We start from the raw sequence: 72,089 nt of genomic DNA, 5'->3' as shown, positions 1-72,089 counted from the left end.
GATACCTAGGCTAAGTCCTGGAGTGTTCCTTTGGTGAAATGTGGGCTGATTTGGATGGGTGTTTTTGGTGGAACCCAAATCTGGTTTTGGGTTAGTAATTTGATGATGTTGGTTGTTAGTTATGTGGAGGTTTTGGAAGGAAATATACCATTGCCATTTATGTAAGAGTTCAATGGTATATGTGATTGTATTTTAGAAGTTGGTTTGGTGATTCCTTGTAGTGGCCGATTATATGTAGTTTTGGTTGAGAGGATTTTATTTGGATTTGTGAATAAAGTCAATGGAGAATGTAGTTTTGGTGAATGTATGTGTCTATGTAGTTTTAATAGAAAATCTATGTATATTCCTCAAGCGTTAGTAAATGAATATATATATATATTACACAATATGTGATTGTAACCTAATCTAAAATGAGTTGTTAAGTTGATGTGTTATATAAGAGTTAGGTTTTATAATTTAAACTACCTAGATGCTTAGTAGCTAATAAAAGATAAAGTATTGAATATAATAACAATTGTGTTTAAAGGTTAAGACTATTATAGGGGACAACTATTATGATGTAAATTACTCAAATAACACTATGTTTGTAAATATAAGTTAGTAAGCTTATAGAGAAATACATAAATGTAGTATAAATTCATTAGGTGACAACTTAGTACCTAATTCACCTATCCATATACACTAAGTATTTTAGTGTATCATTGGATTAGGTTTAAGCGTTGAATGTGTATATGTATATATGTATATATGCATATATACAAGTTAAATATATATTGTTAACTTAGTAAATAAACAATAAGCTATAAAAAGGGTTAACAATAATAATGTGAAACAACAATAATGTATAAGCTAATGAAAATAATGAATACATCTTTGTATTAATAAAGAAGATATAATACGAACCAAAACATAAATGTTAACCTAATAATAGTTTAGGATACCTAGCTAGTCTTAGGAGTGGGTAACGCGACGTGTGAGCAAGCGGATAGCATATGTGTCATAGAGTATAGGTTCAATAATGTAGTCTAACAAAACTAATGTTTGTAGGATCGTGTCTAGATTGGAGACTTTAATTGGTTCTACAATGTAAAGTTCGAGTAACTAGAATCCAAGGGAATATTCGAGTCAAGAGTCTAATGCAGCCAATGTGAGTATTCTACTCACTGAGAAACTATTATTTTCATATATTAATGAATTGCAAAATATATATGTTGTTTTATAAATCCGAACCAACTGTATGTTGAATATATCTGTTTTGGATGATTTGAGTACTTTCGAGTATGTTGAACTTATCAATGATATTTTGGAGAATTGAATATTGTATGAGGAGTGTGAAATGAATCGTGTGACTGTGTGCCGCGGTTGGGAGTTTTGAATATTGTAATTAGTGTTTGAGAAATTGATGTTGTGGTATGTTTGTGGATATGGGAGTGTTATCACAAATTGTTTTGGAACATAGTGCATTGGTGCATGGTTACACAATCTTGGGGTATATTTGAGTCTATGACTCAGATACTTAAGTTTGGGACTCGGCTATTTGGGTCTGGGACTCAGCTATTTAAGCCTTGAACTCGGTGATTTGAGTCGGGGACTCGGCTACTTGAGTCAATGACTCAGTTACTTGAGCCAGGGGCTCTGGGGACTTGCATATGCATACATATGTTGGGGTGTGTTTGGGTGTGCTGTTTTCATGATATGTATATTGTAGTTTTGCTAGGCGTATTAGTATGCATATGAATTAATGGGCTAGAACATATGTATATTTCTATTGGTTGGTTGCATGTTTTAAGAACATTGAGCTTGGATGTACATGGGTATTTACATTGTTTGGGTATGAGTAATGCAGTATCTTGAGAGTAGGTAGGCAGAATGTCATTGTTCTCCAGCAAGAAGTGCTTGCATATTGGAGTCTCACTCTAGTGCTCGCATGATCATTTGGCATTAACGGCACAATGTCGTAATGCCTTGGGATTCGGTGTTACCCATATTCAGGGAATGATGATATCTTTGTATCGAAGAGCAAGATGTCATTGTTTTAAGTTTGATGTACTTAGATGTTTACGCTACTGGATGAGGTATCACAGTGTTTTGAGAGTAGGTAGACGAATTGTCATTGATTCATTAGCAAGACTTGCTTGTGTATTAGGGCATTACCCTAGTACTCGCATGATCAAGTGTTGTATCGTAGGCATGAAGTTATAAGGCCCTGAGACACGGTGTTATCACATTTAGCAACGCTGGGTCTTTGTACAATGGAGCTATCGATCATAAAAGTATGTATGTTTGTTTCCAACAACGAAACTTCTATGTATAATCTCAGCTGTATAGTATGCTTTAAATGTTTTTTGATAGTCGGTGTTTACTGTATCAGCTACAGGTGTTTTCAAAGACAAAAGTTTATAAAATTGGTAACTATTATAGTGTACGTAAGACTAAAAAGAAAAAGTTGGTTCTTTGCGAAAACTCAGTCAGTTTAATATCACTGAGGTCTCGATATGTTTCATGCTGAGACGATGGGCTCATAATTCCACCTGTGCGAATACGGTTAACCCTGCAACCGTGCAAATGTTGCTGCTTTGGTTGCAGGTACACTAGAGGTGGATGATGATCTTGTAGCAGTGTACTTGGGATATTATGACTGAAGCTCGCCGCAACGATCGTAATTGGTGGACCACGGGTATCCACGGTTTTATAGGTTTGGTATATGACTTGTGACGCTTGTGCACTTATTCTTTATAAAGCCATTCTTGTAAGTAATTATTATGTTGATAAGACTTAAACAGATAGATGTTAAATGGCTCTTTGTTGTAATTATCTTGTGTTAGATGTATAAGTTGTGATTTCCGCTATTTAGGTTTATGTTTTCTGCTGCATAGATAAATACATGTTATATACTCTGATTTACCAGGTACATATTATGGGATATGTACCATATGTTGGCTTTGCGACACATCGTTGTGCCACTGTGATGATCCATTTATGTTTTCAAGAGATTAATGTTTATGCAAATGATTTGTATATAAAAAAACAAAAATGGGTTGTCACAACCTCTTTATGGAATCATTCCGTAGTTGAACTAAAGTCAATACATTGTTACTTAGTTCATTACCTCTTTTCCTTGATACTCCTGATTTAATTATATGATATATCATTTTTGTACCTTGTGAGTTTTTCATCTCACCTTGCACAAAATAAAGTTTCAATAAATACCATTGAAACACTCAAGCTCAAGCTTTAGGATAATCAATCCTATTAAATCTACATCAAAAGGAATATTCCTTATCGCTTTGTTCCATGACAAAGGATTTGGATTCATTCTTGAAGAAGGTGTTCCCACAATGCTACATGCGATCACCCAATGCACAAAAGTGTTGATCAGTAATTTAATCTCATTCTTATACATCAAAGTGACCTACACTCACATATGAGTTCACAATCTTCTCAGGATTTAGAGTAACTATTATAAATCGTCGTGTACGTACATCATTCTTAACCACAGTCTTGAAAGAATGATGACTCACGTAGTCCGTTCAGTGCATTGCACTATTTTGCACTTACACCAACATATCAACCCAAAGCCCTTCCTGTTTTTCCTAATCAAGATAGATCGTTAAGGTTGACATGTTATAGTCTAGATGGATTTCCAAATTCCATTTATGACTATGAACAATATTTTATAAATTACAAGGACCTATGACTATGATCTTCTGTGTGATAATCTCATTACTCACACCTTAATCAAATACAATGTAATTTAGAGACCTTACATGTATATTGTATGATATTTCAAACATATTTGTACATGTAAAGAAATAATATATATGTCCAATGTTTTAATATTATACAATTTATAGAAAAAAACAACTTAATGCAATTGGAGTTTTGAACACCAGTTCCAACATTCTCCCACTTGTCCTAAATTCCAATTAAACACTTATCTGTAATTCTTATTCATGAAATGAAACATCCAATGTTTCGCCAAAGCAAATAACGGGTGAACAAGATGATATAACATAAGTTAGTCTCAATAGAATCATTCCGCGTCATTACCTCTTTGAGAGACTCTCCCTAAGAAACATCTTCTCACTTTGATAACTTTTGTGTATCTATGAGTCGCAAAACATTTTTTGTCTAATCTAGAGTTAACAACCTTTTTATTGCTATACCTCTCCAACTAATTGTCTTACCTACAAAAGTAATCACCATTACTTTTTAGGCAAAACTCTTTGAGACTTGTCAAGAATCCATTCATGATGTCTGGATTTTGACTGCTAATAGTACTCCTATATCATAATCAATGATTAGGGTCTTATCAATTATATGTATTACTATTTTACTTCATATCTGTTGTACTCATGGCTATATCCAAGTCTTTGATCTAGCATTCCACTTCTTAGATCAAAACTTGATATTCCAATACTTGGATGCATGCATAAGTTCAACAAAGTACTTTTGCATCTAGCATATTACATGCCTCTAGATCCCTGCTAAAAAATTTGTTTGACTATATCATTCAGATACATTTATCATGATGATTATCTTAAAATAACCAACTTTAGACTAAATCTTGAATAAAAGTCAAGCATGGTTACAGGTGAAGAATTTTCTCATAGTAGATCAATTTCTTTCTCAGAAACATTCTTTACCACCATTGTTTCGAAGGTTTTATATTTTCTTTCTACTCAACCTTTACTTATAAACTCAATTGCAACATCTGAGTTTTAATGTCGTTAGACGCCTCTACAAGTAATCAGACTTGGATGGAGTACCAACTAGAATTTACATAGCCTTGATCTATTTATCCACATCCAATAACCATTCCATTGTAATTCTTTGGGATATGATTCATCTAATGAATCTCAACTTCCACTACAATATGGTTAGTACTTCAGATATCTAAATAGTAAAACACATGTGTATTTGAAACATTCGTAATTGAAAAATAAAGAGACTTCTAATTTAATCGTGTGTGTGTGCAACATGTAACAAAATATCAAAATGCGGAATTTAAATGAGACAAATATTTTGTTAACGAAGTAGAAACTCAATTAAGAGAAAAACCACTCTGGGGCAGTCAAACCCAGAAAATCCACTATTCAGAAGACAACGCAAATAACAAGACAGTAACACTCACATACCCTTATGCAGCGATCATATCTTGCACTCTGACATGTAACCCAACGTGAACACCTCCTAAACAAGTCACCTACTTGAAAGAGTCTACAATGGATTCCTACCTTAGGGCTCCTCTCGAAGATAGACTTCAACACAAGCACAGCAACAGCACAATGACAACAGCTTGAGAGCAAACTGATCAGGACAATAACTCATAAATTATACTCTCTAAGCTCTAAGGAATTCAATACCGAATTCCTAGAGGCTTTTATTTATAGGCTACGGAAGACCTAAATTGATTTTGGAACGATTTTCTCTAGGCGTCGTCCAGACGGTAGCTGAGAGCGTCCGAAGGGACAACTGTGCAACCGGCTTTCCAAAAGCGCTAATATTCTTTCCTGAATAGGGCCACGTCCGAACGGTGTTGCCCTAGCATCCGGACGGTTGCACTTCAGTTGCACGCAATTTCCATAATAGGATTGGCATCCGGACGGCGTAGACTTGTCATCCGAACGGTTGCAAATCTTCTTCACGTCTTGCCTTATCAAGGATAGTGTTCGTACGGTGTAGACCTCTGTCATCAGAACGGTTGCAGTTGTCTTCCCATATCTGTGTCTGCGAAGGAAATTCTTTTACTTGTTGAACACTGAAAGGTGTCCGGAAGTGTTGCTAAGACGTCCGAACGGATGCAACCTTGAATAGTTCGAATCTTTTGGACACTGATGGGAGTTCAGACGGAATAATCATGTTGTCCGCATGGATGTTGCTTGACTGATGAGAGTCCGGACGGTTGACGGGGACATTCGGATGGAATTTTGGGATCCGACTTCTCTGACTTGAAATCTGTGCAGAATCTACTTGAAGCACATCTCCGAATACTCTGAATTAAACGGTATCCCTGCTTAAAAAGCAACATTACATAGAAGTGATTTTGTCCAACAGAATGCAGCCAATCACAAACTAACAAACTCCCCCTTTGGCCATGCAGGGACAAAAATCACTTGACCGGTTTAAAAATATAATCCCGGTCCAAAACAAAAAATACTCCCCCTTTTTGTCTCAAAAGGACAAAGGGTAAAATAGAGCATATAAAAACTAGAAATAAAAATTACTCCCCCTTAATGTCTCAGCAAGACAAGGGTAAACAGAGTAAATTAATCCAGAGTTAACAAAATTTTACAATAATCCAAAACATATTAATAAAAAAATGTCTCAAAATAAGCCAAACAAAATAATCAATCCTCCTCAGCAAGTGTTGGATGATCCTCGTCATCACGAGCCCGATGATGGTGCCATAGACACTCCTAGATATCTAGCTAGCACTGCTCCACACGGAGGTTAATAGAGTGAACCACTCGCTGCATCGAACTCATACTTCCTTGAAGCTAGAATTTGAGTCAAAACTGCATCAGACTGTGGAGGCGGGCGGAGGAGCAGTCTGTGAAGATAATGCTACATAGGCATCTCAACATGAATAGGAGGAGGCTGCCCTAATTCGAGTAAAAAACGGAGTCTCTGGCACGCGCGTCCGGACAATAGCCTTGGCCATTAGGATGGGCAATTGTTTCCGTGTCTGAAAAGCAATTCTGAAAAATTCTCAAATTTTCGCGAGGGCCGTCCGGACGCTTGGTGTTTCTGTCCAGATGGTGGCCATCCAGATGGTACCATCTATTCACAGTATTTTTCGATAGCTTTCCAACGACGCCAATTTCGTCCCAATCCAATATTTGAGTAAAAAGTTATGACAAAAATACCGGAAGGTGTCCGGACAGCTTGACTGAGCGTCCGGACGGTCAACTGCAACCGCCTTTCTAAAATAGCACTGAAAGCTTCCATAACAAGGCCACGTTCAGACGGTGTTGCCCTAGCGTCCGAACGGTTGCACTTTGGCTGCACGTAATTACCATAATAAGGCTTTGAGTGTCCGGACCCTGAAGGCTGATGTCCGGATGGTTGAACTGGTGCACGCAATTTCCATATATGATGCTTGTCAAGCACTGAATGGCGTCCGGACGGTATAGCCATGTCGTCCGGACGGATTCACTGGAACACTGTGATCTTCTCGAACTCTGAAGAGCATCGGGACGATTTGCCATTACGTCCGGACAGATGCAAACTTGAACTGTTCAAAGCTTCTAGACATTGATGTGCATCAGGTCAGAAAGTTCTCGTCGTCCGGACGAATTTTGCTGACTGATGAGCGTATGGACGGAAAACCACGTCGTCCGGACGGATGCAAGGGAACTGAACTGAACTGAACTAATTGATTTGAATTTTGCATAAAGTCTTCTTGAAGCTTATAGCTGAAGTTTAGACTCTGAATAAAACAACATCCCTGTGAAAGCAACAACATTACATCGAAGTGATTTTGTCCAACAGAATGCAGCCAACACAAAAACTGACAAACTCTCCCTTTGGCCATTCTGGGACAAAAATACTAGACCGGTTAAAAATACATTCCCGATACAAAACTAACATATACTCCCCCTTTTTGTCACAAAGGGACAAAGGGTAAAAAAAGTATAGAAAGACCACAGTAATAAGATACTCCCCCTTGATGTCTCAACAACACAAGAGTAAACCGAGTATACAAAATCCACAGACAAAAACTGAAAATTGAAATTGACTTCTAAAATAGGACAAGTGTGTGCTTATCGTGTTAACAAAATTAAACAATGCGGAAAATAAATAACACAAGTATTTTTGTTAACGAAGTGGAAACTCAAGATGAGAAAAACCACTCCGGGGCAGCCAAACCCAGGATATCCACTATTCAGAAGACAAGACTAGATACAAGATAATAACACTCACATACCCCTGATGTAGTGGTCATACCTTGCTCTTTAACGTGTAACCCCACACGAACGCCTCCCAACCAGGTCTCCTACCTGAAGGGGTCTTCAATGGAATCCTTTATCTTAGGGCCAACTCCTAAGATAGACTTTAATTATGGCACAGCAATAGCACACTTGCAATGGCTTGAGAGAGAACAAATCAGCTCCAATAACCTCACAAAATAACTCTCTAAGCTCTAATGGAATTCAATACTGAATTCCTGCAGTTCTCAAGGCCCAGGGGCCTCTATTTATAGGTTGAGGGTTCAAATGGGCGACTGCTGTGATAAGTACGGACGCCGTCCGGACGGTGGACCTGAGCCGTCCGGACGGACAACTGTGCGACAGAAAATTTTGAGATTTTTGCTGAAAATCTTTCCTATTTGAGAGCCGCGTTCTGACGATGAGGCACTGTCGTCCGGACGGTCGCACCTCCGCTGCAAGTAATTTCCATATAAGGCTTCGCGCGTCAGGACCAAGGGGGATGGCCGTCCGGACGGTTGTATTTGAATTGCGATTCTTGCCTTATGTATGAGCGCATCCGGACGGGAATCCACGTTGTCCGAGCGGTTGCATCAATCTTCCCTTATTTAAACTTGAAAAGAAAATCTGAAGCTGATCGATCACCGGACGTCATCCGAACGGGCTGCTGAGACATCTGTACAGATGCAAGATGGAACAGAATCTTCACTATACAGTGGAGGGTCCAGACGGAAATCCACGTCGTCCGGACGAATGATGCTTGGTCTGTCAGGAGTCCGGACGGCTGGAACTGTGGATAGATGAGCGTCCGGACGGGATGGCACGTCGTCCGAACGGTTGGCAGGGAACCGTTTTTTCTTGACTTGCAAACAGTGTAGAATCTCTGGAACACTTATGAATAGCGGAATCCCTGTTAAAAAGCATATTTACATATAAGTGATTTTGTCCAATCAGAATGAGGCCAATTACAAACTAACAAAAAGGTTCTAAAATCCAAAACAATAGGAAAATAGAGAAGAGTCTACAAGTGGCCCAAAAAGAGAGGAACAGAAATCCTCTAAGTATCAAATCCTACTGATCCACTGAAATCAAGTAACGGAGAGAAATCCGTATAAGAGGCTGCATTTGTACTACTTCGGCTTCTAGCTCAGGAAGCCGAGAACCATGGACTGAAAAATCTTCAATCTCTTGATTTTGCAAAGCCTGAAACTGGTTATCCGCAGATTGACATCCTCTAAGCAACTGGTCTGCTAGATAAATGAGGAGATTCACCACTGAACCTCTAACTGATACAGATCTGAGGGAACACTACGGAAGGCTCTGCATAAGCTAGGGGAAAAAGCTCATCTTAATCCTGAGACCTTTGGAATTTGAACATCTGACTTCAACAACGGTCAGTTTTACAAAGGATCCACCTGTCTGATATTGTGCTGGGAGCTACTGGACGACATATTCCTGAAAAGATTTAAATAGAAATATTTCCAAAAATAACACCACAATGAAATATTAGATCCTGTTAGTCCCAAAAAGAAAGTGGTATTATGACAGCTGTCAATTGGATGCCCAAGAATTACTAGGTGAGTCCACTCCCCCTCAAGGGGTGAATAGTCTCATCATTCTTGACCCATACCTGCTTGACTCGTGGCTGTGGCTTGCAGGTCTTGTCCATGTTGTCCATTCTCCTTAGCATACCTTGCATCAGACTCAGAAACCCTTCATAGTCATGGTAGCTAATGGGCTTTTGTGGCTTTCTCTTGTAGCCCCTTGATTTGTTCTTCTTTGGTTTGCCACTTTGATTGGCAGGAACAAGCTGATGCTAATGCCATGGAGCCTGATGTGCCGTCGGAGGTAGAATGCCTAATGTAGCTCTTGTTGGAAGCTCCCTTTGAACCTTCGACTTCTGAGGCTGGAGATGTGGACATTTGGATCGGATGTGACCGATGATGCCGCAGTGATGACAGGTGGGCAAGCTTCTTTTGTTTGAATGCTTCTTGACATTCTCTGCAGAATTATGATTAGCATTCTTACAAATAACATTGCATTTACCTTTTATATGTCTCCTACGAGGAGGGACATATTTAGATGAAGAAGAATCTTCAATTTCACTTTTCCTCAGAGCATCCTGCTTAATCCAAGGCCTATGGGATTTCAACAAATAACAATGTGGCCTAATATGACCAATCTTCCCACAATTATGACAAGTAGGAATAAACTTACCTCGTGTTTCTGATTCCTTAGATTTTGGCATCAAGCGATTATTTAAGCAAGAATTTTCTAAACAAGCTGTATCTACTACCACAGGCATAATATCTAACTCAGAATCAGAAGCATGTGAAGTAGCAATACTCGTATCATCAAAAATTAAAGCAGGCTTGTTAGAAATATCTGAATGAATACAAAGCATGCTTTTCAAATTATCACTTGAGAATTTTTTCAAGAGACCTTTAGATTCTTTTAATTTATTCTCAAGTGTATCGATAATGTCAAATAGCATGGTATTCTCAGATTTCAAAGAGTCAATCAAAGCATGTGATTCAGATAATCAATTAAAAACTCCTTTTCTTACTTCACCTTTTTAAGCTATTTATGAGAAACTTTAGAATGTTGAGCATTCTTCAATTTATTAAAAACCTTAAAGAGCTTAATATCAGAATCCTCATTAGATAACTGAGAAGAATTTATGATAAAAGGTGTAATCAAAAAATTGAAGTCACAAGAGATGACGATCACACTCAATAAATAAATCCTTAACATACTGTACCTGCTCTGATACCAATTGAAAAAATAAAGAGACTTCTAATTTATACAAGTGTGTGTGAATAGTGTGTAACAAAATATTAAATGCGGTAATTAAAGGAGACAAATATTTTGTTGATGAAGTGGAAACTCAATTAAGAGAAAAACTACTCCGGGGCAGCCGAACCCAGGATATCCACTATTCAGAAGATAAAGCTAGTTACAAAGTAGTAGCACTCATATACCCCTGATGCAGTGGTCATACCTTGAACTCTAATGTGTAACCCAACACGAACGCCTACCAACCAGGTCTCCTACCTGAAAAGGTCTTCAATGGAATCTTTTACCTTATGGCCAACCCCTAAGATAGACTTCACAGCTGATCAAATCACACACTGGCAAAAGCTAGAGAGCTACCAGATCTTCAATATCTCCCTAAACACCCTCTCTAAGCTATAACGAATTCACCATCGAATTCTGTGTCGAATGCATGCCTAGAACCCCTTATTTATAGGCTTTAGAATCCCTAATTCAAATCAAGAACTAAGTCTCTGGCACGCGTGGCCGGATGGTAGCCTTGGCCGTTCAGATGGGCAACTGTTTCCGTGTCCGAAAAGCAATTCTGAAAAATTCTCGAATTTTTACAGGGGCCGTCTGGACGGTTGATGTTTCTGTCTGCATCATCAGTTTATAGCATTTTTCAATAGCTTTCCAACGACGTCAATTTCGTCCCAATCCGATATTTGAGTAAAAAGTTATGACCAAAATACCGAAGGGTGTCTGGACTGCTTGACCTGAAGGGGTCTTCAATGGAATCCTTTACCTTAGGGCCAACCCCTAAGATAGACTTCAGATCAGCACACACAGCAATGGCTTCAGAGAGACCAACTCAGCATAATAACCTTACAATATAAACTCTCTAAGCACTAAGGAATTCAATATCAATTCTTGCTGTTCTTAAGCCTAGGAGCCTCTATTTATAGAATGCAGGTTCAACTGAGCGTCTGGCTTGATAAAACCTACGCGCCGTCCGGACGGTAGTCATAGGGCGTCTGGACAGACAACTGTGAGATCGGCTTTCCAAAATTTCGCTGAAATTCTTTCCTGATTTGAGCCCCATCCGGACGATGTTGCCCTATCTTCCGGACGGTCGCACTTCAGTTGCACGCAATTTCCATATTGAGGCTTCGCAGGTCCAGACCAAGGGAATGGTCGTCCGGACGGTTGATTTGATGCACGTTATTTCCATATAAATAGCCCATGCGTCCGGACCATGAAGACTGACGTCCGGATGTCTAAATTTTGAATGCACGACTTGCCTTATGGATGAGAGCGTCCAGACGGGAATCCACATCGTCCGGACGGTTACAGCGATCTTCCCATATCAGTGTTTTGGAAAGAAATCCCATAGCTGGTCGAACACTGAGTGTCGTCAGGACGTGCTGTTGAAACGTCCGGACGGATGCAAGCTGGAACAGTTTGAAGCTTCTTGACACAGAAGAAGGTCCAGACGGAAAGTTCTCGTTGTCCGGACGGATGATGCTTTGAACAGTTGGGCGTCCGGACGGTATATCACGTCGTCCGAACAGCTGCAAGGGATCCGATTTTTCTTACTTGTAGACTGTGCAGAATCTTCTGGAAGCACTCTGAATAGCGGAATCTTTGTTTAAAAGCATCATTACAAAGAAGTGTTTTTGGCCAACAGAATCCAACAGAATGAAGCCAATTACAAACTAACAAATGATGCTTTTTATCAGGGGTTTAGTCATTTTCAGAAGTCTTCTTTTTCAGAGATATGTCTCTAGAAGATTCTGCACAAATTTCAAGTTAGAGAAATCAGATCCCTTGCATCCGTTCGGATGACGTGATATTCCGTTCGAACACTCAATTGTCCAAGTATCATCCCTCTGGACGACGAGAACTTTCCATCTGGACCTTCCCCTGTGTCGAGAACATTCGAACTGTGACGACCCATTTTTTTTTTTTTTTTTTTTTATATATACAAAACGTAAAATGAGTCATTGCAGTGGCACGACTACATGTCGCTCAGCCAACATATGGCACATGTCCCATAACATGTACCTGATAATCAGAGTATAACATATATCTATCTATGCAGCGGAAAACATAAATCTGAATAGCGGAAATTACAACTTACACATCTATCACAACTTAATTACAACAGAGAGCCATTTAACATCTATCTGTTTGAGTCTTTATTAACATAATCATTACAAAATAACAATGGCTTTACAAAGAATAAGTGACACAAACGTCACAAGCCATACTAGACCTATAAAATAGTGGACAACCTGTGGTTCGACAATTACAACCGTCGCGGCGAGTTTCAGTCATAATATCTCAAGTACACTGCTACCAACCCATCAACTATACCAAAGTACCTGCAGCCAAAGAAACATCATCTACAAGGTTGTGGTGGTATCCACATCCACATAGGTGAAAGAATGAGTTCACTGCCTTAGCATGAAACATACTAAGACCTCAGTGGTATAAGACTAACTGAGTTTTCACAAAGAACCAACCCTTATTTTATTTTTAGTCGTGCGAGCACTATATTAGCCACAATTTACCAATAGCTAATGCAGCAAACACCGACTATTCAGAAATTATTTAAAACATACTATATAGCTGGAACATATGTAGAAGTTCCAGTCATCCCTCCTTGGAAGTTTCTACATATTGACCCCTCTATAATAATACTTTTCATTAGTCGCTCAGACATATGTGCATACGATCACTCCATCACAGATATCACGCATACACATACGTCATAAGCAAGGATCATGGCATCTTACTCTTCCATACTAGAACAACATCCGTCAACAAAACACTCGCAACACCATCTCTAATCGTATTTCAGCTTCGTGCCTTGAACGTCAGTAGATCATGAGAGCACTAGAGCTAAACTCAATCATGCTAACACGTCTTTCCTGAAGAACAAGAACAGTCAACCTTTCTACTCATAGACATGCCATTACTCGCACCCGGGCAATCATGTATCCATGTACTTTCAAGTTCAATGTATGATCTTAACACATGACTATCCGATAGAAATATACATAAGATCTTTTTCATGAAGACTCTTATGCATACCAATACGTCTAGTAAAACTACTCATAGCATAAAAACATCTCTCACAAAACAATGCTATATATGCTATGCATGAACTGGGGCTGATAATGCTGCTGATACTGATATGATGCTGATACTGTTATGTTGCTGATACTGATATGCTGCTGATACTGTTATGCTGCTGATATTGTTATGCTGCTGATACTGATATGCTGCTGATATTGTTATGCTGCTGATATACTGATATTGCTGGTATGTATGCTCTATACTACATGCTCAATGTTCCGCGCTTGACCAGTATATATTTTACTACTGTATCACGCTGAAATCATGCAGTTCTTTATAAAATCTACACAGTTTCAACATGATATGTGCTCAAACAATTTGCATAATTTAAATCTCAACCGCAGAACTTAACACTTTAAATCTATTCAATACTTTTCACTCTTGCACTATCTCTTAAACATCATTGATATAGTTTAAACATAATCGAAAACTAATCAAATCAGATCAAAGCATATACATTTCATCATATGGTCGGTTCGGTTTCATAAACAATATATATTTTTATCAATCCAATACATATAAAAATATATATTTTCTCAGTGAGTGGAATACCTACCTTGGCTGCATTGGACTCCAACTCGAACTCTATATTGGAGAACCCGTTGAAGTCTCCAACTATGACATGATCCTGCAAATATTTATAACGTTAGACTATGCTATGGACTCCTTACTTTATGACGCCTAAACTACCCGCGCTCTCACACGTCGCTTTATCCACTTCTAAAACTTAGTTAAGTGCCTAAACTATTATTAGGTTGACATTTATGTCTAGGTTCATATAATCTTTGTTTATTAATACAATGATGTATTTACTATTTTATTTAGCTTACTTATTATTGTTGATCTTCATTATCTATGTTAATCATCTAAGTAGTTTAGATTATAAAACATTAATCTTGTTCAACATATTAATTTAATAACTCTTATTAAATTAGGTTATAATCAGATATTGAATATACATTCGTTTGCTAAAGCTTATGCATCGTCCTCAAAGCTAATCATTACACTTAGGCTCTAGGTCTAACCCATGCTTAGCTTAACTTATCCCAAGGCTCCTAGTAAACACCTAAGCCCGACATTATCAAATTCTACATAATTAAGTTAAGCCAAAGAATGAAAACTTAAATAGAATATCCCAAATGATCCGTTGCAAAGAATCCAATCGTTTAACATAGCTACCCATCAAATTAGGTTCTAAAATGAACATTACTCCTAATCGGTCAGCTTATCCAAAACAGCCCCTTAAATTCATAAGATATCAATCATACACATTATCATTTCTATTCTAACAATAAGTCAAGATTCTCTTACAACCAAACCTTTAATGTCCATTGCCATATATTGAAACGAATCAAAACTCATTCATTACATATAATCGGCCAAAGCCATTAAGGGCTACCCAAAAATCAACACCACAAATCCAACCATCAAAGCCCCAACTCACATCCATAAACACCATTAACGCCTCATCTTCCATCTAAACTGAACATCACAAATACCCCGAAGAATTCACCCTCAAATCCATAAAACCAACTCCAAGGATACCCAATTAATAATCAATCCAATAAGAAATTCAAGAATTTCTCAATCCAAACAACTCAATCATTTAATGAAATTAAAGAACTAAAACACCAACTAAAACTACCAAAATCGAAACCACATAATCCTCAATCCAATCGTCCATAGCCAACCAAAATCTCCCCACTACCGAACCTTCACACCCAATCGATTCAACAAGCCTCAACTACAACCACCCCACTGCCAACATATAACCGGCCACCATACACGGCCGACCGATACACACACATAGCAAATCAAGAACCCCTAAAACATATAATTATCCATAAAACATTATGGATAGTTTATCAAAAATCAAATCAAGACTAACCCACTTTTTAATCAACACATAATCAACAAAATTAGCAACTAGGAATTAACAAGAAATTACCTAGAGGATTTTCCTAGAAAATCCACCGGAAATCGCTACTGGACCGCCGGAAAATCGCTCCTGGAGGACCAGGTCTTCCTCATCGTTCAGCGGGTCATGGGTTGCAGGTCTCGGGTTCGTGGGGTTCTGGGCAGTCCACTACCAACAGAAACCACTGGAGAATGGCCTCCATCCGCCGGAAATTGTATCTTAGGCCGTTGGATCGTCTCTGGTTCGGTGGGTCATTTGGGTTCCACACAGACGGGTCACGAGTTCTCGAACCGCTCGGGTTTTCTCTCTCGAGTCTGGCAGGTTGTGGGTCACGGGCTTGCCGGAAATCAGCTCCCCTTGCTCTCTCCGTTGGGTCTCTAGCTCACGGATCCACCAAATCCTCTCTCCCCCGATCTCTCGGTCTCCCTCTATCTCACACTCTCTGTCTCTCTTTCCACCTCAGAATCTCGATCTCTCTCTCAATCTCCCTGAATCTCTCTCAGTCTCTCATCTCATTCTCTCTCTGTGGGTCACTCGAGCAGAAGGACGAAGAAGAAGAAATGAATAAGAAAGAAGAAAGGGAGAAGAAGAATAGAAGAGAAAAGAAAAGAGGAAAGGGGGGGGGGGGGGGCTGCTGCGAGATTGAGGGGAGAAATATCTCCCCATTAATCCATAGCCACGCACGTGGCTATGGATAAGGCCAAGCTTTGGTCTTATTTAACACTAGCCCCTATCCTTTCTAAATTGCACTATTACCCCATCTTATTTTATTTCTATCTTTTATCCTAGACTTATTTAATTTAAACACTATAAACATCATTTAGAATCTAATTATTAATCCCATCAATTTATAAACACTATTTATTAATTGCTAACCCCCTATTTATTTTCTTGGCCTTCACACGAACATTCCAACTTGCATCCGTCCAGACGCCTTTCAATGTTCAACAGGTTGAAAGATTTCTTTCCAAAACACAGATATGGGAAGACAACTGCAACCATCCGGACGATGTGTGTTTTAGTCCGGATGCTATCCTTTATAAGACAAGTCGTGCATACAAAGTTCAACCTTCCGGACGTCAGACGTCATGGTCCGAACGCTCAAGTCTTATATATGAAAATTGCGTGCATCAGTTCAACCGTCTGGACGACATACCTCATGGTCCGGACGCTCAAAGCCTTGATATGGAAATTGCGTGCAGCTAAAGTGCGACCGTCCGGAGGCGGTTCTATTCAGGAAAGAATTTCAAGCGAATTTGGAAAGCCGATTGGACAGTTGTCCGTCTGGACGCCTTCAGCTACTGTCCGGACGTCGCCTAGGTAATTCAAGTCCGACGCGAATTTGGATTCTTGTAACCTATAAATAGAGGCTCCTAGGCATGTTGTTTGTAAGAATTCGGTAGTGAATTCCATAGTGCTTAGAGAGTTTATTGTAAGAGTTATTGCACTGATCTGCTCACTTTCAAGCCGTTGCCAAGTGTTGTTGCTGTGCTGAACTGATGTCTATCTTAGGGGTTGGCCCTAAAGTAAAGGATTACATTGAAAACCCCTTCAAGTAGGTGACTTGGTTGGGAAGCGTTCGTGTTGGGTTACACGCCAGAGTTCAAGGTACGACCACTGCATAAGGGTATGTGAGTGCTACTACTTTGTAACTAGCTTTGTCTTCTAAATAGTGGATATCCTAGGTTTGGCTACCCCATAGTGGTTTTTCTCTTAATTGAGTTTTCACTTCGTCAACAAAATATCTGTCTCTTTATTTTTCACATTATAATATTTTGTTACACACTATTGCACACACTTGTTAAATTAGAAGTCCATTAATTTTCACCTGTCTTCCTTATCAGCAAACTGAGAGGCACGGAGAGAGATTGAGAGAGAGTGAGAGAGAGAGGGACCAAGCAAGAGATCGAGAGAGGGAATCTCCTTTTTAAACCCACAATCAAATTGAAACCTACCCAAGAAAGCCAAGAATCAAGTCAAGAGAATCTAGACCCATTGAAATTTCGTCAAGAACCTAGATTTGGTGCAAACGCCACAAAGGGTTTGCCTTTGATAAGTTCATAGTTCAATCAAGAACTAGTAGAGAAAACTGAAAAGTTTTCTATGAAGAAAAACTTCATTCAAATTCAACTCTTTTTTTTTCAAAGTGTGGCTACAAGTCTTTTTAAACACCTCCAAGAAACCCTAGGGCCTACTAAAGCCTTCATAAATTAAAAGACATGGACTGAACATCTTTAGGCCCAAAACAACCTAAACTAAACGCCTATAGCTAATAAAAGAAATCCACTTAATGAATTAAAAAGCCCAAATGTCTACAACCACAGAAACATAAAAATAGGCACACAAGCCTATACTTAATGAAATATAGAGTCCACTAGACCACATGGATTAAAGTTGGTTCTTCTTCTTTTAAGCCCAAATTGAATGTTGGGGTCTTGCTTGATAAATTTGCAAACTCGGCCCAAGTGGATTACACCAATCCTTGCATTGCTTCCTTGATCATCTTAGCTCTTGACCTTGTGATTGGTCCATCTGAAACTTGCAATGGATCTTTAAGATTTGGCCCACCATTCCCATCAGAGAATCTGAGATTGAGAGGGAGGGACCCGAGAGCCAGAAGGAAGATCAGACCGATGGGGGCCCGATTTTTCGGTGGGTGACGCCAGTGAAGCAAGGAGTCGCGGTCTCCGACGGCTTAGAGGCGATTTCTGACGAATCTCTATGGAGAACCGTTACCTTGCCGATTCTACCATTTTCCCAACAGAAAATCCTCAAGGTAGTTCTTATGATTTCTTATGATTTTATTCTTGAGTTATTATGGATTTATTCTTAAGTATTTTCTATTTTGATTTTGGTGGTTCAATTATTGATGATTTGGGTTAAGGCTTGTTGAACTAATCGTGTGTGTGGGTGTTATGGCCGAGCTCTGTTTCGGGTTCTTGACATTTGGCCGGTTGTGATTATGTGTGTGGTGTTTTCAGCCAGTTGAGTGGTTTTGAAACCAAAGTGTGTTTTTTCTGATTTTGGTCATCAACCCAGTTTGGTTGTAATGATCTAAACATGAGTACATGTGTTGATTTGTTGTTTGATCGATTGGGTATGTGTGTATCGGCCATGGGTGGTTTTGACTATGCGTTCGTTTAGTTGTTCTTGTCCGTGTACCCTGTTTTGAGGTGTTCTCGGCTAATTATGGCTATATGTATATATTGACTGATTTGGGGGGGGGGGGGTTGCGAATATATGGGTGTTGCGGTTGAGCTTCAAAGCCATTGATTTTTAGTTTGATGCTGGCCGTGTGGTGTTTTAACAGGTTGGGTAGTGCTGGCCGAGTCGTTTTAAAGCTGGAGTTTATTTTCCTAATTTTAGTTATTACCCAATTGGCTTGTGATGTTTTGATTTTGTGATATGCTCAAGTGGGGCTTCATGTTGGCTTTTGTAAGTTTAGCCGTTGAGTGTGTGTTGGCTGTGAGTGATTGAATATGTATGTATGTATGCGATTCGAGTGTGGGTTTTGGTTCAATTGTCAATGTTTATTATGTGGTGGATTATCCAAGTAATTATAATATTTTGATATTGAGTATTATTTGGGCGGAAGTAGTTTTTAATTACAGATTAAGGAATCTTTATTAGTGTTTTTTTAAAAAAAAAAAAAAAAAAAAAAAATTTGAGAGAAAAAGGTTTGAATGTAGTTAATAGAGTTTTAATGTTTATGTGTTATATTCGTTAATTAAAATCATGGCCATATGATTGAGTTTCTTAAAACTCATGATAATAAATATAAATGATCCTCCAAAGAAAAGCAATAATTGTACCTATGTGAATATACTTAGTATCATGAGTGATGATATTAATATCTTATGTACATAAATATATTTTAATGCAGATGATGAACTAAGAGACTGCACAAAAATGGATGTAAGTATAAAACACTTACTGAGCATGCTGTTTCCAATGTCATGTTTATGGGTTTATTTAATATTGCATAATGTGAATAATAAACTTATTAAAATTGAGAGGGATGGCTCCCAAACTAGGGACGACTGCCTGCACTGGAAACAATAATAAATAATATTGAGAGGGACGACTCTCAAAATGCTAGAGAGGGACGTCTCTACTATTACAAAAATGCTAATAAAAATGGTGAAAGAGGAACGGTTCTGAGGATAACTGCTAATCGGAGGAACGACTCTAAACGAGTGGAGTGAAAGAACTAAATGGAACTAATTAATACCTTGTATATAAAACTGTCATCATATCATTGCATTATGTTCCTTTAAATAAATCAGTAAATATCATATTATTGAATCAGCTGACTCACACAAATATAGTATGGAATTGTGGAAGTATCCGCAATCTCATATTTATTGGTACAGGTTTTGAAGATGACGGACTGGATTATCTGCTAGCTTAAAAGATGTTAAAGCTAACGTTTTTTGTTGCTAATGAATTTATTTGTAATCATTTGTGTTTACATTCTTTTTTATGTAACATGTTTAGAAATTTGCTTGTAAGTAGATTTTACTACATGTTTCAATATAATTGTATAAAGAAAAATTAAATAACTTATAAATGTTTAGAGATAATTCAATCAGCTCAAATGTGTTATGCTATGATCATGATGATGTCGTAATGTTACGTAGAAATCGAAATTTTCATTTATGTCTTTTTATAAAAAGCAGGGCGTTACAATATTTCTCTAAAATTATTTATGCATAATGATAATAATAATAATAAAGTTTTTCTATATTTTCGGATTGGTATGTTGGGGTTTCAACCATAACCATGCCCGAATTTCCCTTCAAAAAAAACGAAAAAACCATGCCTGAATTTCGAAAAAAGAAAAAAAAAAGAAAAAAAAAAATTATCCGTGGGAAACTGAATGAGCCCAAGGTTTCAACAGGCCCAAAATTCAGCCCGAGGCCCCTTCCACCCCCTAGCGTTTATTTTTTCTTCATTGAAAAACCTGACCGATGAAACCGTTTCTTCTATCTCTCTCTCACACTCTTTTCTGATAGTCAGTGCGCAAATACTGAGAACTTGTTGGTTTCTACAGTCAGAATCCAGGTTAGTGCATAGATTTCTGGGAATTTCTCTTTTGTGACTTTGTTCATTTCCTATTATTGATTAATCCAGGTTTTCTTCTTCACATTTTTTTTTGGTTCTTCTTTCTAGTTCTTCACGTTTTAAACTACACCTATGGGAACAAAGATTTAACATGTTGAAATTTATAAGGATTAAACTAAAATTATGGGTCTTATGATAAATTTCTAAAATTATTTTATATGTGGGTTTATGCTGTTAAGTAAAGAAATATGGTTCAAAATGATCATATGAACATGTATGTATGGGTATGTATGAAGTATCTCTGCATTATATATATATATATTTTTATGTGCGTATATCAGTATGTATATAATATGTGTGGATGGGGAGGAAGTGTAATATTATATTTAAATCAATAGTTTACCCTATAGATTAGGTTGTGAAATTTTGGATTGTAGGTAGAATTATTTGGTTCCATTAAATTGACATTTAGAAAAAGAAAAGGAGAAAAAGTGGAGGCTGTTTCTAACTTCTGATACAACATTGAGATATCAGATATGAATGCTTTAATGGTATATGATTTCAGATGTCCTTTTTTTTTTTTTAGCAATTCTATACATCTGAACTTACTTTAACCTTTTTTTTTTTTCTCAAGCGTGGACTTACTTCAACATACATTTGCTCATTGTGTTGTCCTTTTTGTGTGTGTGTGTGTTGGGGCATGGCCGGTGTTAAAACGTGACCTCATTCTCCATTATTTTCAAAATTTTGGGGCCAGATTTAAACAACGATTTTTGAAAATTTACTAGGGATTAATGGCTTTTTTCATTAATATTTCAACTTTGCATTCTGGCATCTATGGTTGGAAAATTGAAAGATTGCACTAAAGATTATAGGAATCGGCAAAACATACACAATAAAATAGGTTTTGCACTTTGAAGCATAGGGCATACTGGGTACCATTTACAGCTTTTCAAAGTTCTCACACCTAAGATTTTTTCCCCATCTATTTTGTCAGTGCAACTGCTATGGAGCTAGTACAAATTAATATGGGCTTTTGAATGAAACATGATTGTGGACTTTTTTCACAATGGGGAATGTCGTCGGTAAAGCTGCAAATGGCATTGGAGGTCTTCTTGGACATGCTTTTGTAGCTCCTATTAAGACTATCTTTGGTGCATCATGCGAGTAAGAATACTTCGTTGCTCGTTATGTTTCATGTTTTATACCTTTCCATTGCTAGTGTTGGGCGCTGCCACACTCAATTAGCTAAGTTGTAAAGTTGAAAGAAATTTAGAAGATGTTGGGCTTGGCGTCAGTTTCCATTCTATTTGCATTTGCTTCTCGTTTTCATTCGTGCTTGCCACAATTGATTGTTGATATAATGTTTCAAACACTGCTGCAATCATCTTCATCTCTATCTATATACTTGTGAAGAGTGAAAAATAGAAATTTATTGTGTTTAATTTTGTTTCTTCCTTTTTGTCTTTTTAAATTGAGTTGCCCCCATGATACATCATTGCATATCCTGTACTTGATCTGGCTTAATGAGTATGTTTGATGTTTGAATGATGAGCCACTTCTTTTAGACACTTATACTGCTTTTTATTTCATTTCACTGTTCGGTTGAACAGATGCTAATGTGGATGAAAAAGGGGTCTTTGCACTTCTGATTAGAAGATTTTAAGTATTGCTCTTTGTGGCCATTTGTCAGTGTTAGTAACGTAGTCTAAGATATACTGAGGCTCAAGCTGCTTACCTACAGCTTGTATTTAAAGTTTCATGGTGCTTATCATAAAACTGACTTCTAATTCAAGAATAATTTTTCTCCTTTTCTATTGGATCAACAATTTAATATGATCAATGTCTTCAAAAGAAATTTATCTTTGCCTTCCTTTAGTTATTATTTTGGACAAAGTTAATAGGGGAAAGTACACTTTACCCTCCTGAAATATCCACCCATTTGCGTTTTGGCATCCAATGTTCAAAACTCAGCGATAGACCCCCCAATCTATCCAACGTTGGCAAATCATACCTTCCGTCCCTGTTATCTGTCTTTTTGGACGAAAACGAAGTCATGTGCAACGCACGTGACCTTTTAAGGCTGCATCTCCCCATTTTGCCCCTCTTCCATTCAACCTGCGTGCCTTAGGCCTGAGATTGCAGACTCTGAGTGACTTGGTGCTTTATGTTCACGGACCGTTCACAGACCGGGTGCACCATCGTCAGAAATCCACCTTCATACCCCTTTTTCTGTTTGTTTCATTTCAGATTCCGATCCAACGCTTGTGTCACCAACCCAAGCGACACGCTATACAACTGAGTCACGTTGTTCAGCGGCTCAGACAATGCGCTTGCAATGCTGCTCTCGGAATCCTCGAGCCCGTCATAGCACGTCAGCTGGTTCGTCACTATCGCGCTCAGCAGCGTCTGAACTTGCTCCACCACTTGTCGTTCAACAACTCGGCCGACTTCACGCCGAGATGGACTCCAAGTACTCCACGTTGAGCTGGGACAACTGGCTGCAATCGTCCAGTGCTCCAAACTCGGCGTGGCCCATTGACAACTGTCGCTTTTGGCTGAGGTAGTTGTCGATCGCGTTCAACATTTTGCGTGCTTGCTTCAGGCATTGCTTCACGGAGAACTTGCTGTAGCTGTAGGGATCAGACGGAGAGGAGTGGATGGTGGAGAGGATTGAACAGCAGAGCTTCAAGTAGAGGGTAGACTTGCACGCAGCGGAATATGACGACTGGGCTGAGGTAAACAGAGCTAAGAAAAGGGAGAGAAGGGGAAGGAAGAGAATGAAGGAGTAGACTGGCTTTGGCATTGTGATGGAGGTGGTTCACTCTGCCTGATCAACACCGTGAAGATATTCCAAAATCTTAAGTTTAAGATCCGTGGGAAGGTGCATAAAGCACGGTGGAGGGTGGAATGTCTGTGTTCCGAGTTGAATTATTTGTCTTCAAATAATGAGTTGTGGAAACAGAAATTTGATGAGGAGTTTGGACGAGGGGCAAAATTGGGAGATGCAACCTTAAAAAAAGGTCACGTGCAACACATGTGACTTCGTTTCCGTCCAAAGAGACGGACAACATGGACGGAACGTACGATTTGCCAACGTTGGATAGATTGGGGGGTCTATCACCAATTTTTGAACATTGGACCCCAAAACGCAAATCGGTGGATACTTCAGGGGGGTAAAGTGTACTTTCCCCAAGTTAATAATAAGGCAGTGGTTGTGAAATTTTTGCTTTGAGGTTATGATAATAGAAAATAGAAGAACCATAGACACCACCCACACTTGTTATATAACTGTGTGAAGGGCTGAGTCAATTGTGAGAGATAGCAGCGATGGCGGGGTTCTCATTCACTCGCACATTTGTTAGATAACTGGGGTTGCGGTTAAGAAGATTATAGAATCTGATATTCAAGGAGATGCTGAATTTTGCAACAAGTTTGAGATTTTGGGCTTGCAAAGCATAGCACTTCCCTTTAAATAGCCTTTTAGTTGTACTGCATTTCCATTGTATAGTACGACTGCTCTTATTCTTATTTAGAAAGCGGTGGTTTGGATGGCTCAGATGCCTTTCACACAAAGTGTTGGATGTGGAAGAGGATATACACCACCCACACTTCTTTTGCTTGACTATTTTTCAAGTTCATGAGAAGCTTGTTGGCTTCCTTAAAAGGACATTCTTAAACATTTGTTTAAGAATGCATCAAACTAGGCTTATAATCTTCAGCAATAAATTCCATTTACGCTAGATTTGCATTTTTCACACTTTTGATAGTTGATAATCAGCTCTAGATCTCTCTCAAAAGTATTGAGTTAGCTGTGGCTAGACAGTTTATGCCTCCTCTGTTGGGAACTATCTTCACATCTTTCATCCTTGGCAGTAGCAATTGTAATTGAAACAAGTACTTTGGTTACACCATGTCTGGCTCTTAGTGAAGATCAGCTCCTTTTCCGGTTTAACTACCTCTTTTCTCAATTCTGCAAGAAACTTCTGGCAGACACAATTAGAATCCAAGGCCGTATCAGAATTTATTTCATCTGATATTTTGAAAGTGTGCAACAGGGCAGATATTTAGCTCTTAAACTTTTCAAATTCTTTCTTATAGTTTAGCCAACTCTCTAGACTGAGGGATGATGAGCTTGATTAAAAGATTCCATAGTGTGAGCCAGCAAAACAACATTGTTTATTGCAAACCTTGTTGCCTCAAATAGGAGCTGTTACAGAGAAATAAAATTGGCATTTTCCATTTGACCTCTAATCATGTTAAGTATTCAGTTTAAAATTCATTCCACTGGTACAAATGATGGAAGTCTAAGTTTCTATAACCATGATAATAATGGGTGGCTGAGGAGTATGGCACTGATATAATATATATTTTATGGTTTGTTCTTCCTTTGTGTAAATTACTTGTACAGAACTGAAACTTTGTAAATCAATCTTAAGAATGGACTTCTCAGGATTATTTTTAGTAACTTTAAATGTTGAGTAATTCCACACGGAATTTTGTCTTACCCTAAGAGCAAAAACATTTGAAAGGGCTTTGGAGCATAAAATGAAAATTCATGTGGGCATTGTGTTGATTAAAGCTGAGACAGAAGTTGAAAGCAAAATTTCATGTTTTAGGCCCCGTTTGAAAACCACTTTCCCCTCCCCTCCCCTTCCCTTCACTTTTCCCAAAAAACATCAACTTCAAAACATTCCTAACTTTTTTCACTTTTTATATCACATCAACACTTTCTTATTACTTTTTAAATAAAAAACTCACTACAATACAAATTTTTTTCACTTTTCCATATAAATTATATCAACTTTATATCACATCAATTTTAATTTTCAATCATTCAAAAAAAAAACCCAAGGGGAGGGGAGGGCAAGGGGGTTTTCAAACGGGGCCTTAGCCTCTGTACTTCCCATAGAATTGTTTTTTAAAGAGAATCTGGAGGTTTGTGTTAGTCGGGTAGGAAAACCCATGCCAGCCTTCCATATGTTGTGGACATATGTTCACTTGAAACAAAAGTGAAGAACAACCCTTTACTTATCAGAATCTCCTGTGACCAATGCAGTCTGCAGTTAGTCTCCCAAGCATGAAGGGTGGGGGAGTAGAGAGAAGTATTTCTGTGGAATAAAATTGAGTTAACAGCTAAAATTTTAAAATGATATCAAGAACAAGGTAGGAAAGGCCAATGGAGCAACAGTGATGGACTGAAATGGCTCTGGGGATGAAGATAGGCCTGTGTTAATGTGCTGGCAAAGTTTTTCCTTTAGAAAGATTATTGCCTACATCTGATCACATCATCTAAGGTAATTGATTGCAAAGTTTGATAGAATATCTCTTGGTTTCCATCTGAGCATCAGGTCCTAGTAAATTGAGAGCTACATATAAAATGTTTAATAATTTTTGTTTTCTGGGAACCTTTCTAAATACAACAGCTCTATCAACTGCCTTATAAATCTCTAACCTTAGTAAGAGTGGCAACCTAAATTTCTTCTTTTATTTTATTTTGTTTGGTCTCTTTCATTTTAGATACTTATATATATAAACTTTTCCATATTTGTAATGTTTTCATGGGTTTGTAGCAATCTCCAGGTTTTGGCAGTCTGTTTTTCTTTATCATCCTTCCAACCTGATCTACCATCTTTTTGCAGTGTATATAGCCTAAGCATAACTATAATTAATAAGAATCCTAGTACCTTACAATTTTTCCCTATTATAACAATCTTGATGACTGGCGTGTATTAAACAATAGTGATACCCTAGTTTTGTGCTCTCAAATAGGCAAGCCTGAGTTTTCTATTTCACTTGTGTACAATTTCTGCAGACTTTTGGTGGATCAAGTGTTGTGTTTACTTGAATGTTCGGTTTACACAAGAAGCAAGTCTACAAGAACAAAACTAACCAGAAAAATAAAAGAGGTCAAGGAAGTCATGAAAACTAGAAATATAAAAACAATCATAGACAGTCATCCACTGGAAAAAGTATAGAAAAAGAAGGCCTTTACCAACGCCACCATCCTCTCAATGTCTTCAAAGCTTCGATAATTTATTTCTCTTCAAATGCACCACCTCATACAGAGCGGAATCATCTTCCACATAGCTTCACTTTGGTGATTACTAGATTGTAGGGGTGTAAACCCGGAGCAGGTTCTCGGTTAGTAAAAAACACCAACCGGCTCTGGAACCGGGTAGCCGGTTAACCAGGTACCCCAGTTAAACCGCCCAGTTGGTACTCGGTTATCCAGACCAGAGCACAAAATTAAGAATAGCTTCTGATTGTTAATTCTAGTTATTGAGTAATAATATTGAGAAAAGCTTCTGATTTGGGCGAGTCATCTTATATATATGTGTGTTTTGTTATATATATATTACGAAAATTATGCTGCTTTCCCAAGGAATCATCCAACTAGACAAAATGCTGCTTCCAAAGGGAACATTTATTTTGCGGCAATTGACATAGGAGAAAGGGAGATGCATGTCTGCTTCCAGGGAAGCAATTTTGTTTCCTTAATTAAACATCAAGTAGAGTTGCGCAGAAACAAACAGTTTGAATGAAGATAGAATTATAAATCGAGCATTTGGGTGCCCTAAGCATTGTGTGGTGAGTAGTTGCATTTGCTGGATTTTAGCAACAGGTGGGTTCTATTGAAATGGAATGAACCAAGATACTCATGGATCCTTGCATTTTTCCTAATCGATTATCAGCTTTAAACGGTTCAAATAACCATTGACGCAATGGACAGCTCTCTTACGCGCAAAGCATAAGTAAATTACTATTTTTTAGATACATATATACACCCGGAATTGGTTAACCGGGTTTCTAAGAATTGAATAACTGGCTCCGACTTTGAGTTCCCGGTTTTTCGGTTTCCCAGATACCCGGAGCCGGTTGGCGCTCGGTTAAGGTTTCTTGGCCGGTTATAACCAGTCCGGAATTATACCCCTACTAGACTGCCCTCTCTAACTAGTGAGGAGATCTCTCACATGACGAGGTATGACCCCTGCTAAACCAAATAACCCTACAATATAGTTCCATAAGGCACTGGCTATTTCGCAATGAAGTAGAGGTGGTCATCGGATTTCTCACTTTTCTTACACATGCAATACCAATCTACTACAATGATTTTTCACTTTCTTAAGTTGTCCAAAGTGAGGATCTTATCTAAAACGGCCGACCAAGAGAACAAAGCCACTCTCAAAGGGGCCTTGCCACGCCAAATACACCTTCAAGAGAAGGGAGTGCTGTCATGACGGATTAAGACATTATAGAACAATCTTACATCGAATAACCCTCTCTTGGAGGGATTCCAACAAGACTTCTCTACACCATCATGTTTCAAATTGATGAAATACAACTGATCAAAAAACAGGGAAAAGAAATCCAACTCCCAATCATGCGTTGCTTTAACAAAATTAACGTTCCACTGAGGAGAGCCATTAGAGAATTGAAGCTGATTATCCACGAAAGCATCCAATACAACTTCGGAAACACTACCTTAAGGGATTTTTCCCTACACCACACATCGTGCCAAAAATTAATCTTGGAGCTGTCACCCACCTTAGTCTAGTATATCTAGAAAACTCTTCATAACCCCTCCTAGTGAATTTTCAGAGACGTACCTCATATGACCCAATGACTTCATTAGAGCACCACCCACCCCACTGACTACCATATTTAACGTCCACTACCATTCTCCAAAGAACCTCTATCTCATTAGCATAATGCCATGACCACTTCCTCAGAAAGACTCGATTGAACATGGGCAAATTCCAAATTCCCAAACCCCACCTTAGTTATCAAAGAACACAGATTGGACCAGCTGAACATGGGGAATTTGCCTTTTTCACCCAAACCTCCCCACAAGAAATCCCATTGTAACTTCTCAAATCCAATTGGCAACACTAGTCGGGAGGGAAAACAAAAACATGAAGCAGGTAGGCGAATTAGACAAAGTGCTCTTGATTAAGGTAATCCTTCTGCCTTTAGACAAGCACAACCACTAACCTTCTCAATAATGCCATCCCAAATAGAATTGGCTTTAAAAGAAGCACCCAAAGGAAGATCTAGGTACTTCATAGGCAAAGAAGAGACCCTACAGCCCAAGATCCTAGCCAAACTCTCTATTATTAACAATACCTATAGGAACCAATTTTGACTTAGCCAAATTGATCTTCAAGTCTGAGAAAACTTCAAAACATAAGAACAAACAATGCAAATGACAAAGGTGATCTGGGTCTACCCCACATAAAATTAAAGTGTCATCCACAAACAGAAGATAAGAGATATCAATCCTACCAACATTCCTAATTCCTACAGAGAAGCTAGACAACAAAACCCCACTTATTGCAACAAAGATCATCTTGCCCAAAGCCTCCATCGCAATGACAGACAACAAAGGAGACAAAGGGCTCCCCTGTCTCAAACCATGGGAATTACTAAAACAACCGATGGCGGAAGATGCTTGCCTTTTGTGGTGCCTTTGGAGGGAAAAAAATGATCAAAATTTCGAGGACCGAGAGAGGTCGTTGGAGGAGTTCATATCCTTTTTATATTCTCTTTATTCTTGGACAATTGCGTTTTTAGCTCCTTTTGTGATTAGTTTTAATTATTTACTTGTTCTTTTTTCTCCTTGTTGATAAGTGTTTCTCTTGTATACTAAATGTGTATCTCAGTTGTGCTTTTATTAATATTTCGATTACTTAAAATATAAATATACCTCCAAGGGAAGGAGTGCTGTCATGGGGGATTTAGACATTATGGAACAATCTTACATCAAATAACCCTCTCTTGGAGGGATTCCAACAAAACTTGTCTAAACCATCATATTTCAAATTGATGGGAATACAACTGATCAAAAAATGAGGAAAAGAAATACAACTCCCAATCATGCGCCGCTCTAACAAAATTAAGAGCCATTAGAGAACTGAAGATGATCAGCCACGGAAGCATTCTTATGTCAAGCAATGCTATACAGCTCCGGAAATGCTACCTTAAGGGGTTGTTCCCCACACTACACATCGTGACAAATACTAAACTTGAAGCCACCACCCACCTTAAGTCTAGTATATCTAGAAAACTCATCCCAATCCCTCCTAATGTATTTCCAGAGAGCCACCCCATATGACCGAATGACTTCATTAGAGCACCACTCACCCCACTAACTATCGTATTTAACATCCACTACCATCCTCCAAAAAGCCTCTTTCTCATAAGCGTAATGCCACATAACCATTTCCCTAAAAAGGCTCGATTTAATATGGGAAAATTTCGAACCCCCAAATCTCCTTAGTGATCAAAGAATGCACCTTAGACCAGCTTACTATGTGGAATTTGACCTCTTCACCCAGTTCAGTGCCTTAGTTGACTGGTTCAGTGAGTTTCATGTCCGGTATAGTAGTGTTTCAGCCTGCTTCATGCTGGTTTTGGCTACATAGAGATTCCATCAGTTTTGTTGCTCCGGGGGAGTAGTTCCTGTGTTTTGCGGATCGGATCTACTCTTTGTTGTTTGTTATCGAGATTCGACCGGCCTTGGTGTTTTGCTGTGGTTTCCGACCGGTTAGTTGTTTTTCGGCGAGATTCTACAGGCCTCGTTGTTTTACGGTGAGATCCGACCGGCCTTTGTGTTTTGCCAGATCCGATCTACTCTTGGTGTTTTGCGGGGAGATCCGACCACCTGTTGCAGATTTCCGACAAGTTTTCAACCAGCATTGAAGTTTTTAGCGAATTTTCTTGTTATGTTTATTTTTGTTAGTCTTTGTTTTGTGTGCTCCAAGCTGTTCTAGCCTGAGCGGGAGTGTTAGAGTTTGTTATGTTTTTCTTTTTGTTTTTCGTTTGCTTGTTTCTTCCAAGCTAAGCTTATATATGATATATATGCTCCTACTTGAGGGGTGTTAAAAGAGTTATTAGGGTTTGTGAGTCATTAGGGTTTAGGGGTATTTTTATCATTGTAATGTTCCCCTAAACCTATATAGTAAGATGTGTGTGTAGGCTCAAAACAGGTTGAATAAAACAAGTTGAAAAGCCTTCACCTTTTGTGTCTAAACCGTTCATGCAAACTACAATAGAAATAATCTTCTCCAAGACCATCTTCAACCTGTTAGCTAGAAATTTGCCAATAATTTTGTAAATGCCACTCACTAGACTAATCGAACAAATATCCTTAGATCAACAGCCCCTGAAATCTTTGGAATGATAGTAATGAACGTAGCATTTAGGTCCCTGGCAAGTTTTATGGCTTATTAGTTATATAACCGCCAAGTGAATTTCACTCTGTGCTGGAATCTAAAAAGAACATGTGCCACATTATCTGTGAGACTCCGTATTCGCTGAAGAAATTCTCTAGAGTCTAGACTTGCTGTTGGGAATGCATGGTATACTAATGTGATTACTTTAGTGTCAAAGAATAGAAAATTGTGGGGCCATGTTTCTACAATGGATTCAATTGAATATATGAACTTGAGGCTATCTAAATCCACAACCAATTAGTTGATTCATAACACGGGCAATTGCTCATTTTAGTTGTAAGAAAGCCATTATTAGTTACGTTAGATGCAATTAAGACTGAAGACGTATGGACATAAACTTTTGTCATCTTAGGTATGTGTTGTATCATTATGCTAACCTGCCGCAATCATGGATGATGTAATTCTATCATGCATGCAATATTCATTGTTTTTCTTACAATTCCATTTCGTTTTGACTTTGATCTGCAGGGGAGTTTGTTCAGGACCGTGGGACGTAGTATGTTTCATTGAGCATTTATGTGTCTCCAATCTTGTGAAACTTTTAATGGTCCTGGTCCTTTGCTACATACGTAATTCTTCTTTCCTTAGTTTTATTGATGCTTTTTCACTTTTTACTCCTTTCCATTACCTTCAAATGATTAGCCTAGAAACACTATATTAGCTGATTGCCTTTAAAGTCCTTTTCTTTTCTTTGACTTTGTCTACATTTCACTTCTTGACCTGGTTCTAGATCCATATTTCACTTATGGTTGCTAATGTTTTGGTCTGAACTATAGGATTTCCAATTGTTTCTGAAAAGTCTGACATGTTCCTGCATTTTTCGTAATTACGGATTAATCTTATGAAGGTTTTTTCACGTCTTAGTTTATATATGATAATCTTTTGTTTCTATTGACATGCTTTAAAGTATGTGAAAAAAGAAGAGATTTTTGTTGATCTCTCTGAGTTAGGAGATTTTTTACATTGTTGCTTTTATTTTAAAGTACAAGGTTTTCTACTTCATTGAAGGCTTTAAAGTGAAATTTTATCATATGTATGTTTGGTTGTATGTCGACACATGCATTCTTTTATATGCATAAATGCAAGCACATAAACCTACAAATAAGATCACACTCTTTATGGTGCTGTTGCTTCAGTCTTTGGTTTTTAACCTTAAAAAGAATAGCAGAAAACTAGCTTTGCTTTTGTTTTACTGAACCAGAAATCAAGTCCACTTAGTACAATGCTTTTTTATCTTCTCTTATGAAGCAGTTATGCAGATGATTGTTTTCTGTTACTGGTCAATAAGGTACGTGCCTAAAACCCATTATGGTGTTATAGGTTTCTGAGAAAATTAAATTATGAATCCTTTTTAAGATTCTTCATCAGATTTTTAACGTAAATGTATTGCAAAATAGAATTTACTGCTTAGCAACTAAATTGTAAAATTTGGTTATTTAGTCGAAGGAAATGACTGATTTCATTTATATTTTTTTCTCTGCTTTCAGTATTATTGTTCTTCTACTTATTGTTCAAGGTGGGGATCTGCCAATGCATAGGAAGAAGCCTTTGCAAGATGTGTTGGGCAGCATGTGAGACATATTGGTTTGCTTTAGAAGACATTACCTTTTTCTTGTGGCACAAGTTAAAGAACACCAAGAGGATTAACCGCCGGCACCGGCGCCGTTTTCAAGATTTTGAAATGGGGTACAGTTCATGTGATGATAGTGATTTTTCAGATAAATATGGTAATTTGAATCTCAATACAAAGCGAAAGACGGCTAGAGAGAGAGGAAAGGATCGGCTTCGAAGCTCTCTTTACCCTTCAACTAGGCATAGTAGCTGCCACCACCATCGCCATCATGGAAGGTTGAAGACTAGGGAGGTATCCGTCCATGTGAAGGGTGGGTCTCAAGGATTAAGGAGCTCAAGACATCTTCAATTGAGTAAGGTAAGAAATACTCATAGAGAGGCTGGTATTTTCAAGCGGAGGCGACTTAATTAGATGATCATGATAGTATCTTTAGTTGAACATTTGTGGCAGTGTTTAAAATTGAAGCACTAGTGAATTTGTTTTTCAATATTTTGATATGCTATTACTCTTTTCTTATGCTCCGTTTGTTTCGGCGTAAAATGATTTCGATATTTTTCGATGTTTGATAGGGGCGAAAATAATGGTCAACCGAAAAATGATTTCCGTTTGACAAAAAATGCTTAATAAATTTCGAAAAATGATTTACGCTTTTTAAAAGCGTAAATAATTTTCCATAAATGGTAGATGCAATCGACTCTCTTTTAAACAACGCAGTCGACCTTTATGTTCAAGCAGTTCACTATCGCCGGATTCCGACACTGGTCGGTGTCGAAATCCGACAAATTATGCTGAAATCCAGCGATGTCCGGCAACTGTTGCCGGATTTCGACAGTACAGTGCTAGATTCCGGCCAAGCTGGCCGGAGCCGCCGGATCTCCGACCATTTGGGCGGGATACTGGCTGGATCCCCAGCAAGACCTGGACGGATCCGACTGTTTTGGCCGAATCTCCGTCCAGTCCGGCCGGGATCCTCCCAGAACGGCAGGATTCCGGCTAGTTGGCCGGAATCTGGCCAGGACTGCCGGCTTCCGGTCAACTAGCCGGGATCCGGCCGTTTTGTGCCGAATTTCGGCAAAGATTGTCGGAATCCGGCACAAATGGCCTGATTCCGGCCATGTTTGCCAGAATTTGTATGAAAAATATTTTTATATTATTTTATATTAATATTTTTTATTTTGTGAATAAAATTAATTTTTTTTAAATTAATATGATTAAATTAAAATATAAAAAAATATTTGTAATTTTTAGTACGCGTCAAACACTGAAAAATGATTTGGACGAAAAATATTTTTCTAAAAATAACTTTCTTGAAAATATTTTACGACGGAAATCATTTTACACCGAAACAATCAGAGCATTTAGTTACTTCTCTTTTATAGTTTTTACCTTAAAGATCAAGTTTTGTGTGGGAGGGGGAGGAGGAACAATAGTGTTTTTATGGTTTACTTTCTTTCTTTATTTATATTCTCTAATTAATGCAACATAATGTTAGTTTAGTCCCGATTTTTAAGAAGTTCTTCAACTCTTTCCTTCCAAATGATTTGGCACAATTGAGACTTTTAGGCTGATTTATCATGTATACTATCTCTATATGTGGCAATGAGTGAGTCTTTTGGTACTTTGGATTCAAATGGGCACATGCCAAATCTACTTTACATCCACAGATACATCCACTCCAATAACTTATTTAATTTTATTAATTAGATATGTAGTGTATCGTTTAATAATGATGGATTGGGATTGCGTGCAATACTTATAATATTGTGCACGGTGCAATAGCTTTTAATTTGGGCCGTTCATTTAAAATGAACAGTCCAAAACACGATAACACATAAAAGAGAGAGAAGGGACGGCCGAACCCCTCATGTGGACCAAAGAGGGTGATTCGGCTATCCCAACAGTTACCCATGTGTCTTGCATACAGCCCAAGTCACCCCATCTCTCTCTCCTATATACAGTCAAATTCTAAACCGTTTATTTAAAATGAAGGATCCATGTTAGAGTTATTTCACTTATTGTATAGGATTTAAATCCTACAATATATCATAAGGGGTCTAAAAAACGGTGAAAACAATAATGATGAGGAACAACATGAAGCCTAAAATCTCCTGAGATGTATATGTGAATCGCATTGAAGCACATTAGAGCATGATGAACAATTGCAGGAAGATCGTCCATTTATTACACATTGAAAGAGATGCTAATTAGGAGGGGGAATGATAGAACAAGTTTTTATGGATGCCGCAGCCATCTCCTCCTTTGTAATTCCAACATTGCACATGTTTGCAATAGCTCGCATGTATTTCATTCCATACTTGGATAATGATCCGCAATACTTCTCATAAGTCGTTACCTGCATGAAAAATAGTAACATGTTATTATTTACATAAAGTGGTTAGGATATAAAATTGGTACATCTAACAATATACATAAAGTCAATATTTACACGTTATTTAAAAAATTAAAATAATATAGCATGATGTACACCGTTAAATGCACAGATTAGATAAGAAGGAAGTAGCATAGTGATGAGGCTTACGAGCATCTTAAAACAATCCCAATCATCCACAAGAGGTTGCCCAGCTGGCCTAACAGTCTCCAACACTACTGATGAGCTATTACTATTTCCAAACAAAAGCATCCCAATATGATTTATACTGTAATCCACGTGCTTCCGATAAGAAATTTCATCAACCAGTCGCTTTTGAGCTTCAAGCTTGTCTTGAGAGCCAATAGGGGCTTTATGGTACTGAAAAAATAAATGTAACGCCAAAGAGAAAAACTTATTCTTAAACAAAGATATCAAGAAAACATAAATCTTACTTATGTTAAAAAAGAAAAAAAATAATTAGAAGTTAAGAAAAATACATATACACCCTTCAAACTAACACTCAATTTGCAATGTTCCCTCCAAACTAATGGTGGCATTGAACCCCCAAACTATAAAAAATTTGCATTATCCGCCAAATGACAAAAAAACGCATAATTAAAAAAAATTAAAAAGAAAAAGAAAAAGAAAAAAAAAAAGGTGGTGATAGACCCACTTGTTTTTTCTCTCTAGTTTTTAGGAATATTTTTGTTTTATTGAAAAAAATTTAAGGGCATTTTTATATTTTTGCGAGTCAAAAGTGGGGGTACATTGCAAATTTTTAGTATTTTATAAGACATTGATGCAATCTTTGTAAATTGAGTGTTAGTTTGAGAGGAGTGTGTTCTTTTCTCTAAAAGTTAACATAAATGATTAATAAAAAAAAATAAAAAATAAAATAAAAACCTTGTGCCAGAAATGAAGGAGGTCGGCGTCACGTTGGGTAACAAGCCTTGGAGTGGATGGTGAAGAGGGATATTGAACGAAAGTAAAGTTATCGTTTGCTGGATTTGTACCCATGTAATTGAAGACCAAATCTTTCCCTCGTCTTGTATTTCCATATTGCATAACATGAGAACTCAATTCTAAATTATCTTCTGCTGTTCTTCTTCGGACCTACAATTGCAATCACGAGATTTTAGCCGCTAACTGTGTTAATTTGAGAGTGTGACTTTAAACCAAATTATAAAAAGTATATTGTTAATTTAGAGTACTTTTTTTTTTTATTTTAAAAAAACAAGGACATAGAAAAAAGTGCGTTTTAAAATCGTACGTAGATGAGTACGTACGTTTATCAAAGATTTAATTGCTGTTTTGAAAATTACGTTTTTAAATCGCACTTTTTGAAACAGCAAACCCCGACCGACTACCTTAATCAAAGTAAAAAGTATAACGCAATTAAGAAGCTCGATGTGAACAATAAGATCTAGAAATCCTCCTAGGCATAAAGATTCCTCTGTCAGCGCGTGCACATTCATCAAACGTTTCCTAGTATAAAAAGAGGAATATGTGTTTTATACCACTTGATATTGCTGCACCAAAGTTTCCTTGCGCAAGTCATGTTTGTCACTGCTCCCAATTTAATTGCAAATACCAAATCAAAAACAAAAAACGAAAATATAATTAATGATCATATTATTAGAATAAACGAAAATGATAATGATGAATAATATATGTAGTATACCTATCCTCCAACCAAGAAATACTATATACGTCTCCCAAGCAGGTGTCATAGTCTGAAGGAGGACTGGGATTGTCTCCAGGACAATATGTTGCCCAGCTATTTTCCACTGCATTTGATGCTGTTGTTGCATATATATTTATATTATTTGCAAGCAGCCCCTCAAAAATACTCCCAGCCTCACAAGCTTCCACATAAAATACCTACAATTTAAAGCCATATATATTAAGTAAAAATTCAACCCCAAAAATTAAAAGATAATAAATATTATATATTAAGGATTTTGGAAGTGATGATAATTAACTTACCATACTTTTGAAGGTTTTTGCATCATGCTTCTTCTTCAACACGTTGATTAGATCTTTGGCATAAACATACTCACCATTAGGCATCCCTGGTGTGTGTATATATATATATATATATATATATTCAGATTAGTCCTCGAAACTATTTAAAAACCTTAGCTTGGTGAATTTATTTATTTCCTTTTTATAATTAAGTGATAAAAAATATTTTGGAATATATTAAAAAGTAGATCGAATTACTAACCGAGTACCCCAGAACTGCCATGGTCGGCATAATATATGAAAATATAGTCATTTGGTCCGCTATCCACAACCTTGCCGCTGCCTCCAGTAAGCCCACTTTTGTTTCCAAGAATAACAGCATAAAAGTTATCCGCATTAACATCATCCCCTGTATAATCCTACGTACAACATATACAAAAATAAACACACCTCCAAACCATCATTCTTTGTTCAAACTCTCATAATTAATATTATACTTGCACATGCTCCACACTTGGAATTGTGATTTTAAAAAGTGCGATTTAATTAAAAATAGCGATTTTAAAACGCGCGATTTAAAAAAAAAAATTAAAAAGGCAGTTGAACATTTGGTGAAATCATAGTTTGGCCTTTAAAATCGTGCGTTTTTAAAAACACACCTCCTTGCTTGCGATATGAAAACACAAAAATTTTTTACGTTTCAAAATCACAATTTTTTAAAAATGCACTCAAAAATGATAAATAAATCATACTTTTAACCTGTAAAATAAATCGCAATACTAAACGTATAAATATGGTTACTATATATATATATATATATATATATATAACAAGATGATATCAATCGATTATGATTAGATAATTATATATATAAAAAATAAAATTGAAACGCGCGTAGAAGAAAATGACCTTGGGCACTCCATAATAAACGTCATCGCCATTTGGGTTGTTGATAATCACACCAGGCCTAGGGTTGCTTTCATGGAATGCAATATCGTCATACATGAAAACAATAATATTTTCATCACTTAAGCCACCTTTCCTCAATACTTGATATGCATGACATATATCAGCCTGCATGCATGGATGCATAATTACAAGATTTAATTAAGCAGCCGTTAATTAAAAACTAATATAATTACTTAAACTGATTTTGTCAAATTATTTTACACCTGATGTCTATAATTCGCATAACCACGTGACCCAGCGACTAGAACACCCCATCTCTTTCCATCATCACCGCTACTATCACTGTGATTCAAACACATGGCTTCTAACGGCAACTCCGACCTCAAACTCTCAACAATCATGCATGAAAGCGTCACAAATATTAATGCGCCACAGCTACAACAGTTCATCATTGTCGTTTATTAATTAACCTGTAAATCATCCCATCTTAATTAATTTATAGTCAATTTTTTTTATTTTTTTTCCCCGAGAAAAACGACATTTCAGAAGAAACAGTGGCCTCCTACTAGCTAGTGAACCTACCATATTATTTTCATAGAAATGAAAATAAATAAGCCTCTAATTTAAAATCTCTATTAATTCGAAACATCTTATTTAAATGAGATTTCTCATATTCTCATAAAGGATTGAAAAAGAAAAGTGCTCTTAATTATTTTCTTTGTTTTAAACAATCAACCCTGCAACAATAATAAGGAAAAATACTTTTGTGAGTTTTTCCTTTACAAGATAATTACGTCGTAAATTATATATATATATATATATATATAAGCAACTTGACACCAACAATTGACAGGAAAATGGGAATCAATGAAAAGGAAAATTTCTCCTCTTAAGAAATTCCTGTTTGGATCTATTATTTGGAATGGATTTATCTAAATTTATACGCAACTTGACGTACACCGAAAATTGACAGGCCACCCTCAGAGGGATCGATCTAGGGGTGTCACGGCCACCCCGGAGGGCCTCGCAGGTCCACCACGAGGCACTCCAAGGATAGTGTGACCACGCCCGGAATTTGCTATGGGTGGCCACTCACATATCTTACGAAATTAAGCGAGATAAATAATATATATAAAGAAATAATATTAAAAAAATGCGTGTACATAAACTTGTATTAACAAGTTTTAGAAAGTACAAAATTACATTGGGAAAATTTTCTGTTTATTCAAGAAAAAAAATTTCCTCTTACATTTTTTGTTTTATTAGTAAGATTTCATATGAAATATTGTTTTTATTTAGGAAGAAGAGATAATGTATACAGCCAGCTTAAAGAGAGGGGGGAAGAAAGAGATGAGATAAATGGTCAAGATCACATGAATGCTACTCTTTACATTCATTAATTTTAATATATCACTCTCATTTCACACTCGTCACTTAAATAAATAAATAAAACTTAAAATGCGTCACATCAGCCAATATAAAATAGGTATAAATAATAACATTTTCTCAAGATTAAAACTTAAATACTTAAATAATATTTGCTGTCTAACGAATAAATTAAGCTCAAGAAAAGTTTCAACATAGAAATGAAAATAAATAAGCCTCTAATTTAAAATCTCAATTAATTTGAAACATCTTATTTATATGAGATTTCTCATATTCTCTCAAAGAATTGCGAAAGAAAAGTACTGCTCTTAATTATTTTCTTTGTTTTAAAAGTGTAAATTTAGCTTGGAGAGGCAATATTCTCCAACTAGTTATATATGTGACTCCTTGGATTTATTAGTTGCTTTCTTTCTCTCATATTAATTATAAGCCCTCTTCATGATTATATATTATTTCCTCTTTCTATCTACTCCAAATCTTATATCTATAAATTACTAAAAATTAAGTTATGTTCCTCTGATAAATTGAAGAAATTAATATTGAAATGTCAAAATGACAAATGCTTTAAGCTTTTCTAATATTCAAATGAATAAAACAATAATTAAAAAGAAACATACATAGTTAAGAAGAGGGGATAAGCATGGCGAATATATCTAAATAATGATTAGAGACAAAAAGAAAAATGCAAGACTAACACTTACCAAAGGACTTCCACAAAAACTCTGAACCAATTTGCTGCGCCACTGCTGCCAAATGATGAATGTTCAGACTCGTACTAAAAAATACTAGTAAAACAAATAAAGAGAAGCTTATTTAATAGAGTATATGGGTTGAAGATGGACGGTTTAGATCCAATCTTCGATATGGGCAAGATAAGATTGGTATGTTATGAAAACCATCCTTTTTATTTATTTGAAACCTTTTTCAGAATTGGAAGTTTTGTCAATAAAAGTTACCATTCAACCAATGATAACATAGTCTTGACATATATACTCTGACAACATTGATTAAGGGTCCCATACTATTAAATTTTTGCTTATGAGAAAGATCCTTTCAAAATGACAGGAATTTTTATAAATTGAGTTGTACGATAATCTTTAAAAATGTCATGTATTCGTGTGACTTGTGTTTAAGAGACACGTGACACTTTTAGAAATTGAGTCGGAGCAATTCATACAACTCAATTTGTATGAAATTTATATCCCTTTCAAAATGAAGACGTGTTAGAGCATCCATAATGGATCCAGTAAAATTTTCTTCAAATTTTAATAATAACTCTACTTTTATATTTTATTTTTCTATTTTGAATTACCACTTTTAAAAAATAATCTGTATCCCATTCTTTATTTGGAGAATAATAGTTATTATATTTTATAAAGAATGAGGAATCTTAGAGAGATGAAAGGAAGAATAGTATGATGGAATGAAAAGAAAAGAGAAGAGGGAGCGAAAGCGAAGAAAAGGTCATGGGCTATATCCTTTATATTAAAGTATGTTGATATGTATTAAAATGACTTCTACTTATAGAGAGACTAGGAGTGGCCAACAAGTAAACGTACAATAATTAAAGAATGAAATAAACCCTAATATAATTAATATTTTTAAAACATTCTAACATCCCCTCTCAAATTCAAGGTGTAAGCTTGAGTTTGAAAAACAAAAAGGAATTGATCTTGTAAGATTCCTGAGGTGGTGGTAGAAAAAACCTACTAGAGTTGGCCAGAAAAGGCTATTAGAGATGTTTAAAAAGGGTACCGGAGGGTTGCAAGAGGAGGCTGCTGAATTTGGCCGAAAAACGTTACTAGAGTTTGCCAGAAGTGGATGCTGACAAATGGCATATCGTCATATACTAGCAACCCGACCGAGTCCAGCCTCAAGTTGTCCACGCTACTAACAAAGTCGTAATGGTGACCCATCCTTTCATGGTGTGGTATAAATCCTTTTATGGTGTGTTGGGATGTTTGATTTTTGAAATCAGAATTGAATTATTATTTGGTTCGCGAATTATTATTTGTGACAACCTTTTTTTTTTTTTTTTTTTTTTTTTAAATACAAACGAATCATCACAGTGGCATGACTATTTGTCTCTCTAACCAACATATGGCACATGCCTTATAACATGTACATGATAATCAGAGTTACATTTATGCAGTGGAATACATATCAATAGTAGAAACACATTTATGTATTTACACATCTGCTATTTACACAAAAGAGCCATTATGAGTCTATCTGTTTAAGGCTTTTAAACAGAATAACAATACTCTAATTAATTACCAAAATACTGGCTCTACAAAATAAATGTGTCACACAAGACACGAGCCATATATAAAGACTACCACAAAATAGGACATCCATGTCTAACCTAGCTACAACACCAGTGAAATGCCTCAGCCGTAGTACCCCAAGTACAGAGCTATAAGGTCGTCCTCTAGATTCGTTGAACCTGCAGGAGTTTGCACGATTATGGGGTTAACCACATCCGTACATGTGAAAGAATGAATTCACCATCTCAGTATAAAACATACCAAGAACCAACTTTTCCTTTGAAAAATAAATGGCTTCTAATTTGCCGTGTGTGTGCACAATGTGTAACAAAATATTGTCAATGCGGAATTTAAAGAATACAAATATTTTATTAACGAAGTGGAAACTCAATTAAGAGAAAAACCACTCTGGGGCAGCCAAACCCAGGAAATTTACTATTAGAAGACAAAGCTAGTACATAGACAGTAACGCTCACATACCCGATGCAACGATCGTATCTAGCACTCTGACACGTAACCCAACGTGAACGCCTCCCAATCAAGTCACCTACTTGAAGGGGTCTTCTATGGATTCCTTTAAGGCGCCTCCCTAAGATAGACTTCAATTATGAGCACAGCAACAGCACAACGGCAACAGTTTGAGAGCTAACGGATCTTCACAATTTTTCCCTAAAATATACTCTCTAAGTTATGAAGAATTCAATACCGAATTCTACAAATAATACATGCCTAGAAGCCTCTATTTATAGGCTCAGTAGACCTAAAATAAGTCTTAAACAGATTTCTCTAGGCGGCGTCCGGATGGTAGCTGAGAGAGTTCGGACGGACAACTGTGCAACCGGCTTTCAATAACACACTCCACGTGATTCCATATCAGGGCCGCGTCCAGACGATGTTGCCCTATCATTCGGACAGTTGCACTTCTGCTACACATAATTATCATAATAAGGACCGCGTCCGGATGGTGTTACCCTATCGTCTAGACAGTTGCAATTCTTCTCCATATGCTCAAAACACTATTTATTTTAGTTTCATGCCCAATGCTTGTGTCAACAACATTTTCTTAAAACAATTTGCAATCCAATCTATCCTTTTCTAAATCATAGTTTTACATTATTTAAATCCCAACACCTTAAAGCAGTTCAAATAACACATTTCATTCATGCATCAATTTCATTAACATCATTGGTATTTTTCAACAGAATGAGAAACTACTCAAAACATCCAAAAAGCATATAATTAACATATGTTGGTTCAGTTATAAAAAACAACATATAATTTGCAAATCTATAAATATATTAAAAGTATAGTTTTCTCAGTGAGTAAAATACTCACATTGGATGCTTAGACAATTGGCTCCTAGTGGACTCTTAAGCTTTACCCCACAATGTATCGCTATAAGCATAACACATTGCAACCATTTAGTATTCTAGACAATAGAAACTCTAAGTCTCTTGAATCGCTCAAGGGCAATACTGTTGGATTACCCATAAAATTCTAAGGGTTTCAAACATTTACCCATTATCATAAAACTCTAATACAACTACAATAACATTAACCCATAAGTATTTCCTTAGGGTTAATCTCACAAAATGCCACTTAAACAAAATACCATAAGTTAGGGTTTGAGAGAAAACTTACCAAATTTACCAAACCAATACCCAAGGTTTGGGTAGCCTCTAGCAAGCTCCAAATAGCCAAACACCTAAAGAATAATGAGGATTAAACTCACATTTACAAGATTTCACCCAAAAATCTCCAAAACATGAATTTAGTGATTTACCTCAAAACAATAAGTCAAAACGTAGATCCACGTGCTTAAATCACGTTCCCAAAGTCGGATTTGAGTTTGGACCCTTAGATCTTTGTTGATCAAGGTTTTTGTATGAAAAACCTTAAGGAAAAACGTATAGAAGAATAGAGAAAATTGGTGAAATGAGTCAAAAGAGCTCAGTTCCGTATTTTAGTTCGGGGTGGTAACTAAGTTGTCCGGACACAAACACACGTGGTGCCGCGTCATTAGCTGAGACATACCGTTCGGATAGGATTTGATATCACTTGGACGCTAGTTCGCTACTGTACCTGTTCGATGGTTGTTTGGTGTCTTGTCTGGACACTAATTCCAGAGAGCAATTTTTGCTCTCAATGGTTGGTGTTTGCTCACACGTTCGATGGGCGTCTGGTGACCGTCCGGACACCAGTCCATGCCGTCCAGACGCCAGTGCCAGAAATACCATTTTAAGTGTTTTCTTGCATTTTCAACACTAATCCTAATAGTTTATTTACTTAAGTCTTACACTTAAAACACTAAATAATATTCTGGACATTACATCTCTCCCTTCTTATAAAAATTTCTTCCTCGAAATTTGAACATCGGATCGCTTTACACACATGTAGGCATGCATTCTTTACCAGAAACATTCATGCAAGTATGCGTCTTACTTAATACCAACGTGAAAGTGGTGTGATTAAGCAATCATACCCGGGTTTAGTAGAAGGAATGGGGAAATTACTCCCGCATTTGACTATCAAACACTCATGTGGCTTCCTCAACATCATGGTTTCACATAGAGTTCTCACTAATGGAACGATTTTAGTGTTTTATTACAAACCATCACTTGCTTTGCACCTCTTCATAAGTCAATTTCTATCAACTATGAAGAAGCTCATCATAAGTGGAGGGTCGTAAACACATTGTTGCTACAAAAGGATGAGTAAATCATCGTGAATGCCAGTAAAACTAGAAGGCATCACAACAATATACACTATGAGTTCGCTCGTTTTAGCACATCCACAATTTGCATAACCGCAAATTGTTATGCTAGTTGCTTAAAGAATGCTAAGAGAGTCAAGCTCCCCTTCACGAGACTCCCCGCTTAGTGTACTAACCACAACATTGACTCGAGCTTCATAAAGGAACATCTTGCTACCAAGATCTCCCCAGCTCTACAAGTCATCGTGATTGCCACACATTTTAGTCTCTCAACACCAGAGTGCATTGAGACTTGGGCGACAAATGTGAATTGCACACACCTCACCATCGAGGTAGTGCTAACGTGTTAGTAGAGCATAGATGAAAAATGAAAGACTCCTAATTTACTCTGTGTGTGTGTGATCAATTTGTAACAAAATATCTAAATGCGGAATTTAAAGAAGGCATATATAAAAAATAATGAGACTTCTAATTTACGGTGTGTGTGAACAATGTGTAACAAAATATCATAAGTGCGGAATTTAAATGAGACAGATATTTTGTTAATGAAATGGAAACTCAATTAAGAGAAAAACCACTCCGGGGCAGCCAAACCCATGAATTCCACTATTCAGAAGACAAAACTAGTAATAAGACAGTAACACTCACATACCCTTATGTAGCGATCGTATCTTGTACTCTAACACATAACCCAACGTGAACGCCTCTCAACCAAGTCTCCTACTTGAAGGAGTCTTCAATGGATTCCTTTAGCTTAAGGCTCCACTCTAAGCTAGACTTCACATGAACAAAGTAACCACACACCAGCAATAGCTAGAGAGCTAGCAGATCTTCACAATATCTCCCTAAACACTCTCTCTAAGCTATAGAGAATTCAAATTCCGAATTCTGTAAAAAATTATATTCCTAGAGGCTTAGAAGACCTATATTGCCATTTATTCGGATTTCTCTAGGCGACGTTCGGACGGAGTCATGGAGCGTCCGGACGGTGAACTGTGCAACCGTCTTTCCATAACATGCTTCACACGTTTCCATATTAAGGCCGTATCCAGACGGTGTTGCCCTAGCGTTCGGACAATTACAAGCTGTTTTTCCCAATCCGTGTCTACAAAGGAAAACTGGATTCTTCTCGAACACTGAAGAGCATCCGGATGTGTTGCCCTAACGTCCAGACGGATGCAACACTGAGCTTGTCAGAATCTTCTAGACATTGGATGGCGTCCGGAAGCATCACTAGGTCGTCCGGACAGAAACAAGGGATCCGACTTTTGCTGAGTTGTCAACTGCACAGAATCTTCTTGGAAATTCTGAAATTGCCTTCTTGATGCTTGTGATAAAAATTGTTGTGATAAAAATTGGGATGTTGTTGTGATAAAAATTGCATGAGGATGATTGCTGTCTGTTGCTGAGATTGGACTCTATATTATGTACTGTTTGGGATAAATCATTGCATTGTGTGTATTTTTGGGAATTCCAGTTTACTGCCATTATAATGCCAAAATTTTTTGTGGGACTAGTAAAATTTATTTGGTATTATTTTTGGGAACTTTTTGGATATTTTTTTGCAAAACTATGTCTGCTAGCAGTTCTTAGCGCAGAGTCCGTCAAAGGACAGAAGAAGGCATAGCTGCTACCAGGGCCAGAATAGAGAATAGACAAGCTGTCCCTAAAAGGAATATAGTCCGAGCAAATGTCATGGTGGCTCCTCTTGACATTATTGCTGATATTATCCAGACATATCACTGGGGATATCTTTACAACTGTGCCTGTATAGTGCTTCCCAGGCTGGTGAGAGAATTTTATGGGAACCTGGAAGTAGTACAAGATGATAACAGTGGCATTATTCTTCAATCTATTGTTCAGGGGCATGTTTTTTAGGTTAATCCACATGTTATCAGTAGGATTATTGGTGTACCTGTGCTTCCTATATCAGCAAATCCCTTCAACGATGTTTTGGAGCCTCCTACTTTGGAGTAGCTTAGGGATTTCTTTCATGCTCATCCACAGGGCGAGGAGTGAGCACATGCTCACATCAGAATCGGTGCTTTTTCTCCCTTGCAGCACCTGCTTGCGAAGATTGTTTTACACAATCTCTGGCCCACTGTTCGCAGAAGTGAACTTATATTAAAGAGGGCTCAGTTTTTTATATGCCATAGGTATGAGGATGCAGTTTTGCTTATGCAAGCACATCCCCAACCGTATGCTGGAGATGAGAGATGATCACTCTATAGGGCTTCCTTTTGTATGCTTGGTCACGAAGATCATTCTTCAGTCTGAGCTAGACATCTCTGCAGAGCCCAAGATGAGAGTACAGGACCCGTTGGCAATCAGACTCTCATGAAGTCAAATGCCCAGCTGTGGCATGAAGGTCAAGATGAAGCTCCTCAGCCTCCTCTTGTTCCGTTTGAGCTGCCTACCGGAGCTTCCTTTTCTCAGACTGCTCCTCCGCCTCCATGGTATGATGTAGGATTTGCTCAGATTCTGGCTACTTTGGATTCCATTCAGGGGTGAAAATTATAGGACTTCCATTTTAACTCTGTGTGTGTGCACAATGTGTTAACAAAATAATATAAGTGCAAAATTTAAATGACACACGAATTTTGTTAACGAAGTGTGATGAGTGGCAAAAATTGTATTTTTGGACCCCTTAATTTGCATTTGTTAAACCTTTAACTTTGTTATTTTCTAATGTTTTGGATAGTTTTGGTGTTCTAGTATTTTTGTAGGTGATTGATAAAAAAATGATGATCTTTCTGTGGAATTTCACAATTTATTTCCAAACCTTGCAGCACAATCGAGACACATGTAAAATTCCATAAATGGCCGAACAAAAGACCCACGCAAGCTGAATTGGCAGCAGCCGAATATTTGACACACGGGTAATTTCCAAAGTTAGCATGAAGAAGCACATCTGTTTTCTTGAAGACTTTGGAGGCATCGAGAAGTAGTTGAGACACACGTTGAATCCAGAATTGAAGGAGCAGTACACCCAGACTTGGAAGCACCGAATTTCTTTCCAAAAGGAGAGTAATTGGGTATGGACAGACATTACCATGGACTTTGTGGAAGGGTTACCCCTATCCCAAGGCCATTCGGTAGTTTTTGTAGTGGTGGATAGATTGTCCAAATATTGTCATTTCACCTCCCTCTCCCACCCCTATACAGCAACCAAGATCGCCCAACTTTTCATACAGAATATATTCAAGCTCCATGGAATGCCCCAGTCAATCATCTCAGACCGAGATCCCATACTCACCAGTCTCTTCTGGTAGGAGCTGTTCAGGCTACAGGGGACCTCACTGAAGCTCATTACGAGCTACCATCCTCAGACTGATGGTCAAACGAAGGTGGTGAACAAATGTCTAGAGAATTATCTTCGCTACTTTGCAGTGGACAGACCTAAACAATGGACCCTTTGGTTGCCATGGGCCGAGTATTGGTACAATACTACCTGGCACTCCTCCATCAAGATGACACCCTATGAAGTCCTCTACGGAGTTCCACCTCCAAGACTCCTAAGCTATGTTCCGGGAACAACTAGGGTTGAGGTGGTAGATGAAGTGCTTTGCAACTGCGAGCGGATTCTCAACCTCCAGCAAAACATTAAACATGCCCAATATCGCATGAAAAAGTTTGCAGATTTAAAGCGCACCGAGAGGGAATTTGAAGTAGGGTAGTATGTTTACCTGAGACTGCAACCCTATCGGTAGTCAACCGTCCCTCATTGCCAGTCCCTCAAGCTGTCTCCCTGGTTCTATGGGCCTGTCCAAGTCATACGCTGTGTGGGTCAAGTGGCCTATGAACTCGATCTGCCGCCGAAAGCCCGCATCCACTCGGTCTTCCATGTCTCCCAGTTGAAACCCAAGCTCGGATCTGCTTCCACCACTCTACCCAAGCTACCTCCAGTCGACTCCAATGGCATCCTTCGGCCAGAACCAGCCGAGATACTGGACCGCCACTCCAGCCTGAGAAATAACCGGCCTTTTATCGAGATTTTTGTTCGATGGGAGGGACAATCCGCTGACGATGCTACTTGGGAGTAGGGCTAAGCATGGGGCGGGGCGGGGGGGGCGGGGGGCGGGGATGGGGATTTTTTGACCCCGCACCCCGCGGAAAACCCCATGCACCGGCACGGGGAGGGTGTGGATGGGGCGGGGATCCCCGCGGGTTATTTTATGCCAAAAAACAACACAGCCCAGAATCTCTCAATCTTCTGAGTTCTGAGATTTGGACAGAAACCCTCCTATGCAAATCAAAAACAACTACAATCAAACAACAGTTCAACTAAAAACTGTACAACTCAACAAAACAATACAACACAAAACCTGCTACATAACAAAATTTCTCTTCTACTAATACCCATCACCAGCAGAACATTCAACCACATGTTGAATATACAGCAAAAGCCAAACCCCCATCATCATCATGAAGTAGGTTAACAAGTACCCCTTCCAAACACACGGAGATTTAAAAGCAATAATTTTACAAGAGATTACTTGAGAATTTCTTAGAAAACTACCGGAAATCCTGCCGGAATCGTCGTTGGGAATTGCGCCTTAAACCACCCGAATTGCGCTCCAGGCCACCCACGGCGACCCAACGGCGAGCCCTAGAGGATCGAACCTCCGGCTCTCACGATCGGCCTCTGGTCTCTCTCGGCCTCCAACTCCAATTTGCCCTCTCTGTCTCAGCTTTTCTCTAACTCTCAGTCTCGATCTCCCCTTCTCTGCATCAAGCGAATTCCATTGGTCCATTACAATCGCTTGAAGGTGTGAGGGCCGGTGACTGCACTGGCTGGTGAGGCGATGGCGGAGTGATGGTTAGGAACTTAGGCATGAGGGCTGCGGCGCTTAGGGAGTTAGAGAAGCTAAAGAGGGTTAGGTTAGAACTTAGAAAAAGGAAAGTAAGAAAAGTTGGTTTCTGCCTCTTCTTTTTCTCTTTTTTTTTTTTTTTTTTTTCAAAATCTGCAGGGAGGGGTGGGGACCCGCGAAATTTCAAGGGCCCCTCCTGCAACCCGTCCCGCACCGCATGGGGGGTCCAAAAAACGCCCCTAAACCCGCACCATGGGTGCGGGTTTTAGGCTTCAAGGGGAGGGTTCTGCGGGGCGGTGCGGGTTCTGCAGGGATTTGCCCACCCCTACCTGGGAGGAGTTCCACAGCCTCAAAGATGCCTACCCACACCTTGTGGGGAAGGTGTTTTGATCGGAGGGGGTATTGTCACACAGCATTTCTCTAAGGAAGGAAGGATGTAAAGGTACGATTTTGAGAGAAGAAAGAGAGAAGAATAGAAGAGTTGAGTTCAGAAGTATCAGTTGTGTGGCAACTTGTGAGTGGGTTGCTGAAAGGTGCGGTCCAGCTGGGCTTCTAGATGAGGCTATGCAGTGCGTTTTGAGTAGCCAGCGTTTTATGTTATTTAGAGTCGTTTTATGCTTTCTTTTGTGTGGTCATTTTATGTTCAAGGGGGATGCGTTTTGTAAGGAGCGTATATAAGTCCCAGGGGCGGTTTTGTCTAGGTATCTTTGGTGAATAGTGATCTTGTTCTTGGAAGTTGGCATCCTCAAATGTGCCGTATCAGTTATTCCCTAATTTCATCAATCCAATTTCTCAATTTCCATTCCATTAAACCCTAAATTTCCTTAACAATTAGTGAACAGTAATTAATCAGTTCCAGCTGAACGTGTACATGCGTAGATGTGCTTCTCCAGAATTCGCAAGTCAAGATTTTTTCCATGCAAAAGAGAGATACACACGTGTTGTAAAAACCTGAAGGGATTTGTGCACTGAAATTTTGGACAGACACGTCTTTCCTTAGCTGGACCACCGAGAGATACACGACAAAACAAAGCAGCCCCTTATGTATACAAATAGATTCTTTCCTTAAAGAAGGTGCAGCACTGAGGAAGGCGTGAGACTTGGAGCACCAGGACGCGCGTTTTTCTCTCCAAAAGGTGGCCAAGGCAACACGTGATTTCCTCCAAAGCTGGCAGAAAGAGACTGACGTTGCAATTCTTTCCAAGCTAGATAAGTTGACGTTTTCTTTCCAGGATAGGGACTAAGAGACACGGTTTTCTCCAAGGAAAAGGCAGCAACAAATGCACGGATTATTTCCAAGACAAGCTCTTTCCATACTCAGCAAAGCGCCGAATTACAATTTCTTTCCATAACTTTGCCACTGAACCGAGCAAGACACAGCACCAATTCATGATTTCTTTCTAAATTAGAAGCACCGGATTGATTTATTTCCAAGAATAGAGCCAGCGTCATTTTTGCTTTACACGATTTTTTTGGTTGCTCTAATGAGGAAATTCCCATACACGCTCACCTGGCAGCACACGTTTATTTGAGAAGAATAGCAGCTCATTACACTGCAAACACGTGAAGCGGCGCCCACCAAAGAGAAGACACAATGTTTCCTTAATAAAAAAAGATCAGCACCGAATCCTAGGACTGAGCTGGCCTATTTATATTGTCTTCTCTTCTTTTCTTTTTTTTGAACAAATTGCCATCTTCATTGCTGAACAACCACCCAAATGGGTAATACAATCAATATACAAATACATAGAAACACAGCACCACAATCAAAGCTACAAGCGCCCAAAGGCGAAGAATAGCAAAGCCCGAAGGCCAAAGGAGTCATTAGAGAAAAAGATTCTCTATCCACAAAGCTAAAAAACCTAGCTTAAAGTAGCTACCATTACAGTAGACTGTGAAACAAAGACAAGAATGTACACCCAATACAAACAGAAAAACTCCTGGAAGCAAGAACCGTAAGAACCGTCGCCGGAGACTGCGCGTGCAGAACACGCACCTTCTCCGGGAACCTCCCTTGTGCCAGACAACCTTCAGGAGTCCGGATCGTCACCGTCCGAGACCGGAGAAGCAAACGGTGACCCTCACGCGCAAGACCATGGAAAGAAAACCCCGGCGCGTGCTGGTCACGCGCCTAACAGGAGCGAACCACACGGACTCGCCGAATGACCTCCAAGACCGGAGAAGGCCGGCGACTGCAACAGAAAGGTCCTTGTCGACAAAATTCCAGCTGATTCTTGTAGATCTAGCTTTGACAACATCTCTGCCGGAACCACCAACAACCGCCGTTCATCACGGACCTGGACCAGAAAATCTTCTATTTGCACCAACAAACAACAACAAAACAAAGAAAAAAAAACAACCACCAACGGATCTAACACCGAGGGGACAAAAACCACCATTGGAAACTAGCCAGGGGGACAAAACCCACCCCTGGAAACATGGGGACAAAAAACCACCCTAGCCTTCGGAGGCTAGGGGAAGAACAATGCCGGGAGGGGGAGGTGTGAGGCCTCCCCCCCCCCAGCGAACGCCTCTCACACTGAGCTCTCTCTCTCTCTCTCTCTCTAGAAACTACAGAGAGAGAAAAGAGAGAACTATGCCTCTCTTCTTACTATTCTTATATTGTCTTCTTTTCTCTTGTAAAGGTAGCAGGGGGTGTGGGGCGCAGCCCCTGTTCACGCGCTAGACCTTGAGTTTTTTTCTCTACAAGTTTTCATATCTAAGCTTTCTTTTTGGTGTTTTCTTTTCCACGTACACCTGTAGCCATTGGATAGTTCTTTTATTTACAAGTTTTTATTCTAGCAGTTAGTGCATTTTGTTTCACACGTTTTCTTCTTGTATTTCTTTTATAAGTCATTCATGTGCGTTATATTTTTAATTCAAGTTGGCATTTTGTTTTTAGTGATGAGTAGCTAATTTGTTAACTACGGTTGATGATGAAATCTCACCTTTGAAGAGCAACAATATTTTTATGATAGTTTATACTATCCGATTTTAGTGGGTTTAATATTTCTAATGTTTTACTTATTTTTAATTATTGAGATGATTTCTTGGATATCTATTGTGATTTCCGGATACATGTGATGATTTGAGATAGTCTCATTTAACTGATTTTTTGGATTTTTCATTTATCAAAACATTGGATATTCATTGTGCTTCGTTCTACGGATACATTTGATGATTTGGTTTAAACCGGATACCTTTTGTGATTCGTGCAAAGGACAGATTCATTGAACGATTCAATTAATTTTTGAAGCATAGTAGAACATATATAAGATTTGTACGGTGAGAACTTCGGATATGTATTGACGAACATGAGAATATGTTGCTGTGATTTGGTGGGTGTGGATTCTAAAACCTCAGTACATTTTGTTTTGTTTTATTTTATTTTTCTTTTATTCACAAAACTCCAAAATTCGAAATTAGGTTAAAATAGAATTAATTTAAATAGAAATTAATTTTTGCAACACAATTCCTTGTGGATACGATCTCGCACTTGCACATACACTTTATTGCAAACGATTTGTGCGCTTGCGAGTTAAATAAATTTGCACATCAAAGTGGAAACTCAATCAAGAGAAAACCACTCCGGGGTAGCCAAATCCCGGATATCCACTATTCAGAAGACAAGGCTAGTACATACACAGAAACACTCACATACCCGATTCATCGATTGTATCTAGTACTCTGATATGTAATCCAACACGAATGCTTCCCTAGCTGACGAGGTCCACAGATTCCTTTCCCAGTCTTCTCCATTTTAGGTAGATCTTTGACAATGTCTTTGCTAGCAATCTTCAACATATTTGTGAAATTCAAATGCCCCAACCTTTGATGCCATAGTTCACTGTCATCTATGGTTGCCTTATTTCAGATAATTTGAGGATCTGTTGTGAGACTAGGAAGGCCATAGTTGTCAGCAATTCTTTCTCACCCCATAAGCCACTTGCCACTACTGTCAAAAATATTACATTCCTTTTTGGAGAATTGAACCACTAGATCATTGTCACAGAATTGGTTGATGTTGAGAAGATTTGCCTTGAGCCCTTCCACATACAAAGCTTCCTGAGATGCTCCAAGTACTGGAATGTCGATGATCCCTTTTCCAATAACCTTGGATTGGCTTCCATCTCCATAGGTGATTCTTCCTCCTTTGTCCATCTGAACTTCTTTCAGCAAAGTCTTATCACCTATCATGTGTTTAGAGTAACCACTATCCAAATATCACAAACAAGTATCAAGAATTTTTAAGAAAGTATGAGCAACTAGACAAATATTATCCTCATTTTTAACCCAGACTTGTTTGGAAGTTTTCTTCTTATTGTTAGCCAAGACAGATCTCTTTTCATTTGGAGTGAGGCTTCCTAACTTCTCACTAATAAGCTTAACTTAATCACTTAAATTCTTGACTTGGTTCTCAAAACCTGATTCACCTTCCCTAGATACATGCAATCTATCACAAGGTTTTTGACAACGAATCTGGAAGCAATTAGGGCGGATGTGACCATTAATGCCACAGTGATGACAAGTAGGGATAGAATTACATTTTTATGACTAGCCCCTTTATCCCCACAAGTAAACTGAGTAATAAAAGACATGCTAGGTTTATTAAACATAGTTCTATGAACATACATAGCATGAGAAACAGAAGCAACTTTATCAATACTCAAGTCAGAATTAAAAGATTTGTCCAAAGGTAATTTAGAATTCATTAGATCATCTTCTAAAGACTTAATTTTTTCAGTAAACACGTCCTTTTCAGATTCAAAATCTTTGAGTCTTTGTAAGTGATCAATGCTAGATTTTTTAAAATCTTCAAATTGTTTAAACAATTCGACACACAACCTTTGGGGTTCATCTTTTTCCATCAAATCAAAATTGACAGACATGATGTAAGCAATTTAGTCAAATAGAATAATACTCAAGAATTTAATCTTCTCAGAGTGTACCAAGCTCTAATACCAATTGAAAATTATAGGACTTCTATTTTAATTATGTGTGTGCACACAATGTGTTAACAAAATAATATCAGTGTAGAATTTAAATGACATAAGAATTTTGTTAACGAAATGGAAACTCAGTCAAGAGAAAAACCACTCCGGGGCAGTCAAACCCAGGATATCCACTATTCAGAAGACAAAGCTAGTACATAGATAGTAACACTCACATACCCAATGCAGCAATTGTATCTAGTACTCTGATGTGTAACCCAACACGAATACTTCCCAACCAAGTCACCTACTTGAAGGGGTCTTCAATGGAATCCTTTACCTTAGGGCCAACCCCTAAACTTCAGTTCAACACAGCAACATCACACAACGATAACGGCTTGAGAGAGAGACCAATTCAGCACAATAACTCTAAAATATAACTCTCTAAGCTCTACCGAATTCAATACCGAATTCTTACAATCAAAAAGCCTAGGGGCCTCTATTTATAGGCTACAGAAGACTTAAATCGCGTCTGAATAGGTTTTCCTAGGCGCCGTCCGGACGATAGACATATGGCGTCCAGACCGACAACTGTGCGATCGGCTTTCCAAATTTGCTGAAATTCTTTCTTGAATTGAGCTGCATCCGGACGGTGTTGCCCTAGCGTCTGGACGGTTGCACTTTAGCTGCACACAATTTCCATATCAAGGCTTGGACCGTCCAGACCATGTAGGCTGATGTCCGGACGGTTAAACTGATGCACGTAATTTCCATAAATGAAGCTTGAGCGTCCGGATCATGAAGACTGAAGTCCGGACAGTTGAACGTTGAATGCACTACTTGCCTTATGAAGGAGAGCATCCGATGGGAACACACATCGTCCGGATGGTTGTAGCTGTCTTACCATATCTGTGTTTTGGAAAGAAATCCTATAGCAGGTCGAACACTGAATGGCGTCTGGACGTGTTGCTGAGACGTCCGGAAGGATACAACTTGGAACAGTTTGAAGCTTCTCGACACAGAGGAAGGTCCAGACGGAAAGTTCTCGTCGTCCGGACAGATGATGCTTGTATAGTTAAGCGTCTGGACAGAATATCACGTCGTCCGGATGGATGCAAGGGATCCGATTTCGCTGACTTGGAATCTGTGCAGAATCTTCTAGAAGCATAGCTTTGAAAGGAGGACTTCTAAAAAAGATTGAATCCCTGATAAAAAACATCATTACATGAAAGTGATTTTGTCCAATAGAATGCAGCCAATTACAAACCAACAAGGGGGATATGAGTTCTGAAAATTAAAGGACTTCTAATTTTAACAAGTGTGTGCAATAGTGTGCAACAAAATATCACAATGCAGAAAATAAAGAGACAGATATTTTGTTGACGAAGTGGAAACGAATGAAAGAAACGAGCGATCCCTCAGGTATCACCCCCGCCTAAAAGAATTGCTATAGGTAGTAGTTCTCAAACAATTGAGAAACGAAACTCCTACCCAACCTTAGCAAACCAAAAACCCACCTGTAACAAGTGTAGAAGAATTCATGTGAGGGAAAGTAAGACAACAGGCCTGACTTGCTTCAAGTGCGGTAAGTTTGGTCATTTTTAGAGGAATTGCCCAACAAACCTTGCGCAAAAAAGTAAATCTCAACCACCACATTCTACCTAAGCGCAAGTATATTCAGCTATCCCTGGTGATGTGGAAGAAGAAGAGTATGTGGATCTAGCGGTAGATATTGAATAAAGGTTAGTATGTATACCTGTCGTAGTCGGTAGATCGACTCATGTAATAGATCATGGTGCTATAAAAAATGTTATTTTCTTACACTCTTTTTGAAAGGATAAGAACAACTGCTTATCATAGTCAGAGTTTTCATCTATGATACGTTTCTTCTAAAAAAAATAGTAGATGGAATTTCAACAATAGGAAAATAAGATAAAAGACTTCTAATGAAACAAATGATTGGAAGAAAATATACATTATTTTCTTAAGTCGTTTCTCTCTTGTAATGATTAGGGTTAGGATAACCCATTATTAGTAATTAAAATGTTACCCTTGAAATTTGTATCGTTATACATAAAGATTAATAATCTAAATCTTCCTTTAATGTAAACTTTATGTGATATAACGTTTACGAATTTTGGGGATGAAATTCTGTTAAGGGGGAGGGATGTAACACCCTGTATTTTAAGATATTGAATAAAATATCTTAAAATATGATTTAAGGCCTGATAATAGGAATAACGTACAAATGAATAAATCATAAATATTCATCAACTTAGGTATAAATATTTATTAAAAATATATGTATGAAAATGTAAGGGTGTTAAAGCAGATTAGAAATTAATCTAAGTCTATATCGATTGATAGATATTAGAATCGATCGAGCGATTGTTTAGTGTCCCAAAATCAATCGTACATGGTTGGAATCAATCAAATTGATAGAACGGAAAATCGATCGAGCGATTTAATTATATAGGTGCTGAAACGGATAGAATTTTGACCAAGTATAATCGATCGATTGATTATAAAATCTATCGAGCGAAATACGATCGAACAATTATTCTATAGTGTAAAAAATAGATCGATCTATTTTCTGCAGAAATACAGGTTCATGCACCGAACACTTGTCCTTCGATTCTTATCAAATCATCATCATATGTGGTGATTCATTGCATAGCTCATGGAGTTCATCATTGCAGCAACACCTCACTTCCATGACTCATCAACTTGTTTGATGTGAACCCCGTCAAGAATAACGAGACCCAACAACGAAAGGGAACCCAAGATCGTTCTACGAACAGATTCGAATGGAAGACCTCGACCTGTTGTTTATGACAAACAAGAACCTCGGTATAAGGAAGACGCCACAAACGGTGGTGGAAACTCCGTTTGATAAGTCGAGATGAACGCCAAGGGGAAATCCCGATAAGTTTGAGTAGTTCTTCAAAGAACCAAAGAGAATAAACCTCACAAGTTTTATGAATAATCAATGTCTGTCTTTTTCTTTACAACCACATGCTTAAATAGGCTTTACAAAAGACTAGCAAGCTCTTTATCCCTACGCAATCTCTTGCGATCCAAGCAATTATTTGGGCAACAAACCCATTGTGGAAAACTTAGAAATATCAAATCAAAATATACTTAAATATCTAACTTGAATAAGGCATGAAATCGTTCTAAATATGGTACTCTTCATATTTCCATGCCGGTTCACCATCAATTATCTTTGTGGTCCAACATATTTCCATGTCAGTCCACCATCAATTTATTCTGCATCAATTTGGTTTAGATTTCCTGCGATTGTTTTCTTGCCAATTCTTAGCCTTGACCAGATCCTTCTAGAACTTGAATCAAGGTGACAATTCTTTGTTGCCCACGTGGATCATGCTCAATGGGCCTCCACGAATTTGCTTGAGCCCATAACTCTTGGATGAGTCCGTTGAGCACATCCTTGAACTTCTTTGCTCGTGCTCTCATAACCTGCCCAATTGGTACTTGAACGAGATTCTTCTAAGCGGTGCCTTGATCTCCATCATTCCCCTCCTCTTGAAAAGGATTTGCCCTCAAATCATCACCTACATCAAAAGGACTCAAATTAGTAACATTAAAAGTGGTACTTACAATGTACTCACCAGGTAAATCTAGCTTGTAAGCGTTGTCACTGATACGCTCGAGGACTTGGAAAGGGCCAACTCCTCTTGGGAGCAATTTGGAACATCTTTTCACCGGGAATCTTTCTTTTCTCATATGCAAGCAAACCCAATCTCCGGGTTCAAAGACCAGGTTGCGACGTCCCTTGTTGGCTTGTGTGGCATATTGTTCCGTTCTTCGCTCAATGTTGAGTCTTGCTTTCTCATGAATCTGCTTCACAAAGTCAGCTTTCTCTTGTTCTTCTCCCCACCGAAATCCAATGTTTTTCTTGATCACTTCGGTAAGCGGTGCGGCTAAGAAGTCCTTCACGAACCTCGGGTAGAAACTAGCAAGTCCATGAAAACTATGAACATTACCTACACTTGCGGGGCTCGGCCAATCTCGAATTGCACGTACCTTCTCCTCATCAACCTGTATACCTTGTGCACTAACAACAAATCCCAAAAACACAAGCTTATCGGTGTAAAAAGTGCACTTCTTCAAATTAACAAACAACTTTTCTTTCCTTAGCACATCTAAAACGGATTTCAAATGTACTACATGATCGTCTATGTTCTTGCTATAAATGAGTATAACATCAAAATAGACAACAACAAATCTGCCTATAAATGCACGCAAAACATGGTTCATAAGTCTCATAAAGGTGCTCGGAGCATTAGTCGAACCAAAAGGCATAACTAACCATTCATACAAACCATATTTTGTTTTAAATGCGGTTTTCCATTCATCTCCTTCTTTTATCCTAATTTGATGATAACCACTTTTTAAATCAATCTTAGAAAATATGCAAGAACCATGCAGCTCATCTAACATATCATCTAAGCATGGGATAGGATGACGATACTTTACCGTTATGTTGTTGATGGCTCGGCAATCAACGCACATTCTCCACGTCCCATCCTTCTTAGGTACAAGTAATGTAACGACCCGCTTTTTACAAAAAAACGTAAGTAATTATATCTGGATAATTACGTGTCATTAACCATTCAGAGATGATAAATCTGGCAGCGGAAAATACGAATATCTTTTTTTTTTTCAAACATTAGGGACAATTCCATTATAATACATTTAGAGCTTTAACTGACATCCTCTAGAAATACATTAAAAGTCTTTACACTATTTACAAAGAAACATGTGTCACATATGACACTAAAGCATACATGGAACTTAATAAATAGAAGTAAATGTCTAAACATGTTACACGCAAATAGTACAAACATTTATGAGTACAAAGTACTAAAATCCTAACTACACAACTTTAAATCTCTTAAGCTAGCAATTAATCCAATCCATAATCTTCAAAACCTGCGCAAACATCTATGAGAAGGTGGTTACCGCCACAATCCCATAGTTCCATAAGTGAGCTAACTGTCATTCAACAACATCATGATTTATGCGTTATTTAAGGAACAGAGATATGACATAATGATGTAGTGATAGTTTTCATGCAAAGTTTAACAATTTAATATAGTCATTGCACTCCTCTCTTATAAGGGCCGTCCCCCCGGTCAACGTCTTTCTCGAGGCCGTCCCCTCTACATTACATTTTGATTAACTTATTTTCGCACTAGTAGAGTATGTTCCACGTCACTCTACTAGCACTTTGAAAGCCGTCCCAATCAATATGAATTATTGTGTTTTCGGTTTAAGGCACATTTCCCATCCTGAACCTTTGGGAGACGTCGCACCCAATATTAATAAGTTGATTATTAATAGTATGCAATAATCAGTCACACGCATCCAATTAAAATAAAACATAAACACAACGCTACTGAAATCCAGTACTACCCTCAGTAAGTAATTTATACTTACAGCCCTTTCGTGCAGTCACAGTTCATCATCTGCAACAAATACATATACATGTGCATACAAGGTCAACATCATTCCTTTCTAGAAAACTCATGCCTAAACATGAATTCCATTTTTATACATAGACACATACATAGAAGCAATCATCTCTATTAATTGGAAAATCACTTACATTTATGAACACTTAACATGGTTAAATCTTAATATTTACTTAATCAATTAGCAAATCAATACTTTAGAATAACATCTAATCTAGGTCTTGAGTAGCGCTTGGGTTCAATCTATAGTTCTTAATATCATTTTCTTGAGTGGCCGCTCCCGGAGTGCAGTCGTGTGGAAGATGGTCCCTTGTTGCCTTATGTGGTGCTTATGGAGGGAACGCAATGATAGGCAGTTTGAGGACAAAGAAAGAACTACTGAGGATCTCATTTCCTTTTTCTTTCATTCTTTGTACTCTTGGTCGGCTGCGTTCCTCGCACCCTTATCGTTTAGCTTTAATGATTTCCTTGTATTGTTTTCTACTTCCACTTAGATGCCTTTCTTGTATACTTCCTGTGTACTTGATCGTGCATTGCGCTTTTTAATGATATTTCTCTTACTTATCAAAAAAAAAAAAAAATTTCTTTAGTACAGATAAATCAGCCAACAAGAAACTTATGCATATTTCTAACAAAACCTAATCACTTTTAGGGAACATCAATCCAAGCACCAAACCAATTAACAAAACATTTGTTTTAAAACATTTTTAACTCTAACAATTATTGCAACCAACATATATTAGAAACCATAGTAAAACATCATACTCTATTTCCATAATTAATTACCAACAAGCAAACATAATCAATACCCTAGAATATTACACAATTCTAGGTTTCAATAATATATATCAATCATCAATAATAAAACGCAAGCCCATTTAATTACAATAGGGAATACTTAATAAAAATTAGTTTAAACCAAACATGACAAGGCACAACAATTCATGCTTTACATAGATCGGGTCAACACATGATATATGACTTAACTCTAAATGGCCAAATAATACTAATACCCATAACCAAGCATACACTTACACTAATCCAATAATACCTCATATCATAATTGATCAACAACAAAAGCCACCTAGAGTCTTAAATTCAGTTACCAATCCATTAGGACTACATTTAATCCATTCCAATTTAACTAAATATATCCCACATAAATATCTATCCAATACCCCCAAATAATATTCCAATACCTATCCAACTGAAACAACCTAAAACAAATCTCCAAAACACTCATTTGGTCCAGCCTCTAGTCCAAAACAGTGAACACCAAAAACCATTCCTAGCTAAACATCACCAATATACACATAACTAGAACACTACTTGGCTAAACTCATCAAATCTCCCCTAGCCAACATAAAATCAATTGAATCCCAAATCAGTACACATATACATAGTCACAACAGGGGAAATTCTTGTTAAATACAACTAATAGGAATCTGAATTCCCAAATCATCAATCAATCCTATAATTTTAACATAATCTGAAACAGGGACCCAAAACTACAATAATTTCCTCAAATCAGCCAACAACAGTGAAACCATCAAATATTCAATCGGCCAACAGTCTAAAAACACCCAAATGATCACTGCTGACACCAACCAGCCAGAACAGGAACACAACACAGGGAACTCAACATCCAACAATACCCCATCATTAATCAATAAAATCCCCAAATGAATCCATAGAAAACCCCCAAAATCATAAACCCTAATTTCACAATAATCCAATCAATCCTCAAAATAAATTATCATAGGTTGTTAGAAATTACCCCAGGGATTTTTCATAGCAAATCCACTGGAAAAGCCACTGATTCCGCCGGAAAAATCGTCGGAAAATGCATAGGAAGAACCGGGTCTTCCTATCGGGTCTGACGGGTCACCAGGTCGGGTTTTCGGGTCAGGGGCTTCGGGCCTTCATTGATCTATTTTCTGCAGAAATACAGGTTCATGCACCGAACACCTGTCCTTCGATTCTTATCAAATCATCATCATATGTGGTGATTCATTGCATAGCTCATGGAGTTCATCATTGCAGCAACACCTCACTTCCATGACTCATCAACTTGTTTGATGTGAACCCCGTCAAGAATAACGAGACCCAACAACGAAAGGGAACCCAAGATCGTTCTATGAACAGATTCGAATGGAAGACCTCGACCCGTTGTTTATGACAAACAAGAACCTCGGTATAAGGAATACGCCACAAACGGTGGTGGAAACTCCGTTTGATAAGTTGAGATGAACGCCACGGGAAATCCCGATAAGTTCAAGTAGTTCTTCAAAGAACCAAAGAGAATAAACCTCACAAGTTTTATGAATAATCAATGTTTGTCTTTCTCTTTACAACCACATGCTTATATAGGCTTTACAAAAGACTAGCAAGCTCTTTATCCCTAGGCAATCTCTTGCGGTCCAAGCAATTATTTGGGCAACAAACCCATTATGGAAAACTTAGAAATATCAAATCAAAATATAGTTAAATATCTAACTTGAATAAGGCATGAAATCATTCTAAATATGGTACTCTTCATATTTCCATGCATGTTCACCATCAATTATCTTTGTGGTCCAACATATTTCCATGTCAGTCCACCATCAATTTATTCTGCATCAATTTGGTTTAGATTTCCTGCGATTATTTTCTTGCCAATTCTTAGCCTTGACCGGATCCCTCTAGAACTTGAATCAAGGTGACAATTCTTTGTTGCCCACGTGGATCATGCTCAATGGGCCTCCATGAATTTGCTTGAGCCCATAACTCTTGGATGAGTCCGTTGAGCACATCCTTGAACTTCTTTGAGTGCTCTCGTAACCGGCCCAATTGGTACTTGAACGAGATCCTTCGAAGCAGTGCTTTGATCTCCATCATTGTTGCCCAAGAATCTCTTCCAACCGTTAGATCAAACTTAAGATAATAGATAATTTTGAGAATGATGATTGTTTTGATGACTCATAAACTTGTTCTCCAAGTTTATCCTTAAGCCATAAGATCAGATCAAAATGGTGTAATCTCCACTGTTCAGTTCAGTATAAAAAGAACTCATGCTCCCAACGTTCAAGCTTCAAATGCTTGGAAATTCTCTCAAAACTCTCTCTCGGTTCTCTCTTTCTTTATTAGTGTTCTTCTTCTTTTTGCAATAGAAATCAGAGTAGGGAAGCTCTGATCTTCTCTCAATTCAATAGCATTCTTCCTTTCTTTGTTCTGCATAATTAGAATCTAAAAGAAGGAAATCAGAGAAGAGACAGTTGCCTTTGGTAAGTTCTCTTTCTTCTCTTCTCTTGATTTCTCTAGTTCTTTCATATCTCTCTGCATCACTTCCTCCATAGATGCAGTAGCATGAAAGCTCTTACTCTTTCTCTTTTAGTTTCGGCTCAAAAGAAAGAGAAATCTCTCTTCTTCTCCATGTATATATAAATCTCTAAACTCTCTCTACCTTTCAAATTGGCACAAGAAGGAAAAACAGGAAACCGGATCCTCTCCATCTCCCTCTTTTGGTTCAGCCTTGTAGAAAGAAGAAAAGGAAAAGGATCCTCTCCATCACACTCTCTTGTCTGGATCTAGTGTGTGAGAGTGTTATGTATTTCACAAGATATCCTAGGGATATTTGGAGGTTAAGTTTCTAAAGCCCTTAGGTTGGTTTTTATGTCTTAAGGATAGAGGAGTTAAGAAAAGATTGAGAAAAGAAAAGGGATATATTTTGGGATATATTTTGCATCACAGATGGTACCTCAATTTTAGGAAAAGACTGAATTAGTACCTCGGTTAAGTTTTCCATCCAAAAACTAACGGCTCACCACGTGTTAACCTCAGAGGTTGACACGTGGCACTATATAAAAAAATTAAAAATCTTTAAAAATTAATTAAAAAAATAATAAAATTGAAAAAATAAAAACACAAGGGCCACCATGGGGGTGGCCGCCCACCCCCATTTTGGCCAAAGGGGTGGCTCCTTTGGTCGGTCTGGGGTGGCCGAACCACCCCATGGGGGGTGGTTCGGCCACCCTTTGACAAAAAAAAAAAAAAAATCAAGATCTGTTTTGGCCCTTAGGGGTGGTTGGACCACCCCCAAGAGCCACGGGGGTGGTTCGGCCACCACCAGGCGGGCCGATTTGGGGGTGGTTCGACCACCCCCATGGCCCTTGGGGGTGGCCGACCACCCCCAATGGCCAAACCATCCAAATTTTGTTTTTTTTCGTTTTGCCCTTGGGGTTGCCGAACCACCCTTGTGGCCCTTGGGGGTGGTTAAGAGGAAAACTGATCTTGCCATTTTTTTATTTTTTTATTTTTTTTATTTTTTTTTGTCCAGGGGGCCCAAATTGGCTAGCCACCCCCTTGGCCAAAATGGGGGTGGCTTTTTTTAAAAAAAAATATTTCAATTTTTTTTAATATATATATATATATATATATTAATTTTTTATATAGTGCCACGTGTCAACCTCTAAAGTTGACACATAACAGACCGTTAGTTTTTTAACGGAAAACTTAACCGAGGTGCCAATTCGGTCTTTTCCTAAAATTGAGGTACCATTTGTGATGCAATTTGAAACTTAGGGACTAAAAAATAAAGTTGTGAAAACTCAGGAACTAAAAAGCTGTTTAACCCTATTATTTTAGTGTGTTTTACAAAAAATCTCAAACAGATATTTTGAGATCTTTTACAAAATATCCTAAAAAGATATTTTGAGATATTTACAAAATATCCTAAAGATATTTTGGTAAGATTTCTATTAGTTTTAAATCTTATATTGTTATAAGATTTCTAATGTTTTTAAAGGTTGTTTTAAAACAGGGCTTTTCATATGGCGTAAAAGGTTTATAAATCATGCCGTTGTAATACCCGAATGAAAATGAAATATTTTATTAATAAGCAGTTATGCTGCTCGAATGATTTTAAAATGTTATTAGGAATTATATATATATATATATATATATATATATATATATATATATATATATATATATATGCCATTACTTTGCTCAATTATACTTATTTTATAAGTATAATATACTAATTGTTATATCTACTATGATGTATTATGTTTTAAAAGTGAAAATAATCATTTTTTTGGAAAAAAAAAAATGGTATTTTGGTAATTTAATAATAAACACAGTTTTAATGCCCACATGAAATATGTGGCATTATAATTGAAGGATTTTATATGTTGTTACTATGTCAAAATAATAATAGGATTAAAAAAATCAGGAATGAATATAAGGTTTAAATTGTATGTTTAATGAATTTTACTAATTCACTATTTGGTTGTATTATATATGTATATATTGCAGTGATTATATATGTGAACGTTTTTCTAAAGCCAGAAGAATTACTATGAGTATTTCTTACTCACTGAGGATGATACGTGTGGTTTAGTCTTTAGCAATGTAGTGATTGTTGTTTTATTTAATTGTATGTGTGATGTTTGGCATATAATATGTTTAACATGTTTTGGTTGAAATTATGTATATGATGTTATTCGCTTGTTTATACTGTGGTATGATATGAGTCTGTTAATAAAAAGACTAGAGGTTTAGGTACCAAGGCATCCATGGATTGAGTAGATCAACTGATGAACTGAGGTTTAGGTACCAAGGCATCAATACATTGATAAGACCGACGGATAAACCAAAGTTTGAAGGAGTAATAGTGAGATAAGATAAGTAAGTAGAGTTATGGCTTTGGCATTGGAAGTATGGTTCCGGTAATGAAGGTATGGCTCCAGTAAAGGAGGTATGGCTCCAGTAAAGGAGATATGGCTCCAGTGTGGAAAATATGGTTCCAATAAGGAGGTATGGCTCCAATAAAGGAAGTATGGCTCCAGTAAAGGAGCTATGGCTCAAATAAAGGGAAGTATGGCTTAGTAATTAGTGGTAACATATGACACTAATAATGTGATAAGTAGAAATATGGCTCTGAGTAGTAAAGTGTTAAAGTAAAAGAACGAGCATGATTGTATGTGGATATAAATCAGTGTGTCACTATGTGGTTGAGGACCATTGACTCACTCGACTATAGCATGAGTTTGTGGTGTTAACCACAATCACATACGAGTTTTTGCAGGAATAAAGGGAGCAGCTGCTAGGTTGATTAAGCAAGAGACCTTTAGCTTGTATTAGAATAATATATGGTCGAGTAATATTAGTGCCGCCTGTGGCACGTATATTATCATTTTTGAATGTAATTATTGTATCAGAATGAAAGGTTATTATTTTATATTGAAGTTATGCAATCAGCTCTGATGTGTCATGTTAATTTGTGATTGGCTGCATTCTATTGAACAAAATCACTTATATGTAATGATGTTTATTAATCAGGGATACTGTTACATTTAGAGTCTACATCTTGGTTTTGTACTTCAAGAAGACTCTGTGCAGAATTCAAGACAATGAAGTTTAAGTCCCTTGCATCCGTCCGGACGACATGTGTTGTGAGTTTTAAGGAGTACTCGCAAGCGCACGAATCGTTTGCAATATAGTGTGTGCAAGTGCGAGGTCAAATCCACAGCGAAATGGTAAAAAATTAGTGTTTTGCTAAATCAACCTCATTCTAACCTAGTTCCAAGAGTTTAAGGGTTAAACATGCACCAAAAATGCTAAGTCAAGAGGAAGAAAGGAAATATGTAAAAAGGGACTGAGGCTAAGGAATTCACCAAACCATCTCCAATAACTCACACTCTTGGTTTCCACTTGAACACCTAAAGAACATTAAGCTTAGGGTGTCATTCAAGTTTCTTAACCATAAACCTTAGAACCATTAAATGAATCCAACTCAATGATAAATCACAAAGAGTACCCATTTGAAATTAAATCATCCACTGTATCCATTCAAAGAATAAATCACAATGGATATCATCTTTCAAACCGATAAAACAATGTATCCATCGGTTGAAACACATTAAATGTCCTATTTCTACCACCAACCACATTCATTGCAAAAGATAAAGCATTAAATGAATGGAACTTGAACAACATAATGATATAGCATTAAATGTGCAAGTAGTACTACAAGAGTGTGAGTGTCATCAATGGAGAGGTTTCATCCTCAACCTTAGTTAAGAGTTCTAGCCTCCCATGACCAAGAACACCACAAAAACTTGAAGAACAATCATGAAAATAGAAGAAAAGCTTTACAAGGACAAATGTCTAAAGAAAAGAGCTACTCAAATAAACTACAAAATGCACAAAATTAAACCTAGCTACTGCTCTGAGGATTCCCCCCCAACAAGGAGGCATGGCTATAGCTTTATAGAAGGAAATTAGGGTTAGAAACCCATGTAAAATGACTCCTTTAACCCCCCTCTAGGGTTCCTTTCTTGCTAGAGACAACTAAGGTCACGAAACCAGCGTGTTCTGCTACGAAAATCAGATGGAGAACTGCTTTTTGTCATGGAGAAGCTCCTGATTGGGCGTTCTGGCGTGCTTATGCAACAGTCAGTTCTGGGAAAAATCGATCGATCGAATATAATTCGATCGCTCGATCGACTTCGGGAAAAATTCGATCGATCGACATTTCGGGACTTCCGAATTTTCAAGCATTTCCACATGAAATTTTGTCATTCCTCTCTTATTGACCTATAAAACACAAAAACTAACAAAAACATCAGAAAATAGCAAGGCTAAAGGTCTAACTAATGTAAATCAAGGGGTCCAAATATACAATATTTGGTACTCATCAAATACCCCCAAACTTACATTTTGCTAATCCCTTAGCAAAACAAAATGAAAAACAAAATCAAAGCATGAAACATAAATCCTTTTTTGTGGGAGAAACGATTGCATTTAGCATATGCAACAAGCCTTTTAAACTCTTAGGACTCCCTAGTGGACGAGTGAAGTCTCGTGAGGGTTTGCCAGAAATGATACCCACAAACATTGAAATGTTGTATTATCAATTGAGCAAAAATCCGCATTAAAACACCTGGTTCACACATCATGAGCATGTTTAACAAAATGAATATCACATCATCATGTTATCAAAAATTGATCGACTCATAGTTGGAAAATTGAGACAGCACATGTTCAAAAGTGTAAGGTGTTAATAACATAGAATCATGAGGTTTCAATTTTTCTCAAAGCATGTGTATCCAAAAACTCACAGGAGTTCCATCAGATGAATATAACCAAAGCTTAAATGTGCAATTACTTTTATTCATTATTTTTGTGTCGGTTGTGCAATGCTTGACTCCCTTATGCTTTCTAATTGACCTATGTAACAAGTGTTGGGCCAGTGACTCCCAAACCAGGTGGTTTTAGGGCACTAGATGTAAAACATCCCTAGGGGCTTACTTACTCAAGTCAAAAAGGCTACGAAGTCAAACTAGCCAAACAAACAACCAATCCTGAAATTCTCATCTTTTTATGCGAACACCCAATGCTTAGTGAGGCAAGGGGCCCGGTTACTCAATGAGAACTCAAATTGGTGATACTATTCTAAGCCAATTTTTTTTTTTTTTTTTTTTTTTTGATAATAAGCCAAGGTTTCATCAACAAGTCATCCTACAAGTCTCAAGATACACATTCTCAAATCAAATTTCATGCCTCACAGATCCTATGCTACCATGCTTGTGATAAATGATTTAAACATGGGGTTAAATACATATTTGCCCCCTGTGCTTTACGACTTTTATTTTTTGCCCCCTCAGTTTTACTTTTTATCAATTTTGGTACCTATAGTATACGAAAAGACAGAAATGGTACCTCCGTCTGATTTCCCGTCCAAAACTAACGTCCACCCACGGCATTTTCTGTCATGTTGTTGTCTGGATGTTGTTGAAAACGATGTGTAAAGATTGGGTTTTGGGCTTTAAATTTTGAAGTACCCAATGACGTGGGTGGACATTAGTTTTGGACGGAAAATCAGACGGAGGTACCATTTTCGTCTTAGAAAATATGCAAGAACCATGCAGCTCATCTAACATATCATCTAAGCGTGGGATAGGATGACGATACTTTACCGTTATGTTGTTGATGGCTCGGGAATCAACGCACATTCTCCACGTCCCATCCTTCTTAGGTACAAGTAAGACTGGAACCGCACATGGGCTCATGCTCTCCCTCACGTGCCCTTTCTCCAACAATTCACTTACCTGCCGTTGAAGCTCCTTTGTCTCCTCAGGATTGCTCCTATAAGCTGGTCGGTTTGGGATGGTTGCACTGGGAACAAAATCAATTTGATGTTCAATCCCTCGGATTGGAGGTAACCCATGTGGTGTTTCCTCGGGGAAGACATCCTCGTACTCCTGCAAAAGAGAAACAATAGAACTAGGCAAAGCAAGGTCAAGTTCGTTAGCGTTTAAATATGCCTCTTTGTACAAAAGTACAATCATCGGCTGTTTTGAAAACATTGCTCGCTTGATCTCACTCACTTTTGCATAGAAATTCTTTTGTTTTCTCTTTGATTTTCTCTCAAGGGCCGAACTTTGATTTTCTTTTTCTCTCTCATTTTTCTCGGCCTCTCTCTGATTTTCACTCTTTTTCTTTTGCTCACTCTCTTTCTTTTGATCACTCTCCTTTTGTAGTCTCTCTTGATCCTCGTATACTTGCTGCGGTGTCAATGGAACAAAAGTGATTGGTCGTTGATTAAGTACAAAAGAGTGTACTTGTTCGTAAAGCCATCATGCTTCACTTGCCTATCGAACTGCCATGGACAACCTAGCAATAAGTGTCTTGCCTGCATCGGTACTATTCCTGAGTGTGATCCTTATCTTCTGTGACTTCTATTTTTTGATTGCATCTTTTATCATGAATTCTTCTCAGTTATCTAATGAGGATTCTGATATTAAGGTCTTTAAGGTTTTAAATAAATTGAAGAATGCTAAACATTCTAAAGTTTCTCATAAAAAGCTTAAAAAGGTGAAGCAAGAAAATGAGTCTTTGATTGTTCAATTATATGAATCACATGCTTTGATTGACTCTTTGAGATCTGAGAATCTGAAGATCTCTTGAAAATAAATTAAAGAATCTGAAGATGTCTTGAAAAAATTCTCAAGTGATAATTTGAAAAGCATGCTTTGTATTCATTCAAATATTTCTAACAAGCCTGCTTAAATTGTTGATAATATGAGTACTTCCTGAATTAGATTCTATTGATATTAAGCCTGTGATAGTAGATACAACTTGTTTAGAAAATTCTTGCTTAAATAATCATGTGATGCCAAAGTCCAAGGAATCGGGAACAAGAGGTAAGTTTGTTCCTACCTGTCATAATTGTGGGAAAATTGGTCATATTAGGCTAAATTGTTATTTATTGAAATCTCATAGGCCTTGGATTAAGTAGGATGCTCTGAGAAAAAGTGAAGTTGAAGATTCTTCCTCATCAAAATATGTCCCTCCGCATAGGAGACATATAAAAGGTAAGGGCAATGTTATTTGTACGAATGCTAACTGTAATTCTGCAGAGAATGTCAAGAAGCATTCAAATAAAAGAAGCTTGCCCACCTGCCATCACTACGGCATCACCGGTTACATCCGACCCAAATCTCCACAGTTTCAGGCTCAGAAGTCGAAGGTTCAGATGGAGCTACCAACAAGAGCTACATCAGGCACTCTACCTCCTACGACACTTCAGGCTCCACGGCATCGGCAGCAGTTTGTTCCTGCCTATCAGAGTGGCAAATCAAAGAAGAACAAATCAAGGCGCTACAAGAGAAAGCCGCAGAAGCCCACTAGCAACTATGGCTATGAAGGGTTGCTGAGCCTGATGCAAGGTATGCTAAGGAGTATGGCCAACATGGACATGACCTGCAAACCAACTCTAACGGTCAAGCAAGTATGGGTCAAGAATGATGAGACCATTCACCCCTTGAGGGGGAGTGGACTCACCTAGTAAAGGTGAAGTCTCACCATGCCTAGGATTTTGGTTCCTAAATCATAGTGCATGTCAGGTATATTTGCATTGCATTGTTTATCTTGTCATATCTTATTCATGCCTTGCATTCTGTTTGAAGAACTATTTATTTTATCCCCCATAATTTCTCTTGTTGTCTTGAGAAACATCTACAGATATTTTTTTTTTTGGGATGACAGTTAAAGCACTTCAGGCGGCTGCTTTTCTGTCTTGGTATTTCTAAACCTCTCTCCCTGAGGACAGGTTTGATTTTACCTTATATGCTGGGACTAGATGTCATTTACTTTTCCATAAACATGTCTTTGTTGTTTTTCTGTTTATTGGTTTTCAACAAAAAAATAAAAATAAAATAAAATTGGGGAGAAGATGCAGAATTTTTATTTTTTCTTTTGATAGCTTTTCAGATATTGTATATGTTTTTGCTTGATATCTCAGTTCATTTTGCATTAATTGAATATGCTTATATATGATTGAGAGTTTATGTTTGATATCTGTTAAGTTTTCCTGTTGCATCTTAATGATAGATAGTTACTTTCCTCATGCAATGAAAATGTGCACTATCCAAGGCTCTCCTAAGGTACATCATTTTCCTCTCTGACTTCTTGCTTCTAGAAATTCTAATGAGAGAGATGTTTTTGATAAGATGGTCAAATTGACCAACATGCTAGTTGAACCTAGAGCCTAAATTTTTTAGCATTCTCTCTAGGTTGCAGCATCAAAAGAATCAAGCAGTTACTCTTATGAACTCTTATTCATTGCTTATGTGTTGAATTAGCTATATACCTTGTCCTTCTTGGTGCAAGAAAAATTTTACCTTGTCCTTCATGATATAAGTAAAACAATTAGGTGTTGCATCTTAGGGCACATAAGATGAGGGTGGCTAGGCCTTAATACTTTATAAGGTTTGACTTTTAACTGATCTTTCATTGATTTTCACACACACATTCATTGCATGAGTTGAGTAATCTATTTATAATTTCTATCTGCATGGAAATTTGTGCTTATTGAATACTTAACTCTCATTTATATATTTGCATATTTTTGCAATGCTATTTGACTGCCTTATTAGTTGATTATATATGCATGTTCTGAAGCTAACTTTAGGGAAAAATATTTTTTTACAAATTTTTCTCAAGTTTTAGATTTTCAGTGTGAAGCGTCCGGACGGACCTATTCTTACGTTCGAACGAGCACAGTCTTGCCATACGCTGTTCTAGCAGTAGCCGTCCGGACGGCTTAGTGACATGTCTAAACGGGATCTCTACAGGTTTAAGACTTGTGTCTCTTTCTCTGCCATACATACATCTTTGCATTTTTATTGATTTATCTTGTAATGTTGTTTGTTTTTCTCGCGGATTTTTCCCGAGATTTTGGCATTCTCTGCACATTTCTTCTCATTCCATGGTATTTGCTGTATCTTCCTTTGTTCTTTTAAGTTTTTGTGCATTTTAGAATATTAGAATATTTGGTGATTGAAATTTTTTTTGAGATATTGTGCATGAAAATCCTATTCTGTCTGTGTGTTGGGTTGACAAATTAACAGCTGTCATAATACCACTTTTTTTTGGGACTAACAGGATCTAATATTTCTTTGCGGTGTTATTTTTGTAAATATTTATGTTTAAATCTTTTCAGGAATATGTCGTCCAGCAGCTCCCAACACAATATCTGAAAGATGGATCCTTTGGAAAAATGACTGTTGTTGAAGTCGGATGTTCAAATTCCAAAGGTCTCAGGATTAAGAGAGCTTTTTCCCCTAACTCTTGCAGA

At 37.8% G+C, this 72,089-nt stretch overlaps 2 protein-coding genes across 4 annotated transcripts; one reads left to right on the top strand and one right to left on the bottom strand.

Annotated features, from left to right (window-relative positions):
- The first annotated feature begins 20,703 nt into the window (after positions 1-20,703).
- LOC133862446 (uncharacterized) lies at positions 20,704-33,944 on the top strand. Of its 3 annotated transcripts, none has more exons than XM_062298264.1 (5): positions 20,704-20,808; positions 21,806-21,975; positions 31,512-31,612; positions 32,295-32,331; positions 32,531-32,664. In XM_062298264.1, exons 2-5 carry the CDS (start codon positions 21,878-21,880, stop codon positions 32,616-32,618), a joined length of 324 nt encoding a protein of 107 aa, XP_062154248.1. In that variant the 5' UTR covers positions 20,704-20,808; positions 21,806-21,877; the 3' UTR covers positions 32,619-32,664. The 3 variants fall into 3 exon arrangements, with proteins under 3 accessions (XP_062154248.1, XP_062154246.1, XP_062154245.1); XM_062298262.1 differs by having other exon boundaries at positions 32,292-32,331; XM_062298261.1 differs by lacking the exon at positions 32,295-32,331 and having other exon boundaries at positions 32,531-33,944.
- Positions 33,945-34,611: 667 nt separating this feature from the next.
- On the bottom strand, positions 34,612-40,085 carry LOC133864252 (vacuolar-processing enzyme-like). The gene is made up of 10 exons (XM_062300539.1): positions 39,949-40,085; positions 38,125-38,331; positions 37,862-38,026; positions 37,215-37,371; positions 36,974-37,059; positions 36,669-36,868; positions 36,505-36,553; positions 35,891-36,100; positions 35,156-35,365; positions 34,612-34,969 (listed from the first exon to the last, which is right to left on the bottom strand). Exons 2-10 carry the CDS (start codon positions 38,311-38,313, stop codon positions 34,817-34,819), a joined length of 1,419 nt encoding a protein of 472 aa, XP_062156523.1. The 5' UTR covers positions 38,314-38,331; positions 39,949-40,085; the 3' UTR covers positions 34,612-34,816.
- Between the last annotated feature and the right edge of the window lie 32,004 nt (positions 40,086-72,089).

The sequence above is a fragment of the Alnus glutinosa genome, chromosome 3, assembly GCF_958979055.1.
Source record: "Alnus glutinosa chromosome 3, dhAlnGlut1.1, whole genome shotgun sequence".
Classification (NCBI taxonomy): Eukaryota; Viridiplantae; Streptophyta; class Magnoliopsida; order Fagales; family Betulaceae; genus Alnus; species Alnus glutinosa.
This window is presented reverse-complemented; position numbering and strand designations above follow the sequence as displayed.

Coding starts and splice junctions, on each gene's coding strand:
- LOC133862446 (XM_062298261.1), top strand. CDS start 21,878: ATGGGGAATGTCGTCGGTAAAGCTGCAAATGGCATTGGAGGTCTTCTT. Junction 21,976..31,511: donor ATCTTTGGTGCATCATGCGA/GTAAGAATACTT, acceptor TTTGATCTGCAG/GGGAGTTTGTTCAGGACCGT. Junction 31,613..32,530: donor CCTGGTCCTTTGCTACATAC/GTAATTCTTCTT, acceptor CTCTGCTTTCAG/TATTATTGTTCTTCTACTTA.
- LOC133864252 (XM_062300539.1), bottom strand. CDS start 38,313: ATGATGAACTGTTGTAGCTGTGGCGCATTAATATTTGTGACGCTTTCA. Junction 36,554..36,668: donor ATTTCTTGGTTGGAGGATAG/GTATACTACATA, acceptor AATTGGGAGCAG/TGACAAACATGACTTGCGCA. Junction 36,101..36,504: donor TGGTGCAGCAATATCAAGTG/GTATAAAACACA, acceptor TTGCAATTGTAG/GTCCGAAGAAGAACAGCAGA.